The 72,089-nt window shown below is 39.6% G+C and overlaps 7 protein-coding genes and 1 long non-coding RNA gene across 8 annotated transcripts; 3 read left to right on the top strand and 5 right to left on the bottom strand.

The window, feature by feature from the left end:
• Positions 1 to 1,635: 1,635 nt before the first annotated feature.
• On the top strand, positions 1,636 to 2,556 carry LOC116046639 (olfactory receptor 6N2-like). Its single transcript, XM_031295036.1, has one exon. The coding sequence runs from the start codon at positions 1,636 to 1,638 to the stop codon at positions 2,554 to 2,556; it is 921 nt and encodes a 306-aa protein (XP_031150896.1).
• A 9,680-nt stretch (positions 2,557 to 12,236) lies between these two features.
• LOC116046708 (olfactory receptor 1-like) lies at positions 12,237 to 13,163 on the bottom strand. Its single transcript, XM_031295104.1, has one exon. It carries the CDS (start codon positions 13,161 to 13,163, stop codon positions 12,237 to 12,239), a length of 927 nt encoding a protein of 308 aa, XP_031150964.1.
• A 3,418-nt stretch (positions 13,164 to 16,581) lies between these two features.
• LOC116046638 (olfactory receptor 6K3-like) lies at positions 16,582 to 17,508 on the bottom strand. Its single transcript, XM_031295035.1, has one exon. The coding sequence runs from the start codon at positions 17,506 to 17,508 to the stop codon at positions 16,582 to 16,584; it is 927 nt and encodes a 308-aa protein (XP_031150895.1).
• A 1,974-nt stretch (positions 17,509 to 19,482) lies between these two features.
• On the bottom strand, positions 19,483 to 20,406 carry LOC116046652 (olfactory receptor 11A1-like). Its single transcript, XM_031295050.1, has one exon. The coding sequence runs from the start codon at positions 20,404 to 20,406 to the stop codon at positions 19,483 to 19,485; it is 924 nt and encodes a 307-aa protein (XP_031150910.1).
• A 2,889-nt stretch (positions 20,407 to 23,295) lies between these two features.
• Positions 23,296 to 24,213, top strand: LOC116046651 (olfactory receptor 13C2-like). Its single transcript, XM_031295049.1, has one exon. The coding sequence runs from the start codon at positions 23,296 to 23,298 to the stop codon at positions 24,211 to 24,213; it is 918 nt and encodes a 305-aa protein (XP_031150909.1).
• Positions 24,214 to 31,218: 7,005 nt separating this feature from the next.
• Positions 31,219 to 44,509, bottom strand: LOC116046707. Its single transcript, XR_004104193.2, has 3 exons — positions 44,323 to 44,509; positions 35,135 to 35,140; positions 31,219 to 31,229 (listed from the first exon to the last, which is right to left on the bottom strand). It is a non-coding gene; the product is annotated as an uncharacterized LOC116046707 (long non-coding RNA).
• Positions 44,510 to 47,353: 2,844 nt separating this feature from the next.
• On the bottom strand, positions 47,354 to 48,287 carry LOC116046650 (olfactory receptor 10J5-like). Its single transcript, XM_031295048.2, has one exon. The coding sequence runs from the start codon at positions 48,278 to 48,280 to the stop codon at positions 47,354 to 47,356; it is 927 nt and encodes a 308-aa protein (XP_031150908.1). The 5' UTR covers positions 48,281 to 48,287.
• Positions 48,288 to 58,851: 10,564 nt separating this feature from the next.
• Positions 58,852 to 59,772, top strand: LOC116046706 (olfactory receptor 6N2-like). Its single transcript, XM_031295103.1, has one exon. It carries the CDS (start codon positions 58,852 to 58,854, stop codon positions 59,770 to 59,772), a length of 921 nt encoding a protein of 306 aa, XP_031150963.1.
• Positions 59,773 to 72,089: the final 12,317 nt, after the last annotated feature.

The raw sequence follows: 72,089 nt of genomic DNA, 5'->3' as shown, positions 1-72,089 counted from the left end.
ATTGCCCAAGTAATGTCATTTTATGGCCTAAGCTTTATGTATAAATTTAATTCATTCTGCTGTATATATTAATTTAAATTAGGGCTGTCAGCATTATGTGTTAATCACGTTGCGATTAAGGGACGATCACAACGCGTTCATTTTTTTTAATCGCATTAATCGCATGCCGGCATTTATTAATTTATTTTACACTTCCCTCGGCTTCGCATCATGCCTGACAGGCTACTATTTTGACCCTTTGCTGCACCATTACTTATCATCAAGCTGCAATATTTCCTCCTGCTGCAGGCTGCAGGCATGACGGAGAAAGACAGCAGCAACACAGTTCTCAATGGCGCTTTTTATTTTCCAAAACTCCTGGACGGCTCAGTAGAAAAGTCGAAAACCATATGCACATTGTGTGAAGCCGAATTAAAATATCACCGAAGCACGTCCAGCTTGAGCTACCACCTACGAGCTAATTAACGTGACTCAGGTTGATGCTACCCACTAGCATGCTACCCACTCAGGCAAAGCAGTATTTTGGAGAGTGCTACTTGCCGACCTGTGGATCAAAACCAAATCCCAAAAAATCACTACAGCTCTTGCGAAACGGGTGGCAACTAACTGCAGACCTGTCAGCATCATAGAGGACTCGGGTCTTAAAGACATACCGTCGAGGGGGAGTAGTTTTCACGCATACACAGCCTGTACGACACGGAGAAAGCAGCCACACTGGAACTGCTGCAAGGTGCTGCAAACGCTGCCTCATTAACCGGTGATAACTGGACATCATTGAGTAATCAAAATTATTTAGGAGTTACGAAACATTATATTGACTCTGGTAAGATAGGGATTTTTAGTTTTTTAGTTAGGTACTTGGAGAAATTGTGCAATAATGACAGAGTCACACATTTTTCTTTTGTTTACAGTAAATAAATAATAACAAATACAAATCTTAAAGTAAAGTTCATAAAGTAACTTCTTTCCATTCATTTGATTCCCGATGTGTTGGAGGGGCCATACAGTGCTCACACAACGTTTTCAAGAAAAAAACATTTGTTCATTGTGGTCATTACTTTCGTGATGAATAACATTTTTTTGTTGTTTATCGTACCCTGTAAGACATCAAACCGCATTTGTATGAAATTGTGCAGAGTAACCTGAATTTGACCCTGACCTAAGGTATCTGTGTGTTGTATTGCTGCTAGTGCACGTGCAGGTCAATGATTAGGGCCTTGCACCATACCTGCAAAATTCTCTAAAAGTAAAGTAGTAAAATTGTTGTTTAAAAAGTTGTAAAGGCAGTAATGATGTAAAGAAAGTTTAACACCTATCGGTTCAGGCCTCCAGAGTTTGAAGGAGTTGTTTACATGATAACAACTCTTGGTGGAAAATTTAATGAGATCCATGGAGGGTGAAGAAATGTCATAAAAGATTTTGTCTGACTTCAACTGTTCTCTTTCTGATTTCTGAAGATGAACACACATCAAGTGCAGTTTAAGGTCAGGTATCTGTAAATGAATGAGACAATACATACATGATCCATGTTAATGCAATCTTCACAGTAAGACTTGTTTCCTCAGTTTATTAATTTAAGCTTGTTATACAATCTGTTTGTCTTATGCATTAATGGTTTAATTTGTGACATTCTTCATGGATGATGAATTTAATGTAACGTATATAACTCTTGCTGGGTATGCAGAAATGGGCAAATCAAGGTATTTCTATTTTGTTATTATGTTTACAGTATATATTCTAGCAATCTTGTTTAGTGTCACCATTGTGTATCTTATTTGCATGCACAGGAACCTCCATGAGCCTATGTACATTTTTATTGCAGCTTTGCTAATGAACTCTATTGTTTACAATACTGCAATGTACCCAAATTTGTTAGTTAACTTTTTTACTGAAAAACCGATCATATCATATTCAGCCTGTCTCTTTCAATTATTTTTATATTACTTCTTAAGTGCTTCAGATTTCTTGCTGTTGTCAGCCATGGCCTATGACAGGTATGTGTCCATATGTAAACCCCTGCAATATCCAAATATCATGAGAAAAACTACAGTGAGTATTATATTGGGTGTAGCTTGGTTTGTGCCTGCTTTTCAGCTTGCTGTCTCAATAATTCTGAGCAGTAATATGAAACTTTGTGATTTTACTTTAAATGCAATTTTCTGTAACAATTCGGTTTACAGTCTCCAATGTGTTGCTTCGGAAGTACGGGCTATATTTGATCTATTTGCTCTACTAAGCCTGGCACTTCTCCCTTTGCTCTTTATACTTTTTACATATACTAGGATACTTATAATAACCTATCGAAGTGGTAGAGAGGTTAGGAAAAAAGCTGCACAGACCTGTTTACCCCACCTGATAGTTTTACTAATCTTTTCCTTTTTGTGTGCATATGATGTCATTGTCATTCAGCTCAATGTGGCATCTGAGATACATTTAATAATGACTCTACAAGCATTTTTATATTATCCTCTTTTCTATCCAATTATATATGGACTGCAAATGAAAGAAATTTCTAAACACATAAAGAAGTTGTTTTGTCAAGCCAAAGTGATCTAATGTATTCAAAGTGATGTCACAGTAATAGTAATGTTAGTGATGTCAATGCTCAATGCTTGTCATTCCTTCTGTTATATGAATGCAAAGATGTAAGTGTTTGGATCTTTGGAAGGTATTTAATGTAAGGATTTGCATCTATGCTGTAAAAATTCTTTGAACTATTTTTCATGGAAACAATAAAGAGTATCTTCAGTTTGAACAATGTAATGACAACTCAATGCTGCCGTGATGCAAAAATATGTCTTTGTCAATCCCAACCCCAGCTTCAGTAGTCAGTCATGGGCAATCTAGCCATCTGGATATCTCTTGAAGTTTATCCCAAGTAAAAAGGATATACAGAGTTACATTTACTGCAGAGGCCAATGTGGACAATCCACACTGCAAGCAAAGATAAACCAAACAATCAGCAAAAATAGGAAATAAGAGTACAGGGCCTGGAATTAGCACAATCACATTAATAGAAAATAAATAATAGAAATAAAGTAATGGGCAGCGTATTTCTGCCCTACCAGAGACGTCAAGTTTTGCCTGCTTCAACTGGCAGACCATTAAGCTGCTGTGGTACCCATAAATATTATAACTTTTCATTAATGACAGATTGAACTAGGAAGTGTCAGTAAAACTGACTGTGATCATCTAGTAGTTTTAGCAGTACTATATATATATATATATATATATATATATATATATATATATATATATATATATACAGTGCTGCTCATAAGTATTCATACCCATGCTAAAGTTGACTAAAAAAAGGAATAAAAAATCATCTTTTGGAAATTGAACTTAATGCCTTAATTAAAAAAATGAGGAAAAATCTGACCTTTTAAGGACACCAATTTGTTTTGTGAATGAATAATGTATTGTAAATAAATAAATGTTCTTCCTTAAAATACAGGGGGCATAAGTCAGTACACCCCTATGTTAAATTCCAGAAATGGCACTAGAAATGAAGGGATGATGTTTATTCAGGTGTTCTTTATGTGCACTAGGCCTTACACTGGAGTTCATACACATGAGAAACCTAAACCTAACCTTGTAGCCCAAACCTAACACCTAACCCTGTGGTTAGTGTACATAAAGGGCCTTGTACCAACCCTGCAATGGCTCTAAGTGGTATGCAAAGTGGTAAAATTGTTGTTTAAGCAGGTGCAAAAAAAGTAAAGAGACCAAACTCCCAGTTAAAGAAAATTTAACACCTATGGGTTCAGGCCTCCAGAGTTTGAAGAAGTTGTTTTGCAAATCTTAGTGAAAAAATTAATGAGATCCATGGAGGGTGAAGAAATGTCATAAAAGATTTTGTCTTCACTGTTTACTTTCTGATTTTTGAAGATGAACACACATCAAGTGCAGTTTCAGGTTAGGTATCTGTAAATGAATGAGACAATAAATACATGTTCTATGTAAATGCAATCTTCCTAGTAAGACTTCTTTCCTTAGTTTATTCACGTATGTTTGTTATAGAAGTCTTATTCATTGTTTTAATTTGTGACATTCTTTATTAAATTTACTGCAAAATATAACACTTGGTGGGTATGTGAAAATGGGCAAATCCAGGTATTTATATTATAAGGGGTATAACGTGAAATGTAACTTGTGCTACAGTGGCTGTGATTTTAAAGGGTTAAAGCAGACAGTGCTAGAAATAAAGGAATGGTGTCCGTTAAGCTGTTCTTTGGGTGCACTACACAACTTTTTAGGTATGCTAGTATGGACGGCAGCCGATATACATAATAGCATTATGATAAACATTATTTTTATGGTCTTTTGTTAAAGATCTTTTCAATAATTGCAAAGTTTTAATTCTCACCCATAAGCAGGTTACTATTGCCCCCCCCCCCCCCTTTATTGGACACCATAGGCCGACTGCAGACACCTCAATCTCTTTGTAGGTGAATTGTCAGTGTAGGCTAACCTAAAAAACCTTAGTCTTCCCATGTTATTTAAGCCTGGCTGCAGTGCAGCTCTGATCTCTCTATCTGCCTGCCTGCCAGTTGTTGCTCTTTCAGTTCTTATTAGGGTTCAAACCTCCATGAGGTAGTGAGCTACAAACACAAAACTTGGTCCAATGACTGTAAATGATGTGCATTAGTTTTCTAAGAAATATGAGCCCAATATGCTACGTGGTGGCGCTATAATTAAGGCTTAAAATGTGATTTTTAAAAGGCAACGACCATCACATTCTAAGTCTGACCCACTTTCTCACACATATGCAGCACCATGTGCGCTATCAAAAAGCCTCTTGGACCATAAAGGTCCGCCATGATGGATTTGTTGCTGATTTGCATAATGTGAAAAAAAATAATGCAATCTTTTTTGTCAGTTTTGATTGTTTCAACCCAAAAATGTGTATGCAGTCTTGTGGGACTGAGATACACATGTCTAAATGAGCAAGACTCACTAACGGTTTGACCAATCATCATAAATAACATTTGTAAGATATCTTCAGTCCGTTTTATGGAATAGGCATACGCAACGGTTCAACCTATAGGGGGGGCAAAAACAGCACAAATATGTCCAGCAAAATCAGGTGGAGAGAATTTCACCAAAATTGCTACACATGGTCTGGGGGAGAGTAGTTACCAGGATCTGAAATGTCATATTGATTTGTGCATGTTTGCGTGGCCTATTTAGCATTATATGCTAAATTATGCCTGTTTTCAAGTAACTGGGGGCTGGAACGAGCTAGAGACATGAAATGTCACCATAACTGATGGTGATGTGATAATACTTCCCATAAAATATGATGCCATTTGGCCTGATGGTGGTGCTATAACTTAGGCCATGCCACTCACACAGTGAGTCCGATTAACTTGAAATTTCTCACACAAGTCCTGCTCAATGTGCTCTACTAAATAGCCTCTTGGACCATAAATGCCTGCCATGATGGTATTTTTCTCATTTGCATAATGTGAAAACAGTTAAATGTCTAGACCTTTGTCAATTTTGATTCTATCAACACCAGAATTGGTATCGAGCCTTGCAGGACTGAGATAGATACACATTTCTAATATGAATGAGCAAGATTGGTCATAAAATGTAGCCGTCGTCAATCAAAGCACTTTGTAAAGGGCAGTGCCTAGCAGGGAATTGCCCATAACTCAGGTTATTTCACAGCAATCCTACCTAAAATTGATGAAGACATCTGCCACCACGACCTGAAAGTACGTACCAAGTTTCTTTAACATTTGATAAAGTAGGGCAAAAAACTACTGCATTTATTGTAGTGATGAAACAGGTTGGTTTCATCACTTTTTCTATACAGCATTAAACCAGCTGAAGTGGTTTTGCTCAGCTTTGTGAAGTTAGAACCCCTCTCTATGTTATATTGCTTTAGTTTATCTTTTGCACTTAACACTCACACATCCATCACTCATGCACAGTTACACCACTAACTATACTGACAACCACCCCCAACATCATTTAATCCTGTAATTTAGTTTGAATTGGTTTAATAAAGGTTAATTTGGTTAAACTTTATCTTTAAACTTTGTCTCCTAATTATTTTGCCCTAAGAGCTGGGTCATAACAAATTGGGGGCTCATCCATTTATTTGTTTGGTTGGTGCATTTGAGTATGTTACCATTAGTTTATTTGTTGTCTGGTAGCCTGGTTAAACCCTGACGAACTTCCGGCATTTTGAGATTTGCTCTGCAAGTCAGTCTGGCGAAGAGCCCATTCAAACCCATTTCCAATGTCCCCAAAATTGAGGCACCAATCACAACCGCTGAGGCGGGCTTTACACCAATCACAACCGTTGAGGCGGGCTTTACGCGACGATGATAGCGCAGCGACGGCGAGCCGCTTTTTGTTTACATTCAACATTTCTAATATGAATGAGCAAGATTGGTCATAAAATGTAGCCGTCGTCAATCAAAGCACTTTGTAAAGGGCAGTGCCTAGCAGGTTATTGCCCATAACTCAGGTTCTTTCACAGCAATCCTACCTAAAATTGATGAAGACATCTGCCACCACGACCTGAAAGTACGTACCAAGTTTCTTTAACATTTGATAAAGTAGGGCAAAATTGCAGGACATGAAATGCTGCATAATTAAAAAAACAGGTTGGTTTCATCACTTTTTCTATACAGCATTAAACCAGCTGAAGTGGTTTTGCTCAGCTTTGTGAAGCTAGAACCCCTCTCTATGCTGCTTGCGGCTCTGACTTTTGTGATTGGGCATCTGTTTAATGCTGCTTGCTGATTTGACTTTGGCGATGGGGCTGCTTGCTCAGAGCGGCTGTGGCTTTGATGGTAAAGCAGTCGCCTACCCATCGGAAGGTTGCCAGTTTGATCCCAGGCCATGTACTCCAATCTCAAAATATCCTGGGGCCCCAAATTGCTCCAGATGCTGCACCATCGGCGTGTGAATGTGTCTATGTTTATGTCATAAACAGGTGACACCTTATATGGCAGCCTAGGCCACAGTGTATGAATGTGTGTGAAAGGTGCCTTTAATATGTAACTACTAGAACTACAACCTTCTGTTGGCCGAGAAAGGGTTTGAACCTGCGAATGGCCACTTGCAGCTATATTTATTTGTAGGGTTTGGTTTGGTTATATTGCTTTAGTTTATCTTTTGCACTTAACACTCACACATCCATCACTCATGCACAGTTACACCACTAACTATACTGACAACCACCCCCAACATCATTTAATCCTGTAATTTAGTTTGAATTGGTTTAATAAAGGTTAATTTGGTTAAACTTTATCTTTAAACTTTGTCTCCTAATTATTTTGCCCTAAGAGCTGGGTCATAACAAATTGGGGGCTCATCCATTTATTTGTTTGGTTGGTGCATTTGAGTATGTTACCATTAGTTTATTTGTTGTCTGGTAGCCTGGTTAAACCCTGACGAACTTCCGGCATTTTGAGATTTGCTCTGCAAGTCAGTCTGGCGAAGAGCCCATTCAAACCCATTTCCAATGTCCCCAAAATTGAGGCACCAATCACAACCGCTGAGGCGGGCTTTACACCAATCACAACCGTTGAGGCGGGCTTTACGCGACGATGATAGCGCAGCGACGGCGAGCCGCTTTTTGTTTACATTCAACATGACGGCTACCAAAGCGCAGCATTACCCGGATCGTTGGTCTCATTGGTTGGACTATCCAATGCGCCCAGAGGCATTTGAGCGGCGTCCGTTGGTGACGCCCCTTTGGAAATTAACTGTGAATGAACCTTTCAAGAGGGTGAGCTGAGTTTGTGTCCCTGAAGAAGTTAAGGGAAAACACTAGACTTCCGTCCAGGAAACGGGTGTTTGTGTCTTGGGAGTAATACTTAACGGGGCTGGTGTTTAACCCAAACCACAATCTTTTTTTTAATCATAAGTAGTTGTTTAGGTGTCTAAACTTAACTGTCATCGATGGAGGACAGTCACCTTTTGTCAGCTAAACTTAACTACAACCCTCACAGTGCCCTTTACCCAGCTCACAGTCACCTTTTGTCAGCTAAACTCAACTGCAATGGATGATGATTTATAACTGTCTACAGTTGCACCATATTGTGTTGACGACTGCTGTAGTTTTTTTGGGGTGAAGGGTTAAGGTTAGCGTTAGTGCAACCAGTCTGCTAGCCTCCAACTTTTGCCCTGGCCTGCTAGTTTGACGCCAGCCTGTCCTGATATAGCAAGTCGGCTGCCTGCCTCTCTCCCATTTATTCTATGGCCAATCTATGGACAATTTCATAAGTCGCCCTGATGCCTAGAAGAAAGGACATGGCCCACTCAGCTGTCAAGCACCACAGAGACTTAACAGTCCGACATCCTGCAACACCCCCAGTCGGCCCTCCCAGCTAGCACCTAGCCAGACAACCAGTCTGTCATCCTAATCGACGATGTCTCGTTGCAGACCTCCGGGCTCCCAAGTGGTCCCCTCTACAGATCGCTTGTAAGCAGGGGCATTTTTCAGATTCAAGGACATTCAAAACTAAGTAACCTGTACCTCTGTCGAGGGCTCAGGGTGATCCTTTCCTGGCACTTTTCATTTGATAAACAATGTCTATTATGCATTATGGCACCTTATTTTCATTCAAAGTACAATAAACCTGCCAACTGCATTTATAATAAATTAGTATTCAATTATATAGCATTTTCATATAATACTCAATGACAAATACAATTAATATTGCTGAATTCTAATATTTAACATGATCAATATAACGAGAGCCAATGATACAAATATGAATGTCATCACTTGGGTTCAGGGTTCAGGTTTGCAAATAAAGAGTTGACAGTAAAGTAAAATATTGAGAGAAGTCTACATGCCAGTTGTGATGAATTGATAATGTCAAATAAAAATGTTTATTTTGTATAAATACAGAAAATAGCCATTACATTGTTCAAGGTTTGTTGTTCCCATATCAAACAGTGAATTTCTTTAACAGTAAAGAGACATTTTGCTGTTTGTTATGGAAATAAGTGCGCACAATTAATACCTTTCAACAATTCACATCCCTGCATGATTCCTTCAGAAGAAATGCATGTACATTAGTAATCAATAGTAAATAAATTAGTAATGATGTTAATACATCAAATAATTTTGGCTGGACACAACAACCTTTTGAGGTGTTTAGAAATTTCTTTCATTTTGAGCCCGTATATGAGTGGATTAAACAAAGAATGATACAAAATTGTTTGAAACATCATTATTAAGTGTGCAGTTTTCGAAAAATTTGATTCTACTTGAGCTATAGTGATATCATATGCACACAAAATCAATCAATCAATTTATAATCAACTTTCATATTATCTCAGTGTCAACAATATCCTATCACCACTCCACAACTACCACCCTACTTAAATTTTCCAATGATTTGTTCTGTGCTGCAGATAATGGTGAACCCACAGGTGCCATCTTTATTGATTTAACTAAAGCTTTTGATTTTGTTGATTACTATCTCATTTAGATAAGCTTCATACTATTGGCCTATCTGAAAATGCAGTTCTGTAGTTCAATTAATATTTGCATAACAGAAACAATGTGTCATCCTAAACGTAAGTAAATCTCATCTGTTAATTCAAGCAGGAGGTGTGCCCCAGGGCTCAACATTGGGACCACCCCTGTTCTCTTTTCATGTGAATAATTTATCATCAATTTTCAATACCTGTTTTGTACATTTTTTATATATATATATATATATATATATATATATATATATATGGTCTACCACAAATTCAAGCTTCTCTTCCATCTGATTTAAACATATTAAAGTTTGGCTTTTACATAATACACTATTGCTCAACAAAACAAAGTCTAACATTATGACCTTTGGTATCAGACAACTCAAATCCGAACTTGGGCCTGTGTTGTAACGTATAATATTGCAATCCTCTGCATTAAGTTGATAGGATTAAATATCTTTGTGAATGGCTTGATTCCGAACTATCATTCAAATCACACATTGAACATGTGTTAAGGCCGAGACACAAAGAGCCGACGGCCAAACGTCGGCAGAAAAGGCAGTTGGGCTGATAAGTCTCCCCAAATTGGTCAAAAAGTGCCTCGGAACACACCAAAGCGACGAGACGTAATACGTCTCCATAACAACAAGCGTCGCTAATTTGTATTGTCACCCAAAAATGAAAACCGGCAGCTTATTGGACGAACACATCACGTGGGTCTGGTTTCTTCGGAAATTCAAAGACAAACTGTCATCGCGGCTTGTTCAGAATGCAATCTCATATTGTACTAAAATAGTTCAACGAAACGTGTTTCTGAAAACATTTTAAGCGAGAAATAGGCTGTGCAGTTGCTGAATCTGTCATCATTCCAGATCGACAAATGTCAGTTTAAAAGATCAATTTTGAAATTGCTTCATACGCAGTGTTCGTAACAAACTTGCCTTGCCTTATAGTTTTGATTCTTGACTATTGTGGTGTTGTATATAAAAATGCATTTAAATCAATCCTTGTTCCACTTACAACCTGATCTCACAGAATTCCGTGAAATGAACACAGCCCCTTTACTCAAAATCTGTGGCATATTCATGGAATCATAAAACATTCCGTGATGGGCCCACGGAAGAATTCTGTGAAATGAACACGGATCACCGAAAAGTCTGTGATGGGCCCACGGAAGAATTCCGTTAAATAAACACGGCCCCTTAAGTTAAGGAAAAGGTCATGGGTGGGCTTACGGTTCTGTGACACGCGAGAAGAACGGGACGGTTGGATTCAGGAAAAGGTTGTGGGTGGGCTTACGGTTCCGTGACTTTACATTGGCATTGTTTTCCGTGGTGGCCATAAAGAATTTTCACACATTCCGTGCCACCAGCATGTAATGAGCTGTTAACAATTCATGATCATTTCACGGAATTCTGTTAGACCAGGCTGTCCACTTAACACAGCATGAAATAGACTGCAAATTTGTCCTTGCATTTCATTTTCTCACTCACCACTGTACAATGTGCCTGTTGGTATAAGATCCATTACCATACTTGGGATGTTTAAGCATGCCGTCTTTTCACTTGAAGATGGACTGCTATTGTTATTAAGGAAGCGGTCACTGTTTTTATAATGTTTATACCTGACTGTATTTGGTGATCCACTCACACTCTGTTTATTTATTTATACTGTGGTTATACTATTTTGATCAACCTAATGTATGTGTTGATGTTTTTGTTTAGTTTTTTCCTGTTTTATGTATGTTGCATTGATTTTTTTGTGCTATATGTTGAAAATGAGATGATACATCTCAAGGGGTTTATCCTAATAACTAAATTTGAACTAAATTCCTTTTATTTTGTATTATTATTTTGTTTGTTTTTTCAGTGTCATCTTCTATTTACTTTTTACTTTCTATTATTTATTCAATGTTGCTGTGCAGCACCTTGTCACCCTTGATTTGAAAGGTGTTTTATAAATAAAACTGACCTCCTTGCTTACTTTTTGCAGCTGACAGAATCGTAATGTGGCATTAGATGACGACTTCAAAGTCGTAACATTTTCTTTTTTACGTTTGGGTTAGTAATGACACTAGCATGTTTTGACTCGTGACGGCGCCTGATATTAGCATCCTGAGGACATTTGGGGCTTTGCCCCAACCTCTGTTACGGGATCCTGCCTAGTCAAATGTTTTTTTTTTATAAACAAGCTCCATTTTGAGGCTTTTTTATGCACTCTGGTACCTGATTTACATTCCAAGTACAACCAAATTCCCAGTGTGAATCAGTTCATTTTCACTGTGAATAAGAAAATGGTCAAGATGGCCACCGGACACCCTCATGAGTTAAGTATCAATATTAAAGTCATAGCTTGAAGTGAAAAATAAGGATTTACTCCTGAGTCAGAATGTGTTACAGTGAAAGAGAAAAAAAACAGCGGTGAACACCAAATATCATTGTTGCTCAAAACAACTTAGTTTGCTAATTACATTTATGACAATGTAAAATACAGAAACAAGTCTACATATCAGTTGTGATGACTTGATAATGTAGAATAAAATGTTTTTTTTTTTGTATAAATACAGATATTAGCTATTACATTGTTCAAAATGAAGACACCTTGCTGTTCCCATAACAAACAGTAAAGAGTCTCTGTAACAGTAAATACACAGTAAAGTTTATTTGCAAACGTTATGGAAATAAGTACTTACATTAAATACCTTTCAACAATTCACATCTCAACATGATTATTTCAGAAGACGTGTCTGTACGTTAGTAATCAGTGTTATTACATCAAATACATTTGGCTGGACAGAACAATCTTTTGAGGTGTTTAGAAATTTCTTTCATTTTTAGCCCGTATATGAGTGGATTAAACAAAGAATGATACAAAATTGTTTGTAACATCATTATTAAGTGTGCAGTTTTCGAAAAATTGGATTCTACTCGAGCTATACTGATATCATATGCACTCAAAATGGAGAAACTGATTAAAACCAACAGGTGGGGTAAACAGGTCTCTGCAGCTTTTTTCCTGACTTCTCTACAACTACGATAAGTTACTATAAATATCTTGATGTATGTAAAAATTATGAAAAGCATAGGCAGAATTGAGAGATCTACTAAACTAACAACACCATAAATTGTTATTACTCTTGATGTCTCACATTGAAGTTTGTAAATTGAATTGTTACAAAATATTCCTTTTAGAGTTAAGTCACTCAGTTTTGCTTTAGAACTCAATATTGTTGGGACTGCAATATGACACGCAGGCAGAAGCCAAGCAAACAACAGGAAAACACTCACTGTGGATTTCCTCATGATAGTGTGATATTGCAGAGGTTTACATATAGACACATACCTGTCATAGGCCATGGCTGACAACAATAAGAATTCAGAACTGCCGAAAGTATAAAATATATAAAATTGAAATAGACAGGCTGAATAAGATATGACCTGTTTTTCAGATAAAAAGTCAATCAAAAGCTTTGGGTAGATATTAGTGCTGTAAACAACAGAGTTCAGTAACAAAGCAGCAATGAAAATGTACATAGGCTCATGGAGGTTTTGGTGAACCCAGATAAGGTACACAATAATAGAATTACTGCAGATTATTAGAGTATATACTATGAACATAATAAAAAAATAAACATATCTGTATTTGTTAACTTCCACATGCCCATCCAGAGTTATATAAGTTACATTTGCCTCATCATCCATTAATTCTGTCTTAAACTAAATGTTTTGAAAATGTTTAGATGTTCAGTAAGAAAAAAAGCAATTTTATAACATGCGTGAATGAATTCCTAAAAAGAGCTCTCACGTTCATGATAATACCAACATCCAACTTGTACTATAGTCTCTTACCCATTCATAGATACCTGACCTTGAAAGTCACCTGGTGTGTGTTCATTTCCAAAATTTAGAAAGTGAACTGTTTGAGTCTGTGGAAAGTTTTTATGAAATTGCTTTGCCCTCCAAGGATCTCATTAAACTTTCCACCAATAGTTACTAATAGATAAAGTACTTCATTAACCTCTGGAGGCCTGAAGTCACAGCATTGTTTGACCTCTTTTTCTTCATAATCAACTTTCATATTATCTCAGTGTCAAAAATATCCTATCACCAATACACAACTACCACCCTACTTAAATTTACCAATGATTTCTTCTGTGCTGCAGATAATGGTGAACCCACAGGTGCCATCTTTATTGATTTAACTAAAGCTTTTGATTGTGTTGATTACTATCTCATTTAGATAAGCTTCATACTATTGGCCTATCTGAAAATGCAGTTCTGTAGTTCAATTAATATTTGCATAACAGAAAAAATGTGTCATCCTAAATGTAAGTAAATCTCATCTTTTAATTCAACAAGGTGGTGTGCCCCAGGGCTCAACATTGGGACCACCCCTGTTCTGTTTTCATGTGAATAATTTATCATCAATTTTCAATACCTGTTTTGTACAACGTCATGCTGATGACACTGTTTTTATATATATATATATATATGATCTACCACAAATTCAAGCTTCTCTTCAATCTGATTTAAACATATTAAAGTTTGGCTTTTACATAATACACTATTGCTCAACAAAACAAAGTCTAACATTATGACCTTTGGTATCAGACAACTCAAATCCGAACTTGGGCCTGTGTTATAACCTATAATATTGGCAATCCTCTGCATTAAGTTGATAGGATTAAATATCTTTGTGAATGTCTTGATTCCAAACTATCATTCAAATCACACATTGAACATGTGTTAAGGCCCAGACATACAGAGCCGACGGCCAAACGTCGGCAGAAAAGGCATTTGGGATGATCAGTCTCCCCAAATTGGTCAAAAAAGTGCCTGGGAACACACCAAAGCGAAGAGACATAATACGTCTCCATAAAAGCAGGCGGCGCTAATCGGAATTGTCGCCCAAAAATGAAAACCGGCAGGTGATTGGACGAACAAGTCACGTGGGTCTGGTTTCTGCGGAAATTCAACGACAGACTGTCATGACGGCTTGTTCAGAATACGATCTCATATTGTACTAAAATAGTTCACCGAAAAACGTGTTTCTGAAAACATTTTAAGTGAGAAATAGGCCGTGCAGTTGCTGAATCTGTCTTCATTTCAGATCAACAAAGGTCAGTTTAAAAGATTGTGAGAGACTCTAGTCACGCTCATTCCGCTCCCCGTTTCCGGTTAGCACTCTACCAATCAGATGGGTCATTTGAATCCGACTGCTAGCAGTGCCCGCCCCGCCGATTATACATGTCAAATCGACCAAAATGAAGGACGACGGCCCCTCGGACGGACGACGGCACATAACACACCCAACAGACTCGAGTCACTGACCTCGCCAGACTGTCCAACGGCCCGAATATCGGCTCTGTGTGTCCGGGCCTTTACAGTAAATGAACTTTGGAATTAATCATTTACATCGATTTTGAAATTGCTTCATACGCAGTATTCGTAACAAACTTGCCTTTCAGCTTATAGTTTTGATTCTTGACTATTGCGATGTTGTGTATAAAAATGCATTTATATCAATCCTTGTTCCACTTAACACAGCATGAAATAGACTGCAAATTTGTCCTTGCATTTCATTTTCTCACTCACCACTGTACAATGTATATACTGTAAAATGCACTTAAATGGCCATCTCTAAATGTTAGACACATTCATTGGCTTCAACGTGTATTTAAATGTAATCATTTCAAATATCCTCCTTATTTACAACAGAATATTGTACCTTTTACTTCAAATTACCATGTTTGGCACTCTGATCAGCTTTATTTCTATGTCCCTCCTTTTATGAAACCATTTGCAAAAGAGCTTTTAAGTTTAAAGCTCCAGCAGAATGGAATCATTTGCCTTTTAGTATAAGACCCATTACCATACTTGGGATGTTTAAGCATGCCGTCTTTTCACTTTAAGATGGACTGCTATTGTTATTAAGGAAGCTGTCACTGTTTTTATAATGTTTATACCTGACTGTATTTGGTGATCCACTCACACTCTAATGTCTATTTATTTATATTGTGGTTGTACTATTTTGACGAACCTAATGTATGTGTTGATGTTTTTGTTTAGTTTTTTCCTGTTTTATGTATGTTGCATTGATTTTTTTGTGCTATATGTTGAAAATGAGATGATACATCTCAAGGGGTTTATCCTAATAGCTAAATTTGAACTGAATTCCTTTTATTTTGTATTATTATTTTGTTTGTTTTTTCAGTGTCTTCTTCTATTTACTTTTTACTTTCTATTTTTTATTCAATGTTGCTGTACAGCACCTTGTCACCCTTGAGTTGAAAGGTGTTTTATAAATAAAGTTGACCTCCTTGCTTACTTTTTGCAGCTGACAGGATCATAATGTGACATTATATGACGTCTTCAAAGTCATAACATTCTCTTTTTAGCGTTAGGGTTAGTAATGACACTAGCATGTTTTGATTCGTGACGGCGCCTGATATTAGCATCCTGAGGACATTTGGGGCTTTGCCCCAACATCTGTTGCGGGATCCTACCCAATCAAATGTTGTTGTTTTTTTTATAAACAAGCTCCATTTTGAGGCTTTTTTATGCACTCTGGTACCTGATTTACATTCCAAGTACAACCAAATTCCCAGTGTGAATCAATTTATTTTCACTGTGAATAAGAAAATGGTCAAGATGGCCACCGGACACCCTCATGAGTTGAGTATCAATATTAAAGTCATAGCTTGCAGTGAAAAATAAGGATTTACTCCTGAGTCAGAATGTGTTACAGTGAAAGAGAAAAAAAACAGCGGTGAACACCAAATAGTTTGTTTCCATAACATTTAATTACATTAATGACAGTAAAGTAAAATACAGAAAAAGTCTACATATCAGTTGTGATGACTTGACAATGCAGAATAATAATCTTTTTTTTTTGTATAAATACAGATATTAGCCAGTACGTTCAGAATCAAGACACCTTGCTGTTCCAATAACAAACAGTAAAGAGTCTCTTTAACAGTAAATTACAATACAATACAATACAGTGTATTTACAAACGTTATGGAAATAAGTACGTACATTAAATACCTTTCAACAATTCACATCTCAGCATGATTATTTCAGAAGAATTGTCTGTACATTAGTAATCAGTGTTATTACATCAAATACATTTGGCTGGACAGAACAATCTTTTGAGGTGTTTAGAAATTTCTTTCATTTTTAGCCCGTATATGAGTGGATTAAACAAAGAATGATACAAAATTGTTTGTAACATCATTATTAAGTGTGCAGTTTTCGTAAAATTGGATTCTACTCGAGCTATACTGATATCATATGCACTCAAAATGGCGACACTGATTAAAACCAACAGGTGGGGTAAACAGGTCTCTGCAGCTTTTTTCCTGACTTCTCTACAACTACGATAAGTTACTATAAATATCTTGATGTATGTAAAAATTATGAAAAGCATAGGCAGAATTGCGAGATCTACTGAACTAACAACACCATGTATTGTTATTACTCTTGATGTCTCACATTGAAGTTTGTAAATTGAATTGTTACAAAATATTCCTTTTAGAGTTAAGTCACACAGTTTTGCTTTAGAACTCAATATTGTTTGGACTGCAATATGACACGCAGGCACAAGCCAAGCAAACAACAGGGAAACACTCACTGTGGTTTTTGTCATGACATTGTGATATTGCAGAGGTTTACATATAGACACATACCTGTCAAAGGCCATAGCTGACAACAATAAGAATTCAGAACTGGCAAAAGTATAAAATATATAAAATTGAAATAGACAGGCTGAATAAGATATGACCTGTTTTTCAGATAAAAAGTCAATCAAAAGCTTTGGGTAGATATTAGTGCTGTAAACAACAGAGTTCAGTAACAAAGCAGCAATGAAAATGTACATAGGCTCATGGAGGTTTTGGTGAACCCAGATAAGGTACACAATAATAGAATTACTGCAGATTATTAGAGTATATACTATAAACATAATAAAAAAATAAACATATCTGTATTTGTTAATTTCCACATGCCCATCCAGAGTTATATAAGTTACATTTGCCTCATCATCCATTAATTCTGCCTTAAACTAAATGTTTTGAAAATGTTTAGATGTTCAGTAATAAAAAAAGCAATTTTATAACAAGCTTGAATGAATTCCTAAAAAGAGCTCTCACGTTCATGATAATACCAACATCCAACTTGTACTATAGTCTCTTACCCATTCATAGATACCTGACCTTGAAAGTCACCTGGTGTGTGTTCATTTCCAAAATTAAGAAAGTGAACTGTTTGAGTCTGTGGAAAGTTTTTATGAAATTGCTTTCCCCTCCAAGGATCTCATTAAACTTTCCACCAATAGTTACTTATATATAAAGTACTTCATTAACCTCTGGAGGCCTGAAGTCATTGTTGAACCTATTTTTCTTGACCATTTGCTCCATTACGTAATCTTTCCAACTTAAAATATTGTCTGTGGTAGTCCTGTCAAGACTTTCACCCAGGAGACCGGGGTCCGTGTCTTGTGTAAAAATAACAGAAGTGAGGTAACGCAACAAATGTAAAGATTTTAGCCCCACCTACAGTCTTTCCCTAACCCCAAGTGGTTTTACACTGCACGATAAAAATCACGCCAAGGAGTCCCGAGCAAGTGTGTTTAAATGACTCCACAGAGGTACCTAGAGAGTTAAAAAGTGACATCAAGGGGTCCTGACCAAGCGTCAGAATTTTCTAAGTTGGGAGGGATAAGTTGTTGCATCATCACAAACTTCAGGCCTAAGAAATGTGCTCTGGTTCATAAATCCACAATAAATGGCAGCAACCTGGTCCTGATTACCTACAACCATTATCAGCTATTGTAATCCAGCCAAATTAAGATGACATTAATCAACACAAGGTCAGTGAAATCTAGGCATAACCTTTGCAGTGGCTGCTCCCACCCTCTGGAACTATCTTCCCCTAATTATAAAAATGCAGAGTCAGTCGATGATTTTAAGAAGCTGTTTGAATCTGTTTCATAAGCACTTTGTTATTAAGGAAGCTGTCACTGTTTTTATGTTTATACCTGACTGTATTTGATCCACTCACACTCTAATGTTTATTTATTTATACTGTGGTTGTACTATTTTGATCAACCTAATGTATGTGTTGATGTTTTTGTTTTGTTTTTTCCTGTTTTATGTATGTTGCATTGATTTTTTTGTGCTATATGTTGAAAATGAGATGATACATCTCACAGGGTTTATCTTAATAACTAAATTTGAACTAACTTCTGTGTTGACCTTTTATTTTTTTAGTTTGTATCATTATTTTGTTTGTTGGTTTTTTCTTACTTTTTGCAGCTGACAGGATCATAATGTGGCATTATATGACGACTTCAAAGTCATAACATTCTCTTTTTTACGTTAGGGTTAGCAATGACACTAGCATGTTTTGACTCGTGACGGCGCCTGATATTAGCATTCTGAGGACATTTGGGGCTTAGCCCCAAACTCTGTTGTGGGATCCTTCCCATTTCAATGTTTTTTTTTTTTCATAAACAAGCTCTAATTAAGTACATTATTTAGATTCCAAGTACAAAGAAATTCCCAGTGTGAATCTATTTATTTTCAATGTGAATAAGAAAATGGTCAAGATGGAGTATCAATATTAAAGTCATAGCTTGAAGTGAAAAATAGGGATTTACTCCTGAGTCAGAATGTGTTACAGTGAAAGACAAAAAACAGCGGTGAACACCAAATATCATTGTTGCTCAAAACAACTTAGTTTGCTAATTACATTCATGACAAAGGAAAATACAGAAACAAGTCTACATATCAGTTGTGATGAGTTGATAATGTAGAATAAAAATGTTTTTTTGTATAAATACAGATATTAGCTATTACATTGTTCTAAATCAAGACACCTTACTGTTCCCATAACAAACAGTAAAGAGTATCTTTAAACGGTATGGAAATACGTACGTACATTTAATACCTTTCAACAATTCACATCTCAGCATGATTATTTCAGAAGAATTGTCTGTACATTAGTAATCAGTGTTATTACGTCAATTAAATTTGGCTGAACAGAACAACCTTTTGAGGTGTTTAGAAATTTCTTTCATTTTGAGCCCGTATATGAGTGGGTTAAACAAAGGATGATACAAAACTATTTGTAACATCATTATTATGCGTGCAGTTTTTGGAAAATTTGATTGTACTCGAGCTATAATGACATCATATGCAAACAAACAGGAGAAACTGATTAAAACCATCAGGTGGGGTAAACAGGTATCTGCTGCTTTTTTCCTGACTTTTCTGCAGCTTCGATAGGTTATTATAAATATCTTTGTGTATGTAAAAACTATGAAAAGCATAGGCAGAATTGAGAGATCTAATAAAATAACAATACCAAATATAGTAATTACTCTTGGTGTCACACATTGAAGTTTGTAAATTGAATTGTTACAAAATATTCCTTTTAAAGTTAAGTCACACAGTTTCGCGTCAGAACTTAATATTGTTTGGACTGCAAGATGACACGCAGGCACAAGCCAAGCAAACAACAGGGAAACACTCACTGTGGTTTTCCTCATGATAGTGTGATATTGCAGAGGTTTACATATAGACACATATCTGTCATAGGCCATGGCTGACAACAGTAAGAATTCTGAACAGCCTAAAGAGTAAAATATTTGAAATTGAAAGAGACAGGCTGAATAAGATATGATCTGTTTTTCAGATAAAAAGTCAAACAAAAGCTTTGGATAGATAGCAGTGCTGTAAAGAATACAGTTTAGTGTCAAAGCTGCAATGAAAATATACATAGGCTCATGGAGGTTTTGGTGAACCCAGATAAGGTACACAATAATAGAATTACTGCATAATATTAGAATATATGCTATGAACATAATAAAAAAATAAACATATCTGAATCTGTCAACTTCCACATGCCCACCCAGAGTTATATATGTTACATTTAACTCATCCATTATTGTTGTCTAAAACTAAATGTTCAGTAATAAAACAGGCAGATTTTATAGCTAGCTTCCATAAAATCTTCATTCATGATTATACTAACATCCAACCTGTACTGAAGTGTCTTACTCTTTCAAAAGGTATCTGACCTTGATAGTCACCTGGTGTGTGTTCATCTCCAAATTTCAGAAAGTGAACTGTTTGAGTCTGTGGAATGTTTTTATAAGATTGCTTCACCCTCCAAGGATCTCATTAACCTTTCCACCAAAATAGTTACTAATATATGAAGAACGTCATCAACCTCTTGAGGCCTGAAGTCGCAGCATTGTTTGACCTAATTTCCTGACCATGTACTCCATTACGTAATCTTTCCAATTCAAAATATTGGCTGTTGTAGTCCTGTCAAGACTTTCACCCAGGAGACCGGGGTTTGTGTCTTGTTTGAAAATAATATAATAACATTTATTTTTTTACTTTACACATGCATAACGAAGTGAAGTAACGTAACAAATGTACAGATACCCTGTAACCAGATTTTAAAGTGTTCTGCCTAAACCGAACCAAGTTGTTTTTCTGCCTAAACCTAATAAAACAGCGACCGTTACATTTAGATATGAGGATGGAAAACGCTCCTGTTGGTCGTATTTCCTGCCATTGTTAGGGACTTTAGATCGTGATGCAAAAGGCACCTTTTAGTGTCTGTAAAGGACCCATGAGGCAGAGCAGCAACTCGACCGCGGTGCTGTAAGATGCTGAATGAAGAGCGACATTGATAGGGAGTAGTAAGGGGATCCTGACCAGACATTAGTAATTGTCAAGTTGGGAGTGAAAATGTGTTGAGAAATGTGTCTCCTTTCATAAATCCACAGTAAATGGTAGCAATCTGTTCCAGATTACCTGCAACCATAATCAGCCATTGCAGTCCAATCTGATTTAGATGGCATTAATTCACGCAAGGTCAGTGTCTAATAAGACTTTGATCCTAAGGGACTTCTTTGTGTCTCACGATCTGGACTTTTAGTTTATTACAGAGACAACAACGTGGCCCTGATTAAACTGTGTCCCACAGACTGTAACTTTGTCAGTGTGCCAAGGATGTCCGATCAAGGAGGCCTAGCTGCTGTTTTTACCAAAGAGTTTATCTGCTGCTCAGTGGACATTGGTGAGTTTAACATCTTTGAGGCACTTATGCTCAGAATTGGACTGGTTAATCATTTTTACTGTGTGTTGATTTATTGCCCACCTGGTCCAACTAAAGGATTTCTAACCGAATTTGCCAAGTTGTAATCTTCTGTGGTTGTTAAACTTGATAAAATCTTGATTGTTGGTGATTTTAATATACATGTAGATGAGGCATCTGATAAATTTGCTGCTGAGTGTTTAAGCACAACTCAGTCTTTGAATTTAATACAACATGTATCAGGGCCAACCCACAATCATGGTCATACCCTGGACTTGGTTTTTACTTTGGGGTTGAACCTTAATGCTCTTTGTTGATGACTTTTTCTTGTCTGACCACAAGTGTATCATTTGTTATGCTGTTTTCAATGCTGTCACCCAATCCATTAAATGCACGACCCGTTCTCTGGTCTAAACAACTATGTTTAGTTGAGTATGCACACATTACCCTTGTCAGCTCTTCCACAGGATTGTCTACCTTCCAATGCTCCCTACCCTCTGAGGGTCCAGCAAATGGGCTTCCCCTTCGTGTGTCTCTTCGCCATCAACCCAGCTATGGTCTGCCTTTTTGTGCCCCGATCCATGCGGATCCATCCCACATTTTACAGAAAGAGCTAGAGATATTAACGTTTTGAGCATCCACACGGATAAACAATAATATACTGTAAACGGTGTCACCAAGCACGCACTACACACTATAGAATACATAATACACTAAAAATTCAGATGTGATGTAAGGTTGCTGGAGTGTCCGTAGTAATATCCTACATACGTTTGTAATTGTGAATTTGGGTTCATTTTATGAATCTAAAAATAAAGTTATATTTACTGGGGACCTCTGTGCTACTGACACCGCCACGCTCAGAGCTTCAGAAAGCCAAGGATTAGAGCAGCCAAACGTCACTGACCGTATGATTTAACTTTCAAAACTCAAGATTGACTCTCAAACCGAAATTCCACCAGGCAGAGATGCACAGTGTTCTGGCTGTGCCGTGGTTTTCTTTCATCATTTGGATGCTCTATCCCTTCCACTTCCTGCCCGGCCTGTTGAGCCACCACGCGGTTCCGTCAAAAATAGACTTGTTACATATTTTTAGGGAGGGGGGACCCGCTTTTGGAAATCTTTTACGACACGCTGCGTCGCGACTGGTGGACTCACAAGCGTTGTCTAGAGTGGCCACGGTTGCTGGCGGTGGAATCTAGGGGTCAGTCGTCTGCCGTGGCATATAAGGATGTATTTTGATTGGCTGTCAGTGTTTCGTTTTGAAAGTGATCTTAACAATATCGTTTCGCCACTGTTGTTGTCATTATAGTTGTGGTGTGACTCTGCCAGTCATTTGAGTTAGAACGATTTTCCAAACTCATCCTTATAGTTATCGTGTGGACAGCACTTAACAGTGCCTAAGGATTAACAGCCCAGAGTTGGTAAAGTTGTTTACTTCTTAATCACTCTTGGTGGAAAGTTTAATTAGATCCATGGAGGGGGACGCAGGCTGATAAACACATTTCACAGGGTCAAACTGTTCACTTTCCAAATGTTGGAGATGTGCACATATTGAGTGCATTTCAAGCCCAGGTAACTGGAAATCAAAAAGGGAATCCAATACAGAAGACATTTTATTGCAATCTTGTGAGATGTGAGAAAAATCCTTTTTTTTACAAACATATTCTTGTTATATTATCTGATTGTTTCATTAATACATATTTAATATTTGACTTTCTTAATGGATGATGAGTTCAATTTAACATATATAACTCTTGGTGGGCATGTGGAAGTTCACAAATATAGATTCCTTTATTTTGGGATCATGTTTGCAGTATATATTCTAATAATCTTCTGTAATTCCACTATTGTATGCATCATCGTAAATTACCAAAACCTCCATGAGCCCATGTACATTTTTATTGCAGCTTTGTTAGTTAATTCTGTTCTTTTCAGCACTGCTATCTATCCAAAGCTTTTGATTGATTTTTTATCTGAGAAACAAATCATATCACATTCAATGTGTCACTTTCAATATTTCTTATTTTACACTTTAGGGGGTTCAGAGTTCTTACTGTTGTCAGCCATGGCTTATGACAGATATGTGTCTATATGTAAACCTTTTCAATATTCAACTATCATGACAAAAATGACTATTAGTATTTTCTTGGTGTTGGCTTGGCTTGTGCCTGCTTGTCAGGTTGCAGGGTCAGCTGTATTGAGTGCTAAGAACAAACTCTGTAACTTTACTTTAAATGGAATCTTTTGTAACAATTCAGTTCAGAAACTTCACTGTGTGGTTTCAAGAGGACTGTCTGTGTATGGTGTGATTATTTTGCTTAATATTGTGTTTTTTCCTATGCTTTTCATAGTTTTTACATACACCAGGATACTTATAATAACCTATCGAAGTAGTAGAGAAGTCCGGACAAAAGCTGCACAGACCTGTTTACCCCACCTGTTGGTTTTAATCAGTTTTTCGTTGTTGTGTACATATGATATTATGATACTTAGACTGGAATCTGAATTTCCAAAAATTGCACGGTTTATAATGACTTTACAGCTGGTTTTGTATCATCCTCTCTTTAATCCGATCATATACGGACTAAAAATGAAAGAAATCTTTAAACACCTGAAGAGGTTGTTGTCAGTAAAATGATCTGTTGTATAAACACCTTTTCAACATGTGTTGAAATGATTTGTCAGGTCTTTGAAAAGTATTTTAAGGATTTGTTTTGAACAGAGTAAAGATTATCATCAGCTTCACCAATGTTATGTATTTTATTTAGGGCTGTCGAACGATTCATTTTTTCTTAATTGCGATTAATCGCTGAATTTCTATAGTTAATCGTGATTAATCGCATCTTTTATCACATGATTAAAATTCTATTATTTTGCATTTCAGAACTGTTTTTAAGTACATAACAATGGAAAGCCATTCTTACCAGTGTATCTTGATTGGGAATCAAATGAATGCAAAGAAAGTTGCTTTATGAACTTGACTTTAAGATTTGTATTTGTTTATTATTTATTTACTGTAAACAAAAGAAAACTGTGTGAATCTGTGATTATTGCACAATTCAGAAAATGCCAACCTTAGTATGTCTTTAAGACCCGAGTCGTCTACGATGCTGACAGGTCTACAGTTAGTTGCCACCCGTTTTGCAAGAGCTGTAGTAATTGTTTTGGATTTGGTTTCAGCTCAAGCTTGACGTGCTTCGGTGATATTTTAATTCGGCTTTACACAATGTGCATATAGCTTTCGACTTGTCTACTGAGCCGTCCGAGAGTTTTGGAAAATAAACAGCGCCATTAAGAATTGTGTTGCTGCTGTCTTTCTCCATCTATCCTGCAGCCTGCAGCAGCAAGATGTGTTACGAGGAAGTATGGCAGCGTGATGATAAGTAAAGGTGTGGCAAATGGTCAAAATAGTAGCCTAGCTAGATTCTAGTAATTTTAGAACAGCTAAGGGGCGTTGTTACGCATGACGCAAAGCCGAGTGAAGTGTAAAATAAATTAATAAATGGTGGCATGCAATTAATGCGATTAAAAAAAATGAACGTGTTATGCTCGGCCCTTAATCGCATCGCGATTAACGCGTTAATGCTGACAGCCTTAATTTTATTCAATCAAGTGATCATAAGTTTGGGCGCCCGGATATCTCACCTGGTAGAGCGGGCGCCCATTTATAGGTTTACTCCTCGATGCAGTGGGCCCGGATTCAACTCCAACCTGCAGCCCTTTGCTGCATGTCATTCCCCCTCTCTCTCCCCTTTCATTTCTTCAGCTGTCCTGTCAATAAAAGCCTAAAAATGATGCCAAACAAATAATCTTTAAAAAGTAATCATAAGTTTCATTATTATTATATATATTATTATTGAGCAATGTAGTGGTTATGACCATATCAGTGACTATGTAACTACATGGAAACGGGATAAACGATGTCTGTGGCTTGCACAGTAATAGCGTTACTGAAGCTTAGCTGTAGCCTTGCGCTGTCTCCTGGGAATTCAGTTGTAGCAGGAAAAGGTAAACAGTAGTGTGCAGATCGGAGCGTAGTGTGTGAAGAGAGAAGAGCGGAGTTGTTTACAAGGGAAGAAGCTTGGAGTAACGTAACTATGGAGAATATAGCAGATATACAACACACGGAAGAGCTTTTGAGTTTGATGGTCGTCCTTATTTATTCGAACCTGAGTATACAGACGAAGAACTAGCCTTACAAGAGTTGGGAAGAACGAGACAGGCAGAGGGGCAACAGGCAGATGAAGCAGCTGCTCCAAGCACAAGCTAAAGCTAGCCTTTAGTAACGTTATTACTGTGCAAGCCACAGACATCATTTATCCCGTTTCCATGTAGTTACATAGTCACTGATCATATGGTCATATGGTCATAACCACTACAGTGCTCAATTCCCTATTTTTGAGGGGGAAATAAATTACAATCTTTTGCCGCGAAGGCATGATCTGTCCTCTGGAGGACATCCACCAGACCACCGGGCGCTCGGGGGGGCTGCCGGAGGGGGGACGACACTACTACCACACAGGTCGACACTGACAAGCCTCCGACTCACCAACACCAGATCGATCACACACAAAATGCATGAGCTACAAATACACACGCAACTGCTGCGTGATGATTTTCACAAAAGCCTGGCTAAACACAATTATCACGGACGGCAGATAGCAGCTAACAGCTAGCAGCTAGCAGCTAACAGGCCAAGCTACCCACCTGCAGGATCAAGACTTTATGTGTGAATTTAAACAATGTCTGAGTTGAAAACGCATCTTGTTGTCACGTTATGGCCCTGTTCATGTGGCACAGACATATTAATTGCATTTTGTGTCTGTTAAGAGGCACAAAGGCACAAAACTTGCCCCAACAACTGCCGTTTTAGCTCAGTGGAAGCTTGTACGCGTAACTGCAGCAACTCCAGTTTGCTAAGACTGATCCAGGTCGGCGTTTTTTCTATCGAAAGTACTCGCATAGCTATAGCGATCAAGATTAACGTAAAAATTGGCTGGAATTCTCCTTTAACATTACATTGCAGCTTGTTTCGCTGCTGCCGACTGCCGAGGTCTTGCTAATACTGGACCAATTTCAAAGATTATTGTTTCCCTCACTCACTTATACACAAAGTCTCTACACTGTATTGATCTGGAGGTATTGAATATGATATAATAAGTATATTTTGATGTTGTATACCTAGGGGTTAAGGCACATCACCTGTGGTGCCAACCTATTGATTGGAAAATCATGTTAACCTTAATTGGAACGTGTTTCTCCACTCAGAGAGCCTGGGTTACACATGTAACCGTCCATTCTCTATTGGGTCGAGACTTTCTCTTTACCCTACATAGTCCCATATATTTATGGGTATTCTAAGACACACAGCAAGGAAACCAAGCAGATGAAAGTATGAAGGGAAATTAAGGTGTTTTCACTGTTGATTTGTTTAACTGTTTCACTGTTATTTTAAGTTCAATAAATGCAACATTTTTCCAAAAGTCAATGAGTAATTGTGTTAAATAATCAGGATTTTAATATTGACCAAAATAATTGTGATTATATTTTCCACAAGTGAGCAGCCCTTATCTCAGCTGCTAGAAATAGTAAGTAACACTTAATTTATACAGTACTTTTAAAAACACACGATTACAAAGTGCTTAACACACACATGTGCAATACATATGAACACATAAATAAGAATAAACAAGAATTACAAAATACTAATTCAATTTAAAATACAGCATAAAGGGGGTGTAGCCCTTTACACGAAGGCTAGTGTATAAAGGTGGGTATAAATAAACATAAATAAATAGTTGCTAAATAAACCCATTCATTCCTGTAGTAGTCCATTCTTTAAAGCATATGAATGGAGGAAGGCCAGCTCTGTGGCGGGGGCTGCAACTGGACAGTCTGGAGTCATAGGCAGAGAGGAGGGTAAAGGACAAAATCAGAGACATCTTAGTTAACCCCTCTCACCCCTCCGTGACAAGCCGTGGCAGATGGGCTGCTCATTCAGCCACCGGATCATCCCACCCAGATGTCATCACTCTGACCAGCCAGCTTCAGATATCCAGATATCCACACGTGTTCAGATTTCACTGAGTTATGACTCAGTAAAGGTGTGTGAATTCTGTCACAAACTGCAGCAATCGCTCTCTAAATGTCTTAAAGCATCTTAATCCAGCATTTTGTAAAGTGCTCATATTATGCTTTTAGTTTTTTTCCCTTTCCTTTATTGTGTTATATATCTTTTTTGTGCATGTTATAGGTTTACAAAGTGAAAAAGCCCAAACTCCACCCCAAAGGGACTTACCATCTCCAACAGAAAACACTGTTCATAAACTGCTCCAAACAGCTCTTTTGTAGTCCAGCCTTTACTTCAGAGACAAACGTGGTCACTTTGGAACACACGTTATAATGCTCACCTAGCTGCTAGCGTGGCACAACCTCATACTCTGCTTCTGACTGGCTAGTAGTCCTTACCTAGGTATTGTCAAGACACGCCCTCATACTCTGCTTTTGACTGGGTTGTAGCTGTCACTCAATTACTCTGAGAAATACAAGAGAAGCTCCGATACCGCTCTTTCACTAGCCCACTAAAATTCAATCCAGCTATTAGACATGGCCTGCTGTAAGCAAAAAAAACGCTTGGACGCTTACTTCAACACATCAACACATGAATCAAATAAGACAAACAAAGAACCCGAGACAAAAAAATACCTGCCATTCAACCGCAACTACGATCCTGCATACATTTGATTTGGTTTCATATCCAACGACAGTTGCTCACCAAAGCCTGTCTGGGTAATCTGCCAAATGGTTCTCACCAATGAAGCTATGAAACCATCAAAAATGTGCAGACATTTGGAGACAAAGTACGCACATCTCAAAGATAAGTCAGAGGATTTTTTTAAAAGAAAAAAAGGATGAAATAGCCAAACAGAGCAAAGTTCTGCAAAGCAATCTGACAGACAACGAAAGTCTGCTGAAAGCGTCTTACCTTCTCTCCCATCACACCTCCAAATCCAATGCTCCTTTCACTATTGGTGATAAACTAGTTAAGCCCTCAGTTGTGGATGCTTGAAGTGAGGTTTTAGGCAACTCACTGTTTCATTCATCGCGAGGTGCTGGCATCCAAACGCATGTCCCCTGAAATGAATGAAGTACTCAACACAGTGGTGAAGATTGTCAACTTCATTAAGGCGAATGCTACCAACTCTCTCATTTTTGTAGCCATGTGTGAGGAGATGGGGGTCAACAATTTCACTTGCTTTTACAGGCAGATGTCCACTGGTTGTCCAGGGGGAAAGTGTTCAGCAGAGTGTATGAACTTAGGCAAGAGATTAAGGCGTTCTTGACCCAAAACAAATCAAATCTTACTGTGCACCTGCAAGACGATGCATAGATTGCCAAAGTGGCCTACCTCTCAGATATACTGGACTGTTTCAATCAGCTCAATCTATCAGTGCAAGGAAAGATGTGATATTTTCCAGGCCAGTGACAAAATCGCTGCATTCAATAAAAAGCTCAGCGTCTGGAAAGATCGAGTTAGCAAGGGAGTTTATGATATGTTCCCATTATTTTCTTCTCTGGCTGATGAGATCAAGATTGATTTGGGTCTCATGGGCATCCTCTTTACTCAAGTTTGAAGAGTGTTTTCCATCACAATGTGACCCACACATGGGAAAAAATTGGATGCGTGATTCGTTCACGACTGCGGGGACCGACAGCACATTGTCTCCGACTCTTGAGGACAAACCGTTGGAGTTGTCATGTGACGGGGGGCTGCAAGCTCGTTTCAACAAGATGCAGCTTTTAGAGTTCTGGCTGGCTTGTGGAGGAGAATAACTGCAACTGAGTGAGATGGCAGTGAAAACGTTGCTCCCTTTTCATTCCACCTATTTGTGCGAGGCTGGCTTCTCAACTCTTGCTGCAACTTAGACAAAATACAGGAATAGACTGGATTCTGAAAACACACTGCGTGTGTACCTCTCCTTCTTTCCTCCTCGGTTTGACCGACTGGTTGTAAGAAAATAGCTGCACCCATCTCATTAGGTGAGCTCGTGAATCAGTAAGCCTTATATCGCACACTTAACTTTAGTTTCTTTCACACGCACATCAGTCTGCCTAAATTGACAACTACATGAACCAATCAGGGTTGACCTCTAGGAAGGTACAAACAGCAGTGAGACCCGGTAGATGGCCCACTCACTTTTTGACTGAGATGGTTGAAAGTTCAGACTGATCTGTGGGAGAGAAACAAATGTGAAGAGAGCAAGATAAAGCTGCTCTAACCACGCTAATGAATCACTGCAAGTTCAGCATTGTATTCAAAGTTACTTATAGTAATATATTTTTACCTCTCCCCTCATATCGGCATACCCTCTATCTCTGTCACACTCAACCACACACACACACACACACATACACACACAGGTCACATGAGGGCAAGATGATTTGAGGGAATGTCAATTATGTGTGAAGTGAAGCTGATTAGTTTCTGTCATTTACTGCAGTGAAAGAGGAGTTCCATGATGACAGGACAGACAGACCAGTCGATGACAATGAAAACAGAGGGACAGACAACTCAGGATGACAACAATAAAGAGACAGACAAATGAGGATGGTGACAGAGACAATACACAGACAGACAAATACACATGAGATGGCACAGAGACAGAATTCCTTAAATGTCACTGTAAATAACTGATTAAATGTTTCATAAAATGAATAAATAGTCTTTCTTTCCCCCGGAAAAAGTATTTAAGTGGGCCCCATTACTGGGCCTTGGCACAAAAAAAGTTTAAGAAAGACTATCTTAATCAACTCCATTATCTGTTTGTCATTGAGTATGTTTACATGCACACTAATATTCCACTATTATTCTGACTATAGGCCTATTCGTATTATTATATATTACCTGGTGACCTCTGGTCATTTGTAATAATTACGGAGGTTGTCTGTGATCTTAATCCCGTGCGAATCGGGGCAACATGCCCACGTTAACACAGGCGTGCACCTACGTAATAAGCTTTTTTAAATTTAAAATGTTCAATGCCTTATCGCGCTGATGTGACCGAGCCCGACCCGAATCCGAACATCATTTCTGTCCGAACCCAGCCCTGCCCGTCGGGTCCCGATGGGCTCGGTTCGGGTATCCATCCTGTAGTCTGGACCACTGTCACCCGGAGATCTCCTTCCCCGCAGCTCCGTCCGAGGGCTGACGGTGATGCTGTGTGGGTGCCGCCGCGGCGGGGATAGGATATGAGCCTCTGGTAACCTCTACTGGACCTGGCCCAAAAAGATACAGAACCCCGACCCAAGTGCAGTTCAGTGGCCTCGCCCTGACTGTCCTGCACGCGCCTCCAGATACCCAACTCTCGTGGTACAGATAAGTCAGTAAATTTGAGTAAAAGCAGGCTTCGCTTATCCGTGTGAATGTACCACGATAAACTCAGATGTGGGGGGTCGTGTGGGATATTCTGGTATTATTCAGGTTTTAGAGGCATTCTTTGGACATGTGTACAGCTTATTCAGATTATGTCTCAATCTGGGTTTTTACTGCAGTTTGTGACCGTTTACGGCCTCTTGCCTGTTTACGGCTAACGGTCAGCTCTGTGCGTTGCTGTGGTTACTGTACACAAACCAACCAGCAGACAATTTCCAGGGCTGCAATAGAGATGCACGGCCAAAAGAGAAAAAGGAGAAACGCAGCTACTTTTAAACATTATCAAAGACTTGGAAAACAAAAGGTTTTGGGATATGAGGAGACCTTTTCTAGAAGCTGATTGAATGAATGAAAGAGGGACGCTGTGTTTACACGCTCCAACAAGTCCTCCACCGCTGGAACACTGAAATATTCCTGTTTTACAAACTGGAATACTATGTGCATGTAAACATAGCTGCAGTTTTACCTGCAAAAACCTCACAGAGTGTCTTTGCTTCATGTCTCTCCCTTTGCGCCCCCATTCAGTTAGTTTAAACCAAGGCAGTAAGCCTCTCTCCACAACGCATACCTCCTATGGCGCCATTGTGATGCTAACAAGCACTCACCCGCCGTTAGCATTCCATGTTTGTAGTTGTGCTCCAGAACGATGCATCAAATGCATCTCATATGAGCCTTTTTAAATCTGGCACAACTGGGGTTAAAGAGATTGGGATTGTGGGGAGAAAGGGGTTGTATGAGGTACTTATCTGTAGTCAGTGTATAGTTTTTTGCAGAATCTAATCATATTTATACATAATATAATCAGAAAAGTAAATATGAGGGCGCCCATATGAAGAGGTTAATTCCTCGACGCAGAGGCCCAGGGTTCAAATCCGACCTGCGGCAGGTTTCCTGCACGTCTTTCCTCTCTCTCTCCCCTTTCATGTCTAAGCTGTCCTGGGGATTAAAGGTGGAAATGCCGAAAAAATAAACTTAAAAAAAGGAAGTAAATATGATGTATTTTCATATATTAAACTACCCAGCAGTATATAAAGTCATTAAAAACAGCTCTACCTTTACCAGCTGCAACATTGAAGTCATCAACACACTAATGCAGCAATAATTAGAATATGAAAATATAATATCTATTATTCTGCAGAATGAGTACTTTTCATACATTAAGTGCATTTTGATGCTGATTCTTTGAGTAACATTTTAAATTAGAGCTGTGGAATTAATCAAATTTTGATTATGAATTTGATTCCGGCTACTAACGATCACTAAAACAATGATATCTAGAAAAACTATTATTTTGCACATTATGTTTTGAACTAAACTCTTATTTTGTCTGAATGACCTCCAGAAGGTTAAATCACTTCTTTTTTTTGTCATTTAGGCCTTTATTATGACACCCCTAGACTTTATTATATTAAAAAGTTCAAACAGGAAAAGTATGAAGGGATATTTCACAGTTCAAGGTGTTTTCACTGTTGATTTGTTTCACTGTTTCAATAAATGCAACATCTTTTCCAAAAGTCAACGAGTAACCGTGGTTATAATAATGATTTCAATATTGACCAAAATAATTCTTTCCATAATCGAGCAGCCCTATTTTGAATGCAGGACTTTTCCTTGTAACAGAGTATTTCTACACTGTGGTACTTTTATTAAAGTAAAAGTTCTGAGTACTTCTTCCACCTCTACTTTTGTGTGGCGTAGTTTAACAGTTTATTATTAAAGTCAGCAAAATGACTCAGTGATGTCACTTTAATTGCTCATAAATCAAACTTTTCATTCATAGGAGAAAAAGTATGTGTGTTTGTGATAACTTGTTTCTCAGTTGTCCCCTGAGGCCGTCACACTGTGACCACTGGGTGATAATTATCTGGCTGAAGTCAGGCCGCCCCCCCGAGGCCTGGCATGTTGTTCATCCACGCTAATGACACTCATTACAGTCTCCTTACATCAGCAGCAGGCTTCTGTGGACGCCATATTGGTGTTATCAAAATAGATTGCATCATACTACACACACACACACACACACACACACACACACACACACACACACACACTAAAAAACAATCGCAACTTTACTTTGAAGATTTACTTTCTGAGGACTTTGTTACCATACTTTAACCTCTTTGACCTCCTATAACATTACAAAGGTTTATTAAGATCATTGTAAATTAAAAAGAAATTACAAAAAAGGTGTGGGGGGGGGTAAATTAAGAGAACACCCCCAGAATTTCCAAGATTAAAGACCTACATTTACAGGCTTTCTAGAATTTAGTTAGACTCCACATGTAACAGATGTAAACAAAGCCCTGCAAACCTATTACACATGTTTTGGACATGTCCAAGAATTCATCATTTCTGGTAGTTAGTTTTGTTTCTTTTTTTAGGATTATTTTTGGGGCTTTTTCCCTTTTTTTGTAGTGACAGTGGATAGACAGGAAAGGTGGGAGAGAGACTGAGGATGCAGCAGAGGGCCACAGGTCAAACTCAAACCAAGGACTCAGCCTACATGGTGAGCACGCTCCTACTGGGTGAGCTACAGGTTCCCCGGCAGTCAGTTTTCAATACTCTTCCTGAAATACTAAAGGAGCCAATTGATCCATCCCCTCTCACTGCTCTGTTTGGTGTTATATCACAGGATATGGTTTTAAGGACGCCTTTACACCTATAGTTGGGTGGACTCGGTGCATTTCGGTTGCATTTTTCATCTGGTTCGGTTTGCGTTCACACTGAAGTTTGTCAAACTCACCAAACACTGTAAACACACGTCACGCAGTCGTAACGGTCTCTTGTTTATTGGACAGAATATCTGAAACTCAGCGACACTTCTGGTCTCAGAAAATAATGGAACACCACATTTATAACGTCTTGGGTTTTCTGGTTCTGATTTAGTGTTTTTAATATTTTAGAAGAAGGTGAACAATGAGCAGCTGACAGACAGCGAGAGTAGAAGAGAGAGATGATGATGTCACACAGACGACCACCGATGTGTGCTCAGAACAGCTTATGGATCTAAAAGTTATCATCCTTTAAATCATATATAAGTCTGTAAATTGTCTGTAAGGTTGAAGCTGCAGGCTAGTAAATACTCTGTTGTTGGGTCACTTCCTGTTTTTAGGTCGGATCACGTTCTCACCTGAAGTGAACTGAACTCTAGTTCACTTAGAAGAGAACCAAGACCCGTGTTTTCAAATGAACCAGAGTTTGTTTGTTTGATCCGCTCCAGAGTTGGGATGAGCTTTCACCTCGCCCCAAACCAACCGCACTATCCAACCAAACGCTCCAGGGTTGGTTTTAAACGGACCAAACGAGGCAGGTGTGAAAGCAACCTAAGGACGTTTTCATACCTGCTTCATTTAGTTCGGTTGAATCGAACTAAACGAATCACTACTTTCATTACAAAATAATGAATTCACTCTAATTTCCAGCAGGGGGCGACTTTGCTGGCTCCAAGAAGAAGTGTGTTTCTATAGAAGTCTAGATTATGTTTTCCACTGGAATCTCAGAGGATATCCACGCTTGCTTCTTGTAAATTTAGGACTTGCACCGAGTCCACCGAAATATAGGTGTGAAAGTGTCCTTAAGACGCATATCCTGTGATATAACACCAAACAGAGCAGTGAGAGGGGATGGATCAATTGGCTCCTTTAGTATTTCAGAAAGAGTAATGAAAACTGACTGCCGGGGGGGGGGCGACCTGTAGCTCACCCAGTAGGAGTGTGCTCACCATGTAGGCTGAGTCCTTGGTTTGAGTTTGACCTGTGGCCCTCTGCTGCATCCTCAGTCTCTCTCCCACCTTTCCTGTCTATCCACTGTCACTACAAATAAAGGGAAAAAGCCCCAACAATAATCTTAAAACTCTTCAGAGCTCTTCAGAGCTCCCTTCAGAGCAATCACCCATTCATAATCCCATAACCACCGTGTCTGTCCCCCGACTGAGACCGTTTAAACCAAACGCTAACAAAAGAGGTGCTATACTAAACAACCTAATTGGAATTAAAACAACCACTGCAACGATAGAACAGAATAGGAAAATCAAATGTGGACTATTAAATATTAGATCTCTGTCATCGAAAGCATTATTGGTAAACGAATTGATATCAGATAACCACATTGATTTATTCTGCCTCACCGAAACCTGGCTGGGCCATGACGAATATGTTAGTTTAAACGAAGCCACTCCTCCCAGTCATAATAATACCCAAATTCCACGAGGCTCAGGCCGAGGAGGGGGAGTTGCAGCCATATTTGACTCGAGCCTGTTAATTAATCCTAAACCTAAACTAAATTATAACTCGTTTGAAAGCCTTGTTCTTAATCTTCAACACCCAACATGGAAAACAGTACAGCCAATTATATTCGTTGTTGTTTACCGAGCACCAGGTCCATATTCTGAGTTTTTATCTGAATTCTCAGAGTTTTTATCATGCGTAGTCCTTCAATCAGACAAAGTACTTATTGTAGGTGATTTTAATATCCATGTGGACATTGAGAGCAATAGCCTTAGTACTGCTTTCAATTCACTGCTAGATTCTATTGGTTTCAGTCAGAGGGTGCATAAGGCCACGCACTGTTTTAACCACACCCTCGACCTTGTGCTAGAATATGGCATCAAAATTGACGATTTAATAGTATTTCCGCAGAATCCTTTATTATCAGACCATTTTTTAATAACTTTCGAATTCCTACTACCAGACTATATGAATTTAAATAAAAGTTTCTACACTAGATGCTTATCTGACAGTGCTATAGCTAAATTTAAGGAAGCTATTCCAACAGCACTTAACTCAATGTCATGCCTTAATATAACAGAGGACTGTTATGTTAACTCTAGTCCCTCCCAACTTGATAACTTTGTAGACGCTGCTACGGCCTGCCTACGGACTACTTTAGACTCGGTTGCTCCTCTCAAAAAGAAGATGATGAAGGAAAGGAAACTAGCACCTTGGTATAACTCCCAAACTCAAAAATTAAAACAAATCTCACGAAAACTTGAAAGTAAATGGCGTTCCACCAAACTGGAAGAATCTCGTGTGGATTGGCAAGATAGTCTAAAAAATTATAGGAGGGCCCTCAGAAATGCCAGATCAGACTATTACTCAACACTAATAGAAGAAAATAAGAACAACCCAAGGTTTCTTTTCAGCACTGTAGCCAGGCTGACAGATAGTCACAGCTCTATTGAGCCATCTATTCCTATAGCTCTGAGCAGTGATGACTTCATGACCTTTTTTAATGATAAAATTATAACAATTAGAGAAAAAATTCATCACCTTCTGCCCACAGCTTCCAACGACTCACCATTGGGCGCAGGAGGGCTAGAGAGAACGATAAGACCTGATACTTATTTAGACAGCTTTTATCCTTTAGACCTCCAACAATTAATGTTAAGGGTCTCTTCAGCTAAGCCAACTACCTGTCTCTTAGACCCCATTCCAACGAAGCTACTTAAAGAAGCACTACCCGTGGTCAACACCACATTACTAGATACGATCAATATGTCCTTATTAACGGGTCACGTACCGCAGTCTTTTAAAGTAGCTGTGATAAAACCTATTCTGAAAAAACCCACCCTCGACCCTGAGGTCTTAGCCAACTATAGACCTATATCTAACCTCCCGTTTCTCTCCAAAATCCTTGAGAAGGTAGTCGCTAATCAATTGTGTGACTTTCTGCATAGAAATAGTCTATTTGAAGACTTTCAGTCAGGATTTAGAATGCATCATAGCACAGAGACGGCACTGGTGAAAATCACTAACGACCTTCTAACTGCTGCTGACAAAGGACTTGTCTCCGTACTTGTCTTATTAGATCTTAGTGCTGCATTCGACACTATTGACCATACCATCCTCTTACAGAGACTGGAACATTTAGTTGGCATTAAAGGAATCGCACTAAGCTGGTTTAAGTCCTATTTTTCTGAGCGATCCCAATTTGTTAATATTAACGATAAACCATCCAAATACGCTAAAGTTAGCCATGGCGTTCCTCAAGGCTCAGTGCTTGGACCAATTCTATTCTCTTTATATATGCTTCCTCTAGGCAATATTATTAGGAAACACTCAATTAACTTTCACTGTTACGCAGACGACACCCAATTATATCTGTCAATCAAGCCAGACGAAAGCGGTCAGTTAGCTAAACTTCAAGCGTGCATTAAAGATATAAAATCCTGGATGACCCACAATTTTCTGATGTTGAACACAAACAAAACGGAAGTTATTGTGCTGGGACCCAAGCACCACCGAACTTCATTATCTAAATATATAGCTACCCTAGATGGTATTGCCCTGGCCTCCAGCACTACTGTCAGAAATCTAGGAGTCATTTTTGACCAGGATCTATCCTTTAACGCCCACTTAAAACAAACCTCAAGAACAGCCTTTTTCCATCTTCGTAACATTGCCAAAATCAGGAACATCCTGTCTCAAAACGATGCTGAAAAACTAGTCCATGCATTCGTAACTTCCCGGCTGGACTACTGTAATTCTTTACTATCAGGCTGCTCAAATAAGTCCCTCAAGACCCTCCAGCTGATCCAGAATGCTGCAGCACGTGTTCTGACAAGAACTAACAAAAGAGATCACATTTCTCCTGTATTAGCTTCTCTGCATTGGCTTCCTGTAAAATCCAGGATTGAATTTAAAATCCTTCTCCTGACCTACAAAGCACTAAATGGTCAAGCACCATCATACATAGAAGAGCTTTTAGTACCTTATTGTCCCACTAGAGCACTGCGCTCCCAGAACTCAGAGCTACTTGTGGTTCCTAGAGTCTCTAAAAGTAGAATCGGAGCCAGAGCCTTCAGCTACCAGGCTCCTCTCCTGTGGAACCAGCTCCCAACTTGGGTTCGGGGGGCTGACACCGTCGCCACATTTAAGAATAAACTGAAAACCATCATCTTTGATAAAGCTTATAGTTAGGGAGTGAGGAGTTGCAGCATAGTTGAGTAGAGTAGAGGGAGGCAGGAAGTACAAGCCCGTTCCGGCAGGGGAGAGTACGAGCCCGGTCCAGGGCCCCTCTCTTTAGCCTGCCTCTCTTAGTTATGCTATTATAACTCTAGACTGCTGTGGGAAGCTCCTTCCAAGGACACAATGAGCCGCTCCCTCTTCTCTCTTTTCACTTGTCTCCTTTTGTGTGCATCTTAGTCCCAGAAATGCCTGTTACTAACCTAGCTCTGGGGAGTTTTCTCCCCGGAGTCCCTTTGCTTCTTCTTCACCCAGAACATCGCCTTGGAATTGGGTGGCACCTACACCGGGGTCCTGGGTGCAGCTGACGCTATGGACTTACTACACCCTGCTACGCTCTGCGTTTCCCCGCAGTGTCCGACTGCGTCCTGCCGCGTCCAACCGCGTCCACCCAGGCTGCTGTGCCACACTACACCCCGTAACGCCCTGCTGTGCCCTACTATGACATGAACTACTATGACTACCATTGTGATCACTGCTTCACTATCTTTATTATGACTATTATTGCCACCATTCACCACTCCCCCAACTGGTGCCGTCAGACACCGCCTACCAAGAGTCTGGGTCTGTCCGAGGTTTCTTCCTAACAAAAAAAGGGAGTTTTTCCTTGCCACTGTCGCAATAGCTACTGCTAATGCTTGCTCTTGAGGCAACCACTGTAATAGTTGGGGCTTCGTAAAGTACAGAGTTTGGTCTAGACCTACTCTATCTGTAAAGTGTCTCGAGATATCTCTTGTTATGATTTGATACTATAAATAAAATTGAATTGAATTGAATTGAATTGAATTAAAAAAGAAAGAAAAAAAACTGACTACCAGAAATGATGAATTCTTGGACATGTCCAAAACATGTGTAATAGGTTTGCAGGGCTTTGTTTACATCTGTCACATGTCAATTTTACCCCCCCCACACCTTTTTTGTAATTTCATTTTAATTTAATGGTCTTAATAAACCTTCGTAATGTTATAGGAGGTCAAAGAGGTTAAAGTATGGTAACAAAGTCCTCAGAAAGTAAATCTTCAAAGTAAAGTTGGGATTGTTTTTTAGTGTGTGTGTGTGTGTGTGTGTGTGTGTGTGTGTGTGTGTGTGTGTGTGTGTGTGTGTGTGTGTGTGTGTGGTATGATGCAATCTATTTTGATAACACCAATATGGCGTCCACAGAAGCCTGCTGCTGATGTAAGGAGACTGTAATGAGTGTCATTAGCGTGGATGAACAACATGTCAGGCCTCGGGGGGGCGGCCTGACTTCAGCCAGATAATTATCACCCAGTGGTCACAGTGTGACGGCCTCAGGGGACAACTGAGAAACAACAGTTATCACAAACACACATACTTTTTCTCCTACGAATGAAAAGTTTGATTTATGAGTTATTAAAGTGACATTACTGAGTCATTTTGCTGACTTTAATAATAAACTGTTAAACTACGCCACACAAAAGTAGAGGTGGAAGAAGTACTCAGAACTTTTACTTCAATAAAAGTACCACAGTGTAGAAATACTCTGTTACAAGGAAAAGTCCTGCATTCAAAATAGGGCTGCTCGATTATGGAAAGAATTATTTTGGTCAATATTGAAATCATTATTATTAACCACGGTTACTCGTTGACTTTTGGAAAAGATGTTGCATTTATTGAAACAGTGAAACAAATCAACAGTGAAAACACCTTGAACTGTGAAATATCCCTTCATACTTTTCCTGTTTGAACTTTTTAATATAATAAAGTCTAGGGGTGTCATAATAAAGACCTAAATGACAAAAAAAAGAAGTGATTTAACCTTCTGGAGGTTTAGTGCAAAACGCAATGTATAAAATAATAGTTTTTCTAGATAACATTGTTTTAGTGATCGTTAGTAGCCAGAATCAAAATCACAATAAAAATTTGATTAATTGCACAGCCCTACTTTAAAATGTTCCTCAAGTAAAAGTACAAACGAATCAGCATCAAAATGCACTTAATGTACGAAAAGTACTCATTCTGCAGAATAATATATATTATATTTTCATATTCTAATTATTGCTGCATTAGTGTGTTGATGACTTTAATGTTGCAGCTGGTAAAGGTAGAGCTCTTTTTAATGACTTTGTATACTGCTGGGTAGTTTAATCTATGAAAATACATCATATTTACTTTTATTTAAAGTTAATGTTTTCTGCATTTCCGCCTTTAAACTAACTGAATGGGGGCGCAAAGGGAGAGACATGAAGCAAAGACACTCTGTGAGGTTTTTGCAGGTGAAGCTGCGACTACGTTTACATGCACATAGTATTCCAGTTTGTAAAACAGGAATATTTCAGCGTGTTCCAGCGGTGGAGGACTTGTTGGAGCGTGTGAACACAGCGTCCCTCTTTCATTCCTTCAATCAGCTTCTAGAAAAGGTCTCCTCATATCCCAAAACCTTTTGTTTTACAAGTCTTTGATAATGTTTAAAAGTAGCTGCGTTTCTCCTTTTTCTCTTTTGGCCGTGCATCTCTATCGCAGCCCTGGAAATTGTCTGCTGGTTGGTTTGTATACACTAACCATAGCAACGCACAGAGCTGACCGTTAGCCGTAAAAAGGCAAGAGGCCGTAAAGTGTCACAAACTGCAGTAAAAACCCAGATTGAGACATAATCTGAATGAGCTGTACACATGTCCAAAGAATGCCTCTAAAACCTGAATAATACCAGAATATCCCACACGACCCCCCACATCTGAGTTTATCGTGACGCATTTGCACGGGATAAGCGAAGCCTGCTTCTACTCAAATTTACTGACTTATCTGTACCACGAGCAGGGGCGATTCTAGGATCTGACCTTTGGGGGGGCTCAGCCCCTAATGAAAAGTTAACAGTAGTTAAGCTAGGGGGGTCCGGGGGCATATTTTTTTTTAAACCCTTAAATTATGACTTCTGGTGAGTTTTGGGGAAATAAATAGACAGATTGAGACATGCAATTATGACAAACTATCAACAGATTCAAGGCATCTGCTGTGAAAAAAGATGGCAACTACAAAGCATGATTATTGCTGCACACATACCCAGGGGCGTCGGACTTGGGGGGAAAAGGGGACTGAGTACCCAGGACCCTCATGTGAGGAGGGCCCAAAAAGATGGTAGAATGAATAGCTGTGGATGTGGGGAGGGGCCCATAGAAAATGCCTTTCTACAGGGCCCAGAATTTGGAGCTACACCCCTGCACATACAGTGCCTTGAACTGGTAAAATAAGCCTTAACATATTTTTAGACAGGATTATTCATGTTTTTTTCTGCTGTTAATTTTCAACTTTTTCATTTACATCGTTGATAGAAACTGATATGGTTATACAGCTAAATGATGAATAATCTAATCTAATAATGCCTCTGAACCAGAAAATCCAACATCTCTTTTTCATAAGAGCCTAGTCCTCCATGAAATGCATATGTAAATATAATGTGAATATATTTTAAATGTTTTTGCCCATACAATATATGTCCACTTTCTCACCTGGTTCTTCCAGGTCCCTCTCTTTGTCCACTCTCTCTCCATCCTGCTCTCTCTCTCTCCATCCTCCTCTCTCTCTCTAGCCCCCTCCCTCCGTCATATCACTGACAATCACATACAAAACATTTTGTAATCAACTAGGAAATAATCAAATAAAAGAGAAAACAAAAAACACAGTAGTCCTACTATATATATATATATATATATATATATATATATATATATATATATATATATATATATATATGTCTTATAGGCTACCTAGCCATTTTCTCACCTTGTTCATCTTGCTCTCTCTGCCCTTCTCCCTCTCTATTCTCCTCACTCCTTTGTGCTGTCAACCAGAAGGCAAATGTAATCGACTAATCAACAGAGAATTCATGGTGTAGGCTACCAAAGGTTATACATTCACCTATTTATAATATATGTGAATATGGGGTTGCTGTTCAGTGCAGTGGGATAATGTTAAAGGCTTATCTTATACTTTATTTAAAAAAAAGAAACATATATCCATATATGGGGAAACTGACTGTGAGTCAGGGCTTGTTCTTCCAGTGTTTCAGTTCTGATATGAATGAGTCTGATGATCCGTCAGGTCGAATTATTTATTTTTCATTTGCATTGACAGTTAAAAATAAGAAAGTGTCTGGTAGGTAGGTAGCGGTGCTCAAGCCGTTTCGGCAGGCTATTAATAGCACACTTTAAAAATGTTGTCTAACGTTGCACAACAAAATTGGACTCCGTGGTGAATAAGCTAGGCTAATTCAGATATATTGCCATCATTGTGATCAGGGAATCACAGATTGGTTCCACAAATACTACACCTGTAGCCTACTTAACGTGTTCATTTGATTAGATTTAGATTTTCACTCCATTAGCCATACCTTTTCAGTGGTTCAAAGTAGCCATACTCTGACGACCGAATTCCCCAAAGTTATCTGCGCAGACTGAACATTAGGCTGAGGCGCCCTCGTTCAGGGAATCACAGACAGGCTGTTGACTTTAGGCTACAACTGAGCTGAGCCTGTCATCATTTATCCTATTCCATCGCTAAAATCAGGTTTGCAGAAGTAATAACGTTTGAGCACTAAACGATTTCACAAAATCACAATGATAAGGACTTTATTTTTCAGGGGTGCTGAGATGATTTTTAGGGGTGCTTCAGCACCCCTAAAAATAGCCTAGCGCCGCCTATGCGTTTTTCTAATAAGGAATGTAACAATTCTCCTGGACAGAAAAGGGGGGACAATGTCCCAAATGAAAAAAATCAGTCAAAAACAATACAAACAACACAGTCCTAAAACCGTATGCTGATATAAAGAGTCAATATAGTGTTTAGTAACTCCTAAATAATTTTGATTACTCACTGATGTCCAGTGATCACCGGTTAATGAGACAGCGTTTGCAGCACTCTGCAGCAGTTCCAGTGTGGCTGCTTTCTCCGTGTCATACAGGCTGTGTATGCGTGAAACTACTGTCCCCCTCGACAACTTTTTAAAAGTAAACTTTCCATTCAGAATCTTTTTGGCATCCATTTCGGCGTCTTGCGCTCGCCATCCACTCAAAACGTAACATTAGCCTACTACTCTTTGGCCGGCTCAAGTGTGTGCGGTGTGCCCGTTGTTTAGTTTCCGATCTAGCTAGATCCGGTGTGGTGTTGTAGTTTTTCTAACGTTACTAGTTGTTGCAACAGCATGTGAAAAAACGTACAAAGTTTGCTTGGCCAAAAAGAACATTAATCTTGCGATAAAAAAATATACGCCGTTAAAATGGGTTTGCGTTAACGCCGTTAATAACGCGTCTAACTGACAGCACTAGTTTTAACTAGATGTTTTAAACAAAGACATTTTCAGAAAGTAGAATAATTTAGGTTTCAAATGAAGCCTCACCCGTATTTTCCACCAGGCAGGTGTGGGCTGCGTTCCGGATGTGCCGCGACCCCCACGTGGAATCGCAGCCGTTCAAGTCAATGCTTGATATTCCACAAGCCGAGCCGCGTCCCAGAAGCGCTTGTGAAGCGGCTCTATGCTGTGCTAAAGATACGCGGCAGGTCTATTTTCAAGCGAGCCGCAGGGCGTTCGGACAGCAGGGCAGAAAGTGAAACTGCGAGAGTATTCAGTTAATTTACCAAACACCACCCTCCCGACTATCCTATGTATATATGTCTCCTCTACAACACTGGACAACAAGAGATTTATGAAAATAATAAAAACGAGGTGGGGCTTAACCGGATTTATAAGGTTTTATTCCATTCTATACAATACTGTACTAATGTATTTTTTATTTCTCTATTTCTCTGTACTTATTTCTGTCTTTGTGCTGCTATAACACCTGAATCCCCCGTGGTGAATAATAAAGGCTTATCATTTCTTATCCTCTGTATATTTAAGTGCCATTACAACTTTACCAATACACTTAGAGACTGTTGTGTATTGAGTTACGGGTTTAACCACTAGATGTCGCTGTAGTCCACAAGACATTGTACTGCATGTTTTGTAAGACATTGTGTGAGGAAGAACAGTAAAGCTCGAAGTTAAGTTGATGCTAAGGTCTCGCTCTTGTCTGTTCTGCTGTGGTGTCATGATTCACTAGATCAGAACCCAGAAGTAGACCAGGACAAGGTAAGTGGATTAAAGGTGAGTATTTATTTGATAGTTTGAATGTGAAGGCAGGGGAATCCAGATGACGGGGCAGAGAGTGGGTGTGAGTTGGCTGGAGGGAATGAGCAGATCCGAGGCTGTTTGAGGAAGTAGACGGCCAGGCAGAGGTGGAGTGAATTTCCCGGAAGATCAACTGTAGACAGAAGAAACGGAGGCAGATTACAACAGGCAAAAATCACTGAACTGTAAACTAACTCAAGAAGCTTAAGCTGATACGCAGGCACAACATACTGGTATGGCTAACGATCCGGCAGGGAATGGATGTCAGGTCACAGCTTTTATGGTGAAGAGGTGATGATCAGGACCGGGTGTGCAGATAGCTGATGAGATGCAGGTGTGGGTAGTTGAGGGATCTCCCGCCTTGCTTCGTCGCCAGGCAACCAGACAGTGTGCGTTCAGGAAACTCAGGCAAAAACAGACTCCAGGGCAGAATTCAGGAAACTCAGGCAGAAAACAGACTCAAGAGGCGGGGTTCATGACATGTGGATTATTTGCAATATAACAAATTGGCGACGAGGATGGCGACTGCCGGTGTGCCTCTCCCTGCGTTGTTCCTACCGTTCCATTCACTGGATGTTGTGTGTGCGTTCGAGAATGACCTGCTTGCTATTCACGCGGAGGGGGATGACTGGCCCAACACGAGGAAACGTGCAATTCTCCTATACTGCCTGGGCACCGAAGGGCAACGTATATTTTATACCCTCAGGTAAGGTACAACTTATGATTCAGCAGTAGCTGCATTGCGTGCACATTTCAGCCCAGCAATAAATGTTGTGTTGGAACGACACAAGTTCAGACTAAGAGTGCAGAGACCGCATGAGACTGTAGCCGAGTATGTGGACACGCTACAAGAGCTAGCCACAACACGCAGATTTGCTGGAAACACAGATGAAATGATACAGGACCAACTGATTGAGCATGCTAGCTGCGTAAAAATATGTGAGAGACTGTTAGTGCAAACGGATGCAAATTTCATTCTGCATACAGCAGTAAAGTTGGCATGTCAAGTAGAAGCAGCCATCAGGCATGCACAGACTGGCTTCGGAGCCTCATGCTGCAGTGCACGTGGTGAAGGTGAGACCAAAACCAGAACCAGAGCTTACTGCCATCAGAGCACAGATGAAAAAGGGGTGGCCTAAAACAGCAAAGTCTTTACATGCAGTGCTCAAAACCTACTTTGTGACAATATGTGACAATATACAGGGGCCCTCACTGATGGCTAATGCCTGTGGCCCTGAGAAAACAGCTTGTGGACCTGGCACATGAAACTCACCAGGGTGTTGTACGCACCAAACAGAGGCTGCAAGACTTATACAGGGGGGCCGGCATGGACATGTGGGTGAAAGAGAGCATTAGTGCATGTGTGACCTGCCAGATGAATGATAAAAGTGCTGAGACACATGCTGACCCACTTCAGCCAGTTCCACGGCTCAGCGAACTGGGACTGCCGCTATGCAGTGACACTGATTGACTATTACACAATGCCTTTACTTACTCCATCACAACCACAGCTGTCACCACCTTCCTGTCTACTGTGTTTGCCCGCTTCGGCAACCCCACAGAAGACATTAGTGATAATGGGACACAAGCGAGTTCACAGCCATTGAACGCTGGAACCGCGTTCTTAAAGAGACACTTCTTACTGCTGAGCAGGAGAGAAAACCATGGAAACCATTCATACAGGATTTCCTGCACACTTACCATGCAACTCCACACAGTACAACAGGGGTGTCACCATATGAACTGATGTTCAACAGGAAAATGCGCACAAAGGTGAACATCTGTCCAGCAAGCAAATCTACACTGCTGCCGGAGAAGCAGCTGCGCAACCTTGTCAACTCCAAACAAAACGCATCGAAAGCCTACAGAGATGTGAGGAGAGGTGCACAAGGACCAAGGATCAAAGAGGGAAGCCTAGTAAGAGTAGGGAAACCCTTCCATGTCAAGAAAGGACTGTCAAAGTTCCATAGACCTGCCAGGGTGGTACGGAGACCTGATGCAAGTGCATATGTGCTGGAAGATGGACGTACAGGGAACGCTACTCATCTCTCTTTGGTTCCTGACAGACACCATTGAAAGTCCTGTTCCTGTCCCTGAGCCGGGACCTGCACAACTGCTGGATGGTGACGTTCTGAAACCCATCAGGGTCACAAAGAAGCCTGCATGGCTTGACGATTATGTACATAATTTTTTCTCATGGCCTTTGGGGGGGAACTATTGAAGAGGGAATAAAATTGTGAAATGAGAAAAAATACAAGGACTTTGAAAACGTGACTGGAAGCGAACTATAATTTGAATGTTGTGTTTGCTTGTGAAATTGTTTGCTTAATTCAGCTTAAGTTAAAAGCTACTGTTAGTAAAGTAGTGTGATATACATTAGGCTGCCTGCTATAACTGTTAAATTGATATTTAGTTTGTTTAGGCTATGTAAGATAAGGAAGACATTTAAGTTTGCATTAGTCTACAGCTGAGGTCTAAGTGATTTAAGAGACAGCATTTTAATCTTTATTTTACCTGGTAAGCTTCCTAAACAAGAGGGGAAATACTGTATGTTGTGTATTGAGTAATAGTTTAACCACTAGATGTCACTGTAGACCACATAACATTGTACTGCATGTTTTGTAAGACATTGTGTGAGGAAGAAGAACAGTAAAGCTCAAAGATGCTAAGATCAATTCTGCAGTTAATGATTTACCCAACTAAGGCTGTTAGAAACCTCACAGTGCTGGTTTTCTTGTTTGTCACGAGGTATAGTCTATTAATAGTGTTAATAAATAAAACATATCACAGCAAAAAATAATATGGTATCTTTTTTTTTATTATTCTTATTCCACAATGAAAAAAAACACATTACACTACTAACCCTTACATACTTTATATTGCCAAATCAGACACTAAAAACAAGTTAAACAGAAAACTCACAATAATATGCACTCATGTTCTAGGCTCTTTGATTTAAACATCTTGGAATTTTATCTGAAGAAATAGAAAATATAGTACTGATAAAAAAAAGTCAACAATGGTAACAACATTTAAATTTACTACAGAAATAAACTTCAGTTTGCATTTTGTCATTACATGTTAAAATAAGGTGTTGTATGTCAGTGAAAAAATATTTGACATCACAGTGTTGACGCTAACAATGCTTGTTATTATGTTTAAGTCTATTAGAAACAAATCTTCAAATTAAATACTTTCCAAGAATCTTTGCATTATTATTATGTTGTAATTAGTAGACACAGGTAAATCTGTGAATAAAAAATTAGTTTAATTTGTCTCGACTGAACAATCTCTTCAGGTGTTTAAAAATGTCTTTCATTTTCAGTCCATATATGATCGGATTAAAAAGAGGATGATACAAAATCATTTGTAAAGACATAATTAAATAAACAGTTTTGGAAAAATCAGTTTCCAGTCGAGCTAGAAGTACATCATATGTAGATAAACAGGAAAAGTTGATTAGCACCAACAGGTGGGGTAAACAGGTCTGTGCAGCTTTTCTCCTGACTTCTCTACTACTTCGATAGATTATTATAAGTATCCTGGTGTATGTAAAAAGTATAAAGAGAAGAGGGAGAGGTACAGCACTTACAAACATAATCAAGCCATATATATTCACCACTGCTGAACTCACACATTGAAGTTTCTGAACTGTGCTGTTGCAAATGATCCCTTTTAAAATAAAGTAACAGAGCTTTTTATTTGCATTCAGTAACATTCCCACTGAAAACTGACAAGCAGGCAGAATCCAAGCTAAAATCAGGAAAACATAAATATTTTTTTTTCTCATGATAGTGTGATATTTCAGAGGTTTACATATAGACACATATCTGTCATAAGACATGGCTGACAACAGAAAGAATTCTGAAATGGCTAGAGTGTAATATATAAACCACTGAAAGAGACAGGCTGAATAAGATATGATCTGTTTTTCAGATAAAAAGTCAATCAAAAGCTTTGGATAGATAGCAGTGCTGTAAAGAAGAGAGTTGATTAACAAAGCTGCAATGAAAATGTACATAGGTTCATGGAGGGATTTGTTAATCACTATGATGCCCACAATAGTGGAATTACTGCAAATTATTAGAATATATGCTGTAAACATGATCACAAAATAAAGATATCTGTATTTCTGCACTTCCACATGCCCATCAAAAGTTATATATGTTACATTTAATTCATTATCCATTATGATTGTCTGATATGAAATGTTAATGAATAAAACAGGTATATTACTAGAAGTCTCATATAACCTGAGATTGTCTTTTCAGTCAACAGTACCTGATCTTGATACACACTGGTGTGGTCCAGGAATCACAGACATTGGATCTGTGATCTGTTTGAGTCTCTGAGAAGTTTTTTATCAGACTGCATCAACCTCCATGGATCTCATTAACCTCTCCAAAGGAATAGCTACTAACATGTAAACAACTTGATCAAACTCTGGAGGCCTGACCTCATCGTTGTTGTTAGACTTTGTTTGCTCTGGTTATGTGAGTGGGACGACAGTGGGTGGTGGCAGCAACACCACTGTAACTCCTGTCACTATAGAGAACAGTAACACATTTCACTCCTACAATATTCATGTATAATTGTTGAATGAACATGGTCACATAGATTACTTGAAACATACCCTGTACACACTGTATGCCTGGGTTTCTGAGCTGTTGCCACCAGGGTCTGAAGAAATGCCCCTTTCCAGTCCTTCCATCAGGGAGCGACTCTGATTGCTGGAGATGGCCAGCTCCTCAGCAGGGGTGAAGTACGGTGGCCGACAGGGGCAGACGCCCTGCAACTTAAGAAAACACACGCAAATAGACAAAAACAAGCAAACACAAGCAAATTAAGAAAACAACTTCATTAGTTTGACAACACATGCGCAGCATTCAGCAAACGCACTGCAAATACCACAACACAACCAAATACATAAACGCGCTGCAAATACACACAACACAACCAAATAGACAAATGCGCTGCAAATATGAAACGATGCAAAAAGAAAAGCACACAAACCCAGAAAACAAATGCAACAAAAAAACGCTGCATCCAGATTACACAACGGAAGTTCTCCAGGCCTCTAGAGGGAGAGAGAGAGAGAGAGAGAGAGAGACAGAGAGACAGAGAGACAATAGACTGTAAATATTAAATCTATGTTTGAGATATGTTTTCTCTGGTATGGTGGGTGTGTCTCCTCAGATCACAGGTGATACTCATCAGCAGAGACGTCTGTAAACTCGTGGTGATAAAACATTTAAAACTGCATCAGTGTTTAACGTTGACGTTTGTTTAAGCCATATTACATGAGAGGGTTTAATTTCGAGGTCCGAAATTACTGAAGTGTAGGCCTCCTCAAGTGTAATATTGTGATTATACAACAACGGTTACCAACAAAATAAGTGATTAATCTGTATTCATATTGTGGAGCAATTCGCTCTTGAAATACAAAAAACAGACAGGATTTCTAGTCCCTCCCTGTTAGTAAACCAGCCAATTTACCGTGGGATTTATCAAACTGAATAAATCCCGCTCGCACATATAAACACTAAACTGCTTTGCTAACTCCAACGTGTTGTAAGTAAGACATCTGCTGAAAAAGTTATTGTAATCATCAGCATGATTGCCGTTCTGTTTAGTTCACAAACATCCAACACACCAAAGTACAAACACATAGCGGACCAGACGCCAGCTTTTATTTTGAAAAGCCGAAGCTTGGGGACGGCACCAGCCGGGATGGCATGAGACGGAGCATAGACTGTATATTAATAATATATTATGTTATTAATAATAATAATAATAATAATAATAATAATATGAATTTAATATTGGTTAATAACAGTAGAAAATCCAGCTGTTCCACTAGCTGCTCCCTCTAGAGGTCTGGAGAACTTCCGTTGTGTAATCTGGATGCTGCGTTTTTTTGTTGCATTTGTTTTCTGGGTTTGCGTGTTTTTCTTTTTGCATCGTTTTATATTTGCAGTGTGTTTATCTATTTGGTTGTGTTGTGTGTATTTGCAGTGCGATTATCTATTTGGTTGTGTTGTGTGTATTTCCAGTGTTTGCTGAATGCTGCACATGTGTTGTCAAATTAATGAAGTTGTTTTCTTAATTTGCTTGTGTTTTGTCTATTTGCGTGTGTTTTCTTAAGTTGCAGGGCGTCTGCCCCTGTCGGCCACCGTAGTGAAGTCCTGTGGAGGAGGGTCCCCTCCAGTCTTCTTCGCCTCATTTTTCTTCTTGTTGGCCACAAGCAATTTCATTGTTCTATAGGCCCTTTGTATACCAATATCCTACAAAAGGGACTGACTCAGGCAATTTAGCCTTGTACTTGTTGGCCTTAAAATATGTACAAGTGTTGCCTACTGCTACTTACCGGTTATTTTTTTAAATGTATTTTTTATTTGCTCCCACGATCTTTTTTCCACTGCCAGGGTTGCAACTGAAATAATACAGCAACAAAAGTTTAAAGTGCCAATATTATGAAAAAATCACTTTTTCTGGGATTTGGGGTGTTATTTTGTGTCTCTGGTACTTCCACACACATACAAACTTTGAAAAAAATCCATCCATGCTGTTTAGAGTGAGATACAGATTCTGAATGTGTCCTGTCTTCAGTCTCTGGGTGAGCTGGTCAAAATCAGCACGGCTTGTGACGTCACAAGCCGAAACGAGCAGGCTAACCGCAACCAAAGCCCGTCTACGGAAAGCTGTGCCACTCCCTATTCAGCCCCATTGTACCTACTTTGGTTGCAGTTCCACCAGAGTTCCACTGGGGGTGATCACGGTCCAGTGCAAAATGAATGGGACTCTATGGAGCTAGACGGCTAAATTTGTCTCTTTCGCCTGATTGTCGTTGAGAAATCTCAGATTTGATTGTAGTTTTTGCAAGTTCAACATGGATTATAGGTCAAAAGTTGAATGAACGAGTACTTATGCCCTTTCGATTTGTTACAGGTTGAGTCGTTGTTGCCCATAACACGCTAGTATTCTGCTAATGAATGCTGATTGGTCAGTGAAGGACTGATTACGATCGGAGATCCCGTTTGACGGCATCCGAAGCAGAACCAGAATGTCAGAGTGAATATTTCGGCGTGGTCTTTAAAACATTAGCAAACCTCTTTCTAGCCCGTGTATTGACAGGGAGAGCCTAACCTGTCAGCTGTGTTGTCGATGCCTCGAGAGAAAAAAGGAAGCGACTCAGAGCTCGCCGTAAAGCAGAATCTCTGGCCGTATATGTGTATGACGTCATCGACATTTTAAAAGGCTTTTTAGAACAAAAAAGCCACTTTAAAAAAATCTAACACCCAGCAGTGTGTATTTTCTTAGCCTCCCCTTTCAAATGCAACATTCAAATTACTAGACAAAAAATGATATCCTGAGAAAAGTGGATTTTGAGGGGTATAGCTCCATAGAGTCCCATTCATTCTGCACTGGCCTGTGAGCGCCCCCTATATGGAACTCTGGTGGAACTGCAACCAGTTCAGAAGCCGGAAGTAACGAGAGAGTGGAACTTCTTCCCTTATTAGAAATTCTTTGCCGCAACCATTAGCTCGTAGCGTTAGCATGCTAACTCTATGGCTAACGCTAGCATGCTAACGCTAGCATGCTAACGCTAGCATGCTACCTCGTTCTCAATAGCAAAGCTCTGCTACAACACACACAAGTTCACCATAATCTACAAAAGAACTACTTACATGTGCCATGTTCCATTTAGAAGTCTCCCAGCTAATCCTGCCTTGTAACTGACCGAAGTTGTAGAAACAGCCTTTCTTTTACGGTCTATGGAGCTAGCTAGCTGACATGATCTACATCTGAGCTACTGGGCATGTGCAGTGCAATCAAAGATAGTACAGAAGAAGAAGAAGAAAAGAGGTCTCACTCTGTAGCTAAAACAGAGACCAGCTGAAAAGAGGATCTGCAGCAGTGAGAGAGAGCACTGCAGTACAACAAAAATATGGTGTTTTTTGAAAATTAAACCATGTAAACCTATTCTGGTACAACTTTAAAATACAATTATGAACCTGAAAATGAGCATAATTTAGCTGCTTTAACATTATGGAATGCACAAGTGTAATTATGGTCAGATCTTGTGCCTGGGGCAGTGATATTGATAAGTCATGTAACTTACGCATTTACAGCGTCTGCTATTTTCTGCCAGCTTTCCCTCCTTGATTTGGCAGCAGCGACTGTGTTGTTTTTTGCCTGGATTATATGTCTGTATTCCTCATATTTCTTGTGTAAAATATGCGGCTCTCATAGTTTTGTCCATGATTACCCCTTTTATGTGAACACTCTAGATTGGAAAAAACTGGGTTGATTGAACTAGTTGTTAACCACTGTTGTGTCACAGTTTATGCAGGACCGCGGTTGTTAGGTTAGGTGAAGCCGGGTAACTGAAATAAATCCAGGGCATGTTGATCTTAATTCGTAGTACAGGCCTCTGGTCACAGACCCTTGTGACGTCCAGGTAGTTCTCACCTCAGGTTGCAGGGTCTACATTAAGGCCTTATACAGGGAAAAGCACATGGCCGTGCTTTGCTTGGAGGGCCCTTATTGTCCTGTTAGGTTCCAACAGCTGGTTTGCTTGTTTGACATGGAGGTTTTATTAAAATGTGCGTTTGTGTGGCAGCTGTTTGCTGCATATCAGGAATAGTCTACAAATACTGCTAATTATACAAATCTGTTACTTGACAGCAGCAACTCAATATTTTTTTTATTTATTCTTATTCAGTCAGCAGTTCCTTACCTTGATACGCACTGGTGATTTTGCATACATAAACAAACATATTAAACAAAAATATGAAATAAACAATACATACAGAAACAAATATGTACAAAATAGCAGTTTAACCTTTGAAAATGTCAAAAATGACAGTTGAGGTCTGGGGCTTTGTTAATAAGGCTGACTGCAGAGGTGTGAGGTTTTGGTCTTGATGGACTTTTTTGCAGGTTAAACCTTTTCAGCTGCCGCAAAATGGATATCCTCCGTTATGCTTTTTTCGTTAAGGGAGCTGATGTTTAGCTCCCATTGAGGTCCCTGGAGATGATGGAGCCCATGAATCAGAAGGACTCCACAAAGTTGACTGTGGAGTTACCCAGGGCCATGGGGGCAGGTGGGGCTGCATCTATTTGGAAATCCACAAACATCTCCACTGACTTTAGAGCGTTTATTTCCAAGTTTTTCTGACTGCACCAGGTCCACAGATGGTCAATCTCACACCTGTACGCAGACTTACCCCCACCAGAGTTGAGTCCAACGAGGGTGGTGTTGTCTTTGGGAGCTAGACAGACAGCTGCAGCTGTTGGTATACAGGGAGAAGAGCAGAGGGGAAAGGATGCAGCCTTGAGGGGAACCAGTGCTGATGTTCTTTAACTTGTCTCCCCTGGATGGAGAGAGTTGTTGTTGTGGAGGGGGGACTCTGGGGTGGGCATGATGAGAAACAAACAGGACCTGGCCCCTGCTGAGGTGGGTCTGGAGGGCTGGAGCTGGAGAATGGAGTCACATGTTGATGTTGTTAGACTTGTTGTTAGACTATGTTTGCACACGTTATGTGACTCTGTCATATTTAGAATGGCACTCTTAGAGCAAAGACCTCTGACAAGGCCAATGAAGCATTTACATGCTCCTCTGATGACCATCTTTCTCTAAGGGTCAAAGGCACTTGCCAGTACCCTTTGAGCAGGTCAAGTTTTGTAATAAATTGTGGTAGGACCGATACTGTATCGACAGTATTGGTCCTACCACATTTATTGCAAAACTTGTACTTGTTTACTTGTAAACCAAAGCATAGGATTAAAACACTCCTTTTAAGGAAAAGGAGCAAAACCGACCAGCTACACATGCTTCACCCTGCAAAATCAGCTGCCGGCCAGCACAGACAAAGGATTTCCTTGGATTGTGGTTGGACCTGGGTCGTGGCTGCGGCTGCTGCTGTGTTCCTGCTCAACGGCCACTGTTACTACTGTTATTATTATTATTAGTCATAGTTCTATTACCTTTCCTGTCACTGTTCATCATGGCATTCCAATATATTCCAACAAGCCATTTAGGCCCTTTACAGGTATTGGACTTGTTTATACTCCTAGAGGATTTAACAGATTCTTCCCAAATTGGGTCAGCAGCATGTCAAGACTTTGTATTAAATACTAATAGGAAATGTACAGTCAGTGTTTTGTATAAAAATAATTCTTGTTCTGAGGAAGGCATTTAATGTGATGATTTGTTTATATAACATAATTCACAGAAATACTCCAACAACACTAAGGAAGAACCTTTTTGTGAGACCAGCCTCTTGGTTAGGGCCTTCATCAGGGTTAGGGTTACTTTTTATGGTTAGAATTTTTGAACACAACAGAACGATATCAGGTTAACTCAGACTTTGTTCTGCAAAGATCAGTTCTCATACCATTGATGATCTTAATATACCCAATTTTATATTATAATTCTTCTAAGCACAGGCAAAATATTCGTAATACTATTACTCCAACAATCACCACCATTATGGTGGAGGGGTTTGTGAGTCCCCGAGGCTGGTTGTTGGTAGGGTCTCCCAAGGCAAATTGGTCCCTGGTAGGAAAACTGGAACTAGCTGAGGGGCCAGGCGAAAAGGTATTTAGAGACCCCATGAATCGGCCAAAAGGGAGCGCAGCACTTGCCCACAAAACACATGTATACTGGATCGGATAGGATCTAAATCTGGACCCCACCTCCTTTCCCTGGAATGAAGATTCCTAGGGAGGTTGGGCAGTGTGATACCCCAATAATTGAAGAACACCCTCCAAACTCCTTTAACAAAAAAATGGGAATCACCACCCAGGTCTGCCACTCCACAGGCACTGTCAGCATCCTCGATGCGACACTAAAGACAGCCCAACAATGACCAGACCCTTAGCATCTCAGGGCAAATCTCATCCACACCTGCTGCCTTGCCACTGAGGAGCTTTCTTACTTCCTTCAGAGACCTCTGCCAGGGATATGGGTAAAATTTCCCATGTCTTTGAACTCTGCCTCCTCCACAGATGACCAGTTGGCAGGAATTAGGGGTTCTTCAAACTGCTCTTTGCACTGCTCAACAATATCCCCAGTCAGGGTCAGCAGTTCTCCTTCCCTTGCTGGACACATCCTGAGCCAAGCCATGCTTTCCCTTCCTAAGGTGGGCTTACGGTTTACCAGAATTTCCTTGAGACCAACCGTAGGTCCTTCAAAGCCACCAAAATTCTTCTTCCCTTGATTTATTATCTTGGTCCACCACCACCACCTTAGGTTTCTGCCATGACAGGCACCAACAACCTTCATACTACAACTGCTCCAAGTCGCCTCCACAATGGAGGTTTTGAACATGGCCCAATTGAATTCCACTTCCAACCTTTGGGGATGCATGAGAATTTATCGAGGTGGGACCTAAAGACATAATGGACAGGCGCATTAGCTAGATGTTTCCAATTCACTCTCGTAACACATTTAGGTGTACCATAGTCTTGTATTGCCAGACATACAGTGGGTACGGAAAGTATTCAGACCCCTTTAAATTTTTCATTGTTTCATTGCAGCCATTTGCTAAAATCAAAAAAGTTAATTTTATTTCCCATTAATTAACTCCGCACCCCATCTTGACAGAAAAAAAACAGAAATGTAGAAATCTTTGCAAATTTATTAAAAAAGAAAAACTGAAATATCACATGGTCATAAGTATTCAGACCCTTTGCTCAGTATTGAGTAGAAGCACCCTTTTGAGCTAGTACAGCCATGAGTCTTCTTGGGAATGATGCAACAAGTTTTTCACACCTGGATTTGGGGATCCTCTGCCATTCTTCCTTGCAGATCCTCTCCAGTTCCGTCAGGTTGGATGGTGAACGTTGGTGGACAGCCATTTTCAGGTCTCTCCAGAGATGCTCAATTGGGTTTAGGTCAGGGCTCTGGCTGGGCCAGTCAAGAATGGTCACAGAGTTGTTCCGAAGCCACTCCTTTGTTATTTTAGCTGTGTGCTTAGGGTCATTGTCTTGTTGGAAGGTCCACTCTGAGGTCCTGAGCACTCTGGATGAGGTTTTCTTCCAGGATATCTCTGTACTTGGCCGCATTCATCTTTCCTTCAATTGCAACCAGTCGTCCTGTCCCTGCAGCTGAAAAACACCCCCATAGCATGATTTTGCCACCACCATGTTTCACTGTTGGGATTGTATTGGGCAGGTGATGAGCAATGCCTGGTTTTCTCCACACATACCGCTTAGAATTAACGCCAAAAAGTTCAATCTTGGTCTCATCAGACCAGAGAATCTTATTTCTCATAGTCTGGGAGTCTTTCATGTGTTTTTTGGCAAAGTCTATGAGGGCTTTCATATGTCTTGCACTGAGGAGAGGCTTCTGTCGGGCCACTCTGCCATAAAGCCCCGACTGGTGGAGGGCTGCAGTGATAGTTGACTTTGTGGAACTTTCTCCCATCTCCCTACTGCATCTCTGGAGCTCAGCCACAGTGATCTTTGGGTTCTTCTTTACCTCTCTCACCAAGGCTCTTCTCCCACGATTGCTCAGTTTGGCTGGACGGCCAGGTCTAGGAAGAGTTCTGGTCATCCCAAACTTCTTCCATTTAAGGATTATGGAGGCCACTGTGCTCTTAGGAACCTTGAGTGCTGCAGAAATTCTTTTGTAACCTTGGCCAGATCTGTGCCTTGCCACAATTCTGTCTCTGAGCTCCTTGGGCAGTTCCTTCGACCCCATGATTCTCATTTGCTCTGACATGCGCTGTGAGCTGTAAGGTCTTATATAGACAGGTGTGTGCCTTTCCTAATCAAGTCCAATCAGTTTAATTAAACACAGCAGGACTCCAATCAAGGAGTAGAGCCATCTCAAGGAGGATCAGAAGAAATAGACAGCATGTGAGTTAAATATGAGTGTCACAGCAAAGGGTCTGAATACTCATGACCATGTGATATTTCAGTTTTTCTTTTTTAATAAATTTGCAAAAAATTCTACATTTCTGTTTTTTTTCTGTCAAGATGGGGTGCTGAGTGTACATTAATGAGAAAAAAAGAACTTTTTTGATTTTAGCAAATGGCTGCAATGAAACAAAGAGTGAAAAATTTAAAGGGGTCTGAATACTTTCCGTACCCACTGTAACCTCAGTGCTGTGGAGTAAGGTCTGGTTACACCACAGATACCTTCTAGAATAGGGGAAACATTTTTTTAAACAAATAACTATATTCTTGGGTGGTGCTAAGTTTCGTACACAGCGACGGTGCCCCAGCAAAATAGTCTCAGGAAGGAACTTTGGTGGAACATTTGCACCCCGCAAAAGAAAAGGCCACATAAAGTAATACATTAAGTAAACTATTTCCACAATACAGTAATGTGAGCTATAGCAATTTCATTTAATTTAATTTATTATACAGGAAAATTTAAAAGCAACAATTAAGTTACAATATAAATGGGCCTGACCCCTTTAAATTTTCAGCAGGTTCCTGTTCTGCAACATTGAACATAATTTCGGCACATGGGGACAAAAACATTTATACAGGACAATATCATGGACTAGACAGATACAAACAAATAATACATTAAATACGGACAAACAAGACTAGAACAATACATGAACAATCGATGTGTGCAAGTGTGACTATCAAGAAGAAAAAGTTTGTATGACTTTTTAAAATATGTGATGGATGATAGTGTTTGAATGTGATGGGGAATGTCATTCCAAATTTTGGTGTAAATATAAAAAAAGGATTTCTGACCATAGTTGTTTTTGTATGGGGGAACTGGAATGAGACTGACCTAGTGAGTCGTACTGGATGAATTAGCTGGATACATGGTCTACATCTATTGCTGTGTGTACTACGTCCCAGTTAGAGATTAAATGCCTTAAACATATTCTTTATAAATCTTTACAGTCATTCCCCGAAGGAACCAAGCAGGCCTGCCGTGTTGCACAATCCAAATTTTTTTCAATACTTAAAATTTGCATCTTATAGTTTGCTAGCTCGAAGGCTAGCTTGAAGGCTGGTGTTGTTTCCATAGAGATGGGATTTTGAGAACGACAAAACACAGAGAGCAGAAGCACAGGGGCAAGCACCGGTTGTCAGGCTTTATCCTGGACAAGTACTTCCGTTTATCCGGACTAGGATTACTTTGTCTGTCCAGTAGACTCCCAGAGTGTCCAAGCCATGTAAGCAGATCAAATGATGATTATTTTTTATGAGGAACAGACAAATATGGCAGACTTACAAAGCCTGAGCAAAGAAGTTTAACAACTATGAGTTCAGGGTTCTCCCCATGCTTGACACAGCTGTGCCAAGTCTTGCTTTCCTTCCTGAGTCATTTAACCGTTTTCCAGAACTTCTGAAGGTCTTTCTCTGAAGCCTTCTCAAATTCCTCCCTTCTGGCCAACTCGTACCTGTTTGCTGCTTCAGGAGACACCTGGACCGACCAAAGCCACATAGGGCACAGAAAAATACAACAGACTCACAAAACCTGAGCAAACAAAGTCTAACTATGAGGTCAGGCCTCCAGAGTTTGATCAAGTTGTTTACATGTTAAAAGCTTTCCGATTGGAGAGTTTAATGAGATCCATGGAGGTTGAAGTAGTTTGATAAAAACTTCCCACAGACGCAAACAGATCTCAGATCCAATGTCTGTTATTGCTGGACCAAACCAGTGTGTATCAAGGTCAGGTATTGATGAATGAAAAAAACTATTTGTGGTTGTATTAGACTTCTAGTAATGTTACTGTTTTATTGATTAACATATTATACAATACTATAATACATTTCTTAATGGATAATGAATTAAATGTAACATATATAACTTTTGATGGGCATGTGGAAGTGCAGAAATACAGATATCTTTATTTTGTGATCATGTTTACAGCATATATTCTAATAATTTGCAGTAATTCCACGATTGTGGGCATCATAGTGATTAACAAATCCCTCCATGAGCCTATGTACATTTTCATTGCAGCTTTGTTAATCAACTCTCTTCTTTTCAGCACTGCTATCTATCCAAAGCTTTTGATTGACTTTTTATCTGAAAAACAGATCATATCTTATTCAGCCTGTCTCTTTCAGTGGTTTATATATTACACTCTAGGCATTTCAGAATTCTTCCTGTTGGCAGTCATGTCTTATGACAGATATCTGTCTATATGTAAACCTCTGCAATATCCAACTATAATGAGAAAAACAACTGTTAATATGTTCCTGATTTTAGCTTGGATTCTACCCGTGTGTCAGGTTTCAGTGGGAATATTACTGAGTGCTAATGAAAAACTCTGTTACTTCAATTTGAAAGGAATAATTTGCAACAGCACAGTTCAGAAACTTCACTGTGGGAGTTCAACAGTGCTGAATATATATGGCTTAATTGTTTTTGTAGATGCAATACCTCTCCCTCTACTCTTTATACTTTTTACATACACCAGAATATTTATAATAACCTATCGAAGTAGTAGAGAAGTCAGGAGAAAAGCTGCACAGACCTGTTTACCCCACCTGTTGGTTCTGATTAACTTTTCCTGTTTGAGTGCATATGATGTACTTCTTCCTCGACTGGAAATTGATTTTCCCAAAACTGTACGTTTAATAATGTCTTTACAAGTTATTTTGTATCATCCTCTCTTTAATCCAATCATATATGGACTGAAAATGAAAGAAATATATAAACACCTGAAGAGGTTGTTCTGCAAAAGGGTCTAAAGTATTGACTACTCATAACCGTTGCACAGTCAGTGTTTTGTGTCATAATAATGCTTGATGTGATTTTTGCGATCCTTGGAAGGTATTTAATGTGAGGATTTGTTTATGTAACACTAATGCAAAGTAAGCAATCAGCTTCAACAATGTAATAAGGTCTTAGCCATTGGTTGGCAGGATTTTCTTTTTTTAAATCCCAGAAGATGTCAACACTCCAGCAACACTGAATGAAGAACCTTTTAGTGGGACCAGCCAGCGCCTTGGTCAGGGCCTTTATCAGGGTTAGGGTTAGGATGACTTTATAGGGTTAGATTTTATTAACACAACATAACAATTTTATTCTATTGTCACTCTAATTTTTCCAGTTTGTATTGATTAACTGCAGAAAAATAGAACCCTTTTAAAAGTTAATGTCTTTCATATTGGCATTATTGTTTCTAGGTGTATTGTTAGAGTTTATGATGGTTGTAACATGCCAGACAAAGTGCCTGTTTGCATGTGTTCTGTACGGTGGCCGACAGGGGCAGACACCCTGCAACTTAAGAAAACACACACAAATAGACAAAACACAAGCAAATTAAGAAAACAACTTCATTAATTTGACAACACGTGCAGCATTCAGCAAACGCACTGCAAATACACACAACACAACCAAATAGATAAACGCACTGCAAATACACACAACACAACCAAATAGATAAACGCACTGCAAATACACACAACCCAACCAAATAGATAAACGCACTGCAAATAAAAACGATGCAAAAAGAAAAACACGCAAACCCCGAAAAAAGAAGCGATGCAAAAAGAAAAACATCTTCATTAATTTGACAACACATGCGCGGCATTCAGCAAACGCTCTGCAAATATCACAACACAACCAAATACATAAACGCACTGCAAATATCACAACACAACCAAATACATAAACGCACTGCAAATACACACAACACAACCAAATACATAAACACACTGCAAATATGAAACGATGCAAAAAGAAAAGCACACAAACCCAGAAAACAAATGCAACAAAAAACGCTGCATCCAGATTACACAACGGAAGTTCTCCAGACCTCTAGAGGGAGCAGCTAAATGGAACAGCTGGATTTTCGACTGTTATTAACCAATATTAAATTCATATTATTATTATTATTATTATTAATAACAGTCTATGCTCCCGTCTCATGCCCTCCCGGCTGGTGCCGTCCCCGAGCTTAGGCTTTTCAAAATAAAAGCTGGCGTCTGGTCCGCTATGTGTTTGTACTTTGGTGTGTGGGATGTTTGTGAACTAAACAGAACGGCAATCATGCTTATGAATACAATAACTTTTTCAGCAGATGTCTTACTTACAACACGTTGGAGTTAGCAAAGCAGTTTTGTGTTTAAATGTGCGAGCAGGATTTATTCAGTTTGATAAATCCCACGGTAAATTGGCTGGTTTACTAACAGGGAGGGACTAGAAATCCCGTCTGTTTTTTGTATTTCAAGAGCGAATTGCTCCACAATATGAATACAGATTAATCACTTATTTTGTTGGTAACCGTTGTTGTATAATCACAATATTACACTTGAGGAGGCCTACACTTCAGTAATTTCGGACCTCGAAATTAAACCCTCTCATGTAATTTTGTTGGGTTTGTGTGCTTTTCTTTTTGCATCGTTTCATATTTGCAGCGCGTTTGTCTATTTGGTTGTGTTGTGTGTATTTGCAGTGCGTTTATGTATTTGGTTGTGTTGTGATATTTGCGGTGCGTTTGCTGAATGCTGCGCATGTGTTGTCAAATTAATGAAGTTGTTTTTCTTTTTGCATCGCTTCTTTTTTCGGGGTTTGTGTGCTTTTCTTTTTGCATCGTTTTTTATTTGCAGCGCGTTTATGTATTTGGTTGTGTTGTGGTATTTGCAGTGCGTTTGCTGAATGCTGCACATGTGTTGTCAAATTAATTAAGTTGTTTTCTTAATTTGCTTGTGTTTTGTCTATTTGCGTGTGTTTTCTTAAGTTGCAGGGCGTCTGCCCCTGTCGGCCACCGTACTTCTGTCTCTTGTTTTTCTTTCTCTTCCCCACTCTGTTTTCTCTCCAGGTGATTGAGATGATTGCTTTCCACCTGTGCTTGGAGTTGGCAATCAGCATTTAGGAGGCAGTCAATAACAGGAGTACTCATGAGGAGTCTTCACTCTTGCTCTGCTCTGCTTGATGGTCTCCCTGCCATTTAAGCTGTGGCTGTTGTTTTGTGTTTAAGCTTTGGAGTTGTGTGTGGTGGAGGTTGAGGACTTGGGTACCCTGTACATTATACATACACCAGGTTTAGTGGTTGTTGCCACCCATGTAATGTTGTCTTAAGCACCTTTTTAGAGAAGCAGGCTAGGTATTTTGTTTGAGTTTGTTTTGTTTCTAGAGCTAGGGCTGAGCTTGGCCTAGTTTTGTTAGATTAATTTCATTTGTTTGGCACGACCTCTAGATCCCATCTTCCACCACCCGTTTGTGACCTATTTCCTCGTTAAGAATAAACACCATAATTTTCACTTTTACACTGACTCTGTCGTAATTTCTTCATTGTTGTGTTGTTATCCCCGAATCCATCAAAGGGGTCATAACACAATGGTCAAAGTAAATGTGTCAACATCTCAAATCAACAGCCCTAAGGCCCTGACACACCAAGGCGACCGTCGTCCGTCAGTCGACGTTGTTCCAACGGTGAGCGACCGCCCACCTTAGTTTGTGCGGTGTGTCCGGACCATCGCAACACGTCAGCCTTCGTGGGCCTTTTTTTGGCCGATTCAACATTGGCGTCAGCCACCGCTGAACAGGCTTTTCAGCTTGAAAACGGTAGTGAGCAAAACAAACGACTGTGAGCGCACACAGAAGGCTTTTCTCATTTTTCATCTCATCTGATCAATCCAAAAAACACATAACTGTCAAAACTGGCCAAAAGACATTTGAATGTTCCTTCTAAGTAACACATAAACTTAGCACAAAAAGTAAGGAAATTTGTTTGGTAGATTATTTCAGCATTCATATAGTCTGTCTATTCTTGTATACTGTGTTATTACTGATCTTCATCACCACCTAGGCCACACTTTGCACTAACTGTATATTGACTATTTACTACATCTCAGCATTTATACAGACTGATTAGGGACCGTTCGGTATTTATGGAATGGACCACCGGAGGAAAATATGGGAGGGTCATCCAATTTTTTTTGGTCTACGGGGAAGGGTCAAACAACTTTTGTATTCATGAGTAGAGCAAAATTTCAAAGTGGCTTGTTTGGTGCATATTTATCCATGTAGCTCCATGTAGCTCTCTCAGTCTCGGCCCTTATCGCTAGCAGATGGGTTCCCTCCCTGTTTAGTCAGCCAGACCTGTAGCTTAGAGACCGTGGGATTATCCAAACTGAATAAATCAGTCCCTTATTGCTTACTGTGTCATTACTGTTCTACATCACTTAATAGAATGCAACTTGCACTAACTGAATGACTGAATTTGACTCTTTACTACACCTCAGCATTTATATAGACTGTCTATTCATATATATTGTGTTATAACTGATCTACCTCACAAACTAGACCACTAGACTATCTGTTTATTGACTCTTTACACCATTGACTCTTTACACCATCTCTTACTCTGGATTTCTACTGGATGCGTAACGTCTGCGGACCGGCTCCGCTGCGGATTTGTTGCGGAACGGCTGCGGCCATGACTGACAGCTGTAGTCACGAGGACCCACAATATCTTGCGAATTCACGTAGAATAGAACCACAAAACCAACAACAGTTTGTTTCCATCCAGAGGAGTAGAGGGGAAACAACTCTGTGCTGTGTTTCAAGGTGTAGTGCAGGGAAATATGATTCGCCGTGAGCACGGTGTATTTTACTTTGAAAATTAACCGGATTTTTATTTTGTTTCTGTGATCGACTTCCTGTTCCGCACTATCTGCCGTGTGCTGAATTGCTGTGGAGCTCTCCGGCGTCCAGCAAAAATAGAAGCTCCGGAGCCGTTCCGCAGCCATTCCGCATCCAGTGGAAATTGCCGATTAGTGAAGTAGATCAGGTATAGCACAATGTATATGAATAGACAGTCTAGATCAGTGAAAACACAGTATACAAGAATAGACAGACTATATGAATGCTGAAATGTAGTAAAGAGTCAATATAGTCAATACAGAGTTAGTGCAGATTGTGGTCTAGATAGCGAAGTAGATCAGTAGATGCGCAAAAATTGTTTGACAACAAAGGTGGTAAGAAATAATGGTTGAGCATACAAGGGCAGGTGAATAGTGCAAATTAGCGTAAACAGATATGAGTGCAATGCAGGTGAAGATGTGCATCTGTGCAACTATGCAATGGGGCATGACAGAGATAATGGGTTAAGGGTGTGCAAAAACAGTGGATGAAAGACGGGGAACAGTTAGTACGTACAGTGATCGGATAGGAGCACAAACAGACGTGCTTTGAAGGCAGTTAGTGGGATAAGGGTTTTGAGTTTCAGGGTTTTTTGTAGTTCATTCCAGTCATTTGCAGCTGAGAACTGGGAGGAGTGGCAGCCAAAGGAGTTGTGAGCTTTTGGAGTGACCAAGGAGATGTAACTGCTTGAGCGAAGGCTGCGGGTGGCTAAAGGTATAGTGACCAGTGAGCGTAGGTACAGCGGGGCTTTGCCTAGCAAGGATTTGTAAATGAGTTGATACCAGTGAGTTAGGCGTCGGGTGTGTAACGAGGGCCAGCCAACTAATGCATAGAGGTTGCAATGATGGGTGTTAAGAGGGGCTCTGGTCACAAAACATATGGCACTGTGGTAGACAACATCCAGTTTTTTCAGGAGAGAGTTTGAGGCAGTTCTGTATATGACATCACTGAAATCTAGAATTAGTAAAATTGTCATTTTCACCAAAGCGAGTTTAGCAGTGTGAGTGAAGGAGGCCCTGTTGCGGAATAGGAAACCGATCCTAGACTTAACTTTAGATTGAAGGTGGTTTATGTGTTGGTGGAAGGAGAGGGAACTATCTATCCAGACACCTAAGTATTTGTACACCGCTACATTTTCTAATTGCAACCCATCGAGAGTGGTAATGCTAATTGGATAGGCAGGGGTGGGCAGCGATCGATTGAAAAGCATGAACTTGGTTTTGCTAGAGTTAGTAATAAATGGAGGTTTCGGAAGGAGTGCTGAATGGCATTGAAGCTCTCCTGGAGGTTTGATAGCACAGTATCCAATGAGGGGCCGATGTGTACAGGATGGTGTCATCTGCATAAAGGTGGGTTTGAGAGTTCCCAACAGCAAGAGCCACATTATTAATATATATGGAAAAAAAGAGTTGGCCCGAGAATCGAACCTTGTGGCACCCCCATGGGTCCAGACAACAGTCCCTCAGATTTAATGCTCTGGACCCTATCGGTGCCCTGAGAGGCAAAGAGGATTAAAATTCTATTGAAACATTGATAAATAAACAATATAGCCAAATACACATTAGTGTTTCCTCTAGTTTTTTTTTAGCTGCCAGGGTAAAGGGGTAACATTAGGATTGAAAATTAGTGGATTAGTAGAATTAGTTTCTGACTACTTTAGAGACTTTTGCCGAGGATATGTGTGAGACTTACCAAGTATTTGAAATATGCATCCTCCACAGAGGACCTGTTGGTAGGTTTCAGGGGTTCTTTAAAGTGATCTTTGCACTACTCAACACAGCCTGTGCCAAGCCTTGCTTTCCTTCCTGAGACTAGAGATGCCACGCCCCCCACCCTTTCTTTGCAGGCAGGCGAGGAGCTGGAGCTGGAAACCTTATACATTGTTTGTCTGCTATTTCATCGCTAAATTCACTTCTGAGACTTTTTTTATGCGATAAATCAACTATGTCGAGCTCAAATATCGGCCATTTTATGAAAATTGATGGCTAATTGCAAATTTTGTACGACTGTGTCGGATTTCAGAAGCTCCACAGTCTGACGTGACAGCCAGCCAGTGACAGCCGGGGTCGCTGGCTGTGAGCTGGCTGGAGCTCTCTCAGGAGACTCGCAGACAGGAGGCATTTATTTCCCCGATAGTTTGTTTAAATAACACAACACATATATCCATTATAAGATTAACTGGAACCTGTGGTTTTTCAAAGTTATAATGCTCCACAAGAGATTGCGGGCGTAATGTAACAAGCTCGCTGACCTGGCTGTCACTCACACACACCGGCCATGGAGCAGGCAGAGGAGAGGGAGAGCAGCAACCTTGGGAAATTGACAGCGGCCGACACGAACACACGCCTATTAACTCGATAATAAAGCCATAAAGTAGGCGATCTTTCAACTTAGGACAGCACCACTTTTCACAAATACAGATAGGATTGGAGATGAGAAGTTTAACTGACAGTAACCGCGATCAACGCTCACACGCTCCGCTTAGCAACACCAGCAATGTTTAATTTTAAATTAATGTAGCCTACTGGCTGTCTGGCACACGTGGATGCTCAGTATTTTCCGTGAGATCACCCACGGTATTGGCGCCTATAATTAGGGCCCGAGTGCCAACAGCGGCAAAGGCCCTATTGAAACTGAAGGAATTATTATTATTCTTTTACCCGGCAAATGAATTGCCTTTTTGAGGGGTTTAACATATTCAAAAACTCACCAAAATCGGGAATAGGCGTACAAAAATGGCACACTAGCGCCCCGTAAAAAATTTAAATTTGGTACACATATGTAGCATATCAAGACGTACAAAAAAGCTCATTGGAGCCATACCCTAAACCCAACAGAAAGTCCGCCATTTTGAATTGAAAGTTTGAAATGAGTGCAATTTTGGCCATTTCCACATGTCGTACTTTAACTAACTCCTCCTAGAGATTTCATCCGATCAGCTTTGGTCTGTGCCACCTTAAGACATTAAAGATGAAAAGTTATTCAAAGAAAAACTTTTCATCATAGGGCGTGGCCGTGGCGGCCATTTTGTGCGTTTCGCCATCAAAACAGGAAGTGGGTGTAACTTGAGTGTACATTGTCCAGTTGGCTTGAAACATTTAAGGATTCATGAGAGTCCAACCCTGAGGACAAATAAAGGCCGATATTTACTTAAAGTCATAGCGCCCCCTAGTGGCAACAGGAAGTAGGCCTAAAAGTCAAGGTGCTATACTTTAACGAACTCCTCCTAGAGATTTCATCAGATCGACTTCAAAATGGTCTGTGTAATCTTACGACCTTAACAATGAAAAGTTATTAAAAGCAAAACTTCTCCCTTTGCTCTTCATACTTTTTACATATACTAGGATACTTATAATAACCGAAGTGGTAGAGAGGTTAGGAAAAAAGCTGCACAGACCTGTTTACCTCACCTGATAGTTTTACTAATCTTTTTCTTTTTGTGTGCATATGATGTCATTGTCATTCAGCTTGATGTGGCATCTGAGATACATTTAATAATTACTCTACAAGCATTTTTATATTATCCTCTTTTCAATCCAATTATATATGGACTAAAAATGAAAGAAATTTCTAAACACATAAAGAGGTTGTTTTGTCAAGCCAAAGTGATCTAATGTATTAAAAGTGATGTCACAGTAACAGAAATGTTAGTGATGCCAATGTTCAGTCATTCCTTCTGTTATATGAATGCAAAGATGTAAGTGTCTGGATCTTTGGAAGGTATTTAATGTAAGGATTTGCATCTATGCTGGAAAAATTCTTTTAACTATTTTTCATGGAAACAATAAAGAGTATCTTCAGTTTGAACAATGTAATGACAACTCAATGCTGCCGTGATGCAAAAATATGTCTTTGTTAATCCCAACCCCAGCTTCAGTAGTCATGGGCAATCTAGCCATCTGGATATCTCTTGAAGTTTCTCCCAAGTAAAAAGGATATACAGAGTTACATTTACTGCAGAGGCCAATGTGGACAATCCACACTGCAAGCAAAGATAAACCAAACAATCAGCATAAGGAAATAAAAGAGTACAGGGCCTGGAATATATACAATCACATTAATAGAAAATAAGTAATAGAAATAAAGTAATGGGCAACGTATTTCTTCCCTACCAGAGAAATCAAGTTTTGCCTGCTTCAACTGGCAGACCATTAAGCTGCTGTGGTACCCATAAATATTATAACTTTTCATTTATGGACAGATTACACTACGAAGTGTCAGTAAAACTGACTGTGATCATCTAGTAGTTTTGGCAGGACAATATATGTATATATATAAAGGACACCGTTGTACAAATTGACTGAAAGAGCAGAGTCTGGTCGATAGGCAGGGTCTGGTAGATAGTCAGGCCTTTAAGAGAAATAGTCTATGGGGTGAGTTATAAGACCTGTGTAGAAAATGTATAATGAACTGACAATTGTGATTGCAAGAAGACTGGATGTCATTTCCCCAAACAGTGACAAAAGAAAGGGGCCAAAAGAAAGCCTTAATTTAAAGAGATTAAACTCAGGCCAACAGAGCTTTGGAACCTTATCTACATTAAATTGGGGTCTATACATAAGAACACGCCAGTCTGCCAGCCCAGGATACACTGTAAATTTCCATTGCTGATCACAAGTTGAGATAACAGTGAAACAAAGATTAGTTTGAATATTTAGCAATGTGCATAAAACTGTCTTCCTCAATACCAGCAGATCTCTGAACTATGAGCTCCTAGAGTTGAAATAATTGTGATAATGGAAAAACGGAAATGTTTGCTAATGCCACATCATTTAAAGGGGAACTATGCCATTTTTTTTAGCTTAATTTACCTTAACTGAACAGCTTCGGAGTCATTGGAATGGTTATATGACCTTTTTTCGGGTTGAATGGTGGTCGTCTCGCTCCCCCATAGCACCTGTGAGCGGAAAAACCACCCTTGCAACTTTTGGCCGTCAAGCCGCCGGCCTCAGCTTCAGGAAGTATCGCGCGATATCAGGTCTCACGATGTAACAAATTGCTTCACGGCACTGCACACATACGCCCATTCAGGAACCTGCTAACAAGGTAGGGATCAAACCGGTGATCTAACTCTGGTGCTTTCTTGGTTTGAGGCAGCAGTGCTAACCACTGAGCTGCTGTTCCATGTGCCACAGCTATGGAGTATGGCACATGAAATGAAACTAAGTAACTGACTTTGAAAGGGTTGCAGCAGACGGCACTAGAAATGAAGGGATGATGTTTACTCAGGTGTTCTTTATGTGCACTAGGCCTTACACTGGAGTTCATACATATGAGAAACCTAAACCTAACCTTGTAGCCCAAACCTAACACCTAACCCTGTGGTTAGTGTACATGCAGGTCAATGATGAGGACCTTGTACCAACCCTACAATGGCTCTAAATGCAAAGTGGTAAAATTGTTGTTTAAACAGGTGCAAAAAAAAAGTAAAGAGACCAAACACCCATGTAAAGAAAGTTTAACACCTATGGGTTCAGGCCTCCAGAGTTTGAAGAAGTTATTTTGCAAATCTTGGTGAAAAATGTTATGAGATCCATGGAGGGTGAGGAAATGTCATACAAGATTTTGTCTTCACTGTTTACTTTCTGATTTCTGAAGATGAACACACATCAAATGCAGTTTAAGGTTAGGTATCTGTTAATGAATGAGACAATAAAAACATGTTCTATGTTAATGCAATCTTCCTAGTAAGACTTCTTTCCTCAGTTTATTCACGTATGTTTGTTATACAATCTGCCTGTCTTATTCATTGTTTTAATTTGTGACATTCTTTATGGATAATAAATTTACTGCAAAATATAACACTTGGTGGGTATGTGAAAATGGGCAAATCCAGGTATTTATATTATAAGGGGTATGACGTGAAATGTAACTTGTGCTACTTCAGCTGCGATTTTAGAGGGTTACAGCAGACAGTGCTAGAAATAAAGGAATGGTGTCCGCTAAGCTGTTCTTTGGGTGCACTACACAACTTTTTAGGTATGCTAGTATGGACGGCAGCCAATATACATTAGAGCGTTACGATAAACATTATTTTTATGGTCTTTTATTAAAGATCTTTTCAATAATTGCAAAGTTTTAATTCTCACCCATAAGCAGGTTACTATTGCCTTTATTGGACAACATAGGCCAACTACGGACACCTCAATCTCTCTGTAGGTGAAATGTCAGTGTAGCCTAACCTAGAAAACCTCAGTCTTCCCATGTTATTTAAGCCTGGCTGCAGTGCAGCTCTGATCTGCCAGTTGTTACTCTTTCAGTTCTTATTAGGGTTCAAACTCCCAAGGGGTAGTGAGCTACAAACACAAAACTTGGTCCAATGACTGGAAATGATGTGCATTAGTTTTCTAAGAAATACGAGCCCAATATGCTACATGGTGGCGCTATAATTAAGGCTTAAAAATGCTATTTTTAAAAGGCAACGACCATCACATTCTAAGTCTGATTGACTTGAAATTTCTCACACATATGCAGCACCATGTGCTCTACCAAAAAGCCTCTTGGACCATAAAGGTTCGCCACGATGGATTTGTTGATAATTTGCGAATTATTAAATATGTGAAAAACATAATGCAATTTTTTTTGTCAGTTTTGATTGTTTCAACCCAAAAATGTGTATGCAGTCTTGCGGGACTGAGATACACATGTCTAAATGAGCAAGACTCACTAACGGTTTGACCAATCATCATAAATAACATATGTAAGATATCTTCAGTCTGTTTTATGGAATAGGCATACGCAACGGTTCTGAGTTTAACCTATAGGGGGGGCAAAAACAGCACAAATATGTCCAGCAAAATCTGGTGGAGAGAATTTCACCAAAATTGCTACACATGGTCTGGGGGAGAGTAGTTACCAGGATCTGACGTGTCATATTGATTTGTGCATGTATGCGTGGCCTATTTACTATTACATGCTAAATTATGCCTGTTTTCAAGTAACTGGGGGCTGGAACGAGCTAGAGACATGAAATGTCACCATAACTGATGGTGATGTGATAATACTTCCCATAAAATATGATGCCATTTGGCCTGATGGTGGTGCTATAACTTAGGCCATGCCACTCACACAGTGAGTCCGATTGACTTGAAATTTCTCACACAAGTCCTGCTCAATGTGCTCTACAAAATAGCCTCTTGGACCATAAATGCCTGCCATGATGGTATTTTGCTCATTTGCATAATGAGAAAACAGTTAAATGACTAGACCTTTGTCAATTTTGATTCTATCAACACCAGAATTGGTATCGAGCCTTGCAAGACTGAGATAGATACACATTTCTAATATGAATGAGCAAGATTGGTCATAAAATGTAGCCGTCATCAATCAAAGCACTTTGTAAAGGGCAGTGCCTAGCAGGGAATTGCCCATAACTCAGGTTATTTCACAGCAATCCTACCTAAAATTGATGAAGACAGCTGCCACCACGACCTGAAAGTACGTACCAAGTTTCTTTAACATTTGATAAAGTAGGGCAAAAAACTACTGCATTTATTGTAGTGATGAAACAGGTTGGTTTCATCACTTTTTCTATACAGCATTAAACCATCTGAACCATCACAAACCAGACTTGCTCAGCTTTGTGAAGCTAGAACCCCTCTCTATGCTGCTTGCGGCTCTGACTTTTGTGATTGGGCATCTGTTTAATGCTGCTTGCTGATTTGACTTTGGCGATGGGGCTGCTTGCTCAGAGCGGCTGTGGCTTTGATGGTAAAGCAGTCGCCTACCCATCGGAAGGTTGCCAGTTCGATCCCAGGCCATGAACTCCAATCTCATAATGTCCTGGGGCCCCGAATTGCTCCAGATACTGCGCCATCGGTGTGTGAATGTGTCTATTTTTATGTGATAAACAGGTGACACCATATATGGCAGCCTAGGCCACAGTGTATGAATGTGTGTGAAAGGTGCCATTAATATGTAACTACTAGAACTACAACCTTCTGTTGGCCGAGAAAGGGTTTGAACCTGCGAATGGCCACTTGCAGCTATATTTATTTGTAGGGTTTGGTTTGGTTATATTGCTTTAGTTTATGTTTTTGCACTTAACACTCACACATCCATCACTCATGCACAGTTACACCACTAACTATACTGACAACCACCCCCAACATCTTATAATCCTGTAATTTAGTTTGAATTGGTTTAATAAAGGTTAATTTGGTTAAACTTTATCTTTAAACTTTGTCTCCTAATTATTTTGCCCTAAGAGCTGGGTCATAACAAATTGGGGGCTCATCCATTTATTTGTTTGGTTGGTGCATTTGAGTATGTTACCATTAGTTGATTTGGTGTCTGGTGCGTGTTTGGCAAGGTTTTGTTTTGTTTGGTAATTTTTGGAAGACGCACCATGTTTTGCAGTGTTTGTTCTTACCTTGGGAGCTTATTTGTTATAGACTGGAGAGAAGGAAAGTGTTGC

This window comes from Sander lucioperca, chromosome 8 (genome assembly GCF_008315115.2).
Source record: "Sander lucioperca isolate FBNREF2018 chromosome 8, SLUC_FBN_1.2, whole genome shotgun sequence".
NCBI lineage: Eukaryota > Metazoa > Chordata > Actinopteri > Perciformes > Percidae > Sander > Sander lucioperca.
This window is presented reverse-complemented; position numbering and strand designations above follow the sequence as displayed.

What these genes read in the sequence shown, in the direction of transcription:
- LOC116046639 (XM_031295036.1), top strand. Translation starts at nt 1,636, where the DNA reads ATGGATGATGAATTTAATGTAACGTATATAACTCTTGCTGGGTATGCA.
- LOC116046708 (XM_031295104.1), bottom strand. Translation starts at nt 13,163, where the DNA reads ATGGATGATGAGGCAAATGTAACTTATATAACTCTGGATGGGCATGTG.
- LOC116046651 (XM_031295049.1), top strand. Translation starts at nt 23,296, where the DNA reads ATGGATGATGAGTTCAATTTAACATATATAACTCTTGGTGGGCATGTG.
- LOC116046652 (XM_031295050.1), bottom strand. Translation starts at nt 20,406, where the DNA reads ATGGATGAGTTAAATGTAACATATATAACTCTGGGTGGGCATGTGGAA.
- LOC116046638 (XM_031295035.1), bottom strand. Translation starts at nt 17,508, where the DNA reads ATGGATGATGAGGCAAATGTAACTTATATAACTCTGGATGGGCATGTG.
- LOC116046706 (XM_031295103.1), top strand. Translation starts at nt 58,852, where the DNA reads ATGGATAATGAATTAAATGTAACATATATAACTTTTGATGGGCATGTG.
- LOC116046650 (XM_031295048.2), bottom strand. Translation starts at nt 48,280, where the DNA reads ATGGATAATGAATTAAATGTAACATATATAACTTTTGATGGGCATGTG.